At 37.6% G+C, this 72,089-nt stretch overlaps 3 protein-coding genes across 7 annotated transcripts in view; 1 reads left to right on the forward strand and 2 right to left on the reverse strand.

Moving 5' to 3' along the window:
• Positions 1-1,120: 1,120 nt before the first annotated feature.
• On the reverse strand, positions 1,121-32,032 carry Cd200r1 (CD200 receptor 1). 2 transcript variants are annotated; one of them, XM_013028605.1, is made up of 7 exons: positions 31,729-32,032; positions 10,570-10,635; positions 8,617-8,934; positions 8,259-8,507; positions 3,721-3,820; positions 2,988-3,033; positions 1,121-1,989 (listed from the first exon to the last, which is right to left on the reverse strand). In XM_013028605.1, exons 1-7 carry the CDS (start codon positions 31,790-31,792, stop codon positions 1,825-1,827), a joined length of 1,008 nt encoding a protein of 335 aa, XP_012884059.1. In that variant the 5' UTR covers positions 31,793-32,032; the 3' UTR covers positions 1,121-1,824. The 2 variants fall into 2 exon arrangements, with proteins under 2 accessions (XP_012884059.1, XP_012884060.1); XM_013028606.1 differs by lacking the exon at positions 8,259-8,507.
• An 18,331-nt stretch (positions 32,033-50,363) lies between these two features.
• Positions 50,364-60,880, forward strand: Gtpbp8 (GTP-binding protein 8 (putative)). Its single transcript, XM_013028580.1, has 6 exons — positions 50,364-50,712; positions 52,522-52,620; positions 54,025-54,155; positions 55,548-55,647; positions 57,521-57,639; positions 58,614-60,880. The coding sequence occupies exons 1-6, from the start codon at positions 50,377-50,379 to the stop codon at positions 58,675-58,677; spliced, it is 849 nt and encodes a 282-aa protein (XP_012884034.1). The 5' UTR covers positions 50,364-50,376; the 3' UTR covers positions 58,678-60,880.
• Positions 60,881-60,999: 119 nt separating this feature from the next.
• LOC105994921 (chromosome unknown open reading frame, human C3orf17) overlaps positions 61,000-72,089 on the reverse strand; it is a 14,366-nt gene continuing 3,276 nt past the window's right edge. For 3 of the 4 annotated variants that reach the window (XM_013028576.1, XM_013028579.1, XM_013028578.1), the window contains exons 3-9: positions 69,045-69,124; positions 68,349-68,477; positions 67,562-67,639; positions 65,712-66,076; positions 65,329-65,390; positions 63,298-63,557; positions 61,000-61,651 (exon numbers count right to left, since the gene is read on the reverse strand). In XM_013028576.1, the coding sequence (XP_012884030.1) occupies positions 61,186-61,651; positions 63,298-63,557; positions 65,329-65,390; positions 65,712-66,076; positions 67,562-67,639; positions 68,349-68,477; positions 69,045-69,124 (1,440 nt within the window). In that variant the 3' untranslated portion in view covers positions 61,000-61,185. The remainder of the gene's footprint in view (positions 61,652-63,297; positions 63,558-65,328; positions 65,391-65,711; positions 66,077-67,561; positions 67,640-68,348; positions 68,478-69,044; positions 69,125-72,089) is intronic. The other variant, XM_013028577.1, reaches the window with a different exon arrangement.

Raw genomic sequence — 72,089 nt, forward strand, 5'->3', positions numbered from 1 at the left:
CTCATACTCTACCTCCTGGAAGACCTAACTGGAAAAATTTGATCTCACCTTCAGCTTTTCTGACTCAGCAGACAGAGTGGATCTGAGGAATCTATATCACTTGTTTTATTCTTCCATGTGATTCTAATGTTCAGCTGTGTTTCCTCTACAGAGTGAACAGTTCTCATGCAATTATTTCTGATACAATAATAGTTAAGGTTATAAGCTTTCTTGAATTCTTTGGCATTTTCTATGCTTACTTTGGAATTATCAAGTTAAAACAAAATGCAGTTTTGTTATCTTTTATTTTTCAATCAAATATGGGCAGATCACCTTGGAGCTAACTTATGAGCCTCAGACCAATCAGAGAGGAATAAGGAATCAATAAAATTCCAAGAACAGGGTTATGATTTTTACTCCTTTTACTGCTTGGCAATATTTACATGCAGAAACTTAATGGATTGAGCTTTTTCTTGGCCAAGTCAAAATTGTTTGGTCAAAATACCATATTCCAAGTATCATATTAGTTGTATACCTGAAATAGAATAATAAGCCTATAATATCTATAATATTTGGAGGAGAAAATATATTAAAATGAACTGTCTTATGTGTCTCAAAAGACACATCTGAAAATGAAAAGATTTTGTGTTAATTTTTATCATAAGGTAAGAACTTATGTCAGGCCTAGTAGTACTGGGAAACTGAAGCAGGAAGATTGTGATGTTGAGGCCAATTTAGGGCACATAGTTAATTTGAGGTCAGTCTGAGCTACTTAGTAAGACTCTGTTTCAAAAGCCAAAACAAATTAAACCCTTTTATTTTTCTTCCTATGGAACAGAAAGTTTTATTTTTCATATGTTCTGATATCAAAAAACTATCAATATTGATATTTATATTTTAGAGTAGAAGTTTATATCCTTCCATGTGCACTTTCTAGCATGTAGATACTTCACGACAGCTACATGCTAAGTGATACAGAATCTGGCATCTCCACAGTGCATGCTAAGCTATCTATGTAGACCACAGATAGTTACCCTATGATAAATACATTAGAACAGTATGTGCACCATAAAAATACACAATTCCAATTTATAACATCTTCACACATGCATTCTCTCTTGTAAACATGAAAAATGTGACAAAAATCATAAATCCAGTTTTATTAAATAATATAGTTATTATAATCATCATATATCTTATTAAGCCAACTTGTTAATGAGAAAAGGAAAAATGGAAACTAAGAAAAAGAGATCTTGTAGATACAAAAATAAGAATACATGAAAAGGCACATTCCAACACTGTTGGAGGAATGGAAATTGATACAATTTGACATATCTATCAATAATGCATACCAACTGACCTCACAATTCCACTCAAGGAAATTATCCTAAAGATGTACACCATCACAGTAAGCTGTGCCCACAAGAAACATTCTACACGGCATTATTTAGACCACAAACAACACTTAAAATGATCTAAATGTCTATTACAAAGACTGTGATTAACTATACTGTAATTGTACAATGAAATTTATGGAGCCATTAAGAGAGAATGAGATAGTTTTGCTTGTGCTGAAAAAGTTTCCAAGATACAAAAGCATTTCCAAGACTCACATTATTAGTTTTTCAAGAGTACAAAACAGCATTACAATATGTTCCTATTTGTGACGACAGATTTTTGTGTGTGTACATATATATCCATATATATGTAAACACAAACACAAAAACACATATGTAAACAGATACAAATGTATACATATATTATAGGCATATAGATGTGTCATATATATAGAAGAAATTTCTGGAAGAACACATAGGAAACTGTTAATGGTTGTTTTGTCTGAAGTCACTCCGGAGGAAACTCAGTTTCCATTCTATGCTCTGTTGCACAATTTGAGTATTTTAAACACTCCAATTCACTTTCAGAGAGCTGAGGAATTCTTGCAATGTTTGCGGTGTCATAGAGTGTGTTGCTCTTCTCTGTGTAACTCGCATAGGGTTGCATTTCATCCTAAGAGAGAACTCCAAGTCAGTTCACAAAAGCTAGAAAGCATTACTGGAAAGGCGCGTGATTTCCTAACAGGTGCCCTACTGTATCTACCAATACCACATATATTTCTGTCTCTGGCCCTAAGTAAACATAGGAGCAAAGCCTTATTCTAATGTAATTAGACAAAATATTTTCATTCTGTGTATGAAAGTACAGAGATGAATGATGTGAGAATCAAAGGCTTAGCAAACTACTAGTTATAAGAGATTAAAGAGCAGGCTAGATTTTCAGTTTAGAAAGAGGGAAATGGCAATGGTACTGAAAAAGAGAAGTCATGAATTTGTTGAGCATGTGGCTCATTCCTATAATCCCAGCTACTCAGGGAGAGTAAAAGTGACTTTATTTGAAAAGAAAAACTAAACAGAAAGTCCTGGAGGTGTGGTAGAGTGTTTGTCTTGCAAATGCAAGGCTCTGAGTTCAAATTCCAATACCTCACAAAAAGAAAATAACTGGGTATGGTTTTAACAGAGAAAGAGTTACTTGATTTCTTAAAGGATAACAGTCCAAATGAGACAAATATGTGATTAGGATGCACTTAATGAGTTAAAAATCTGAGGTTCAGTAGGAAATATTAGCACTAAATAAGCAAATATACATGCACAAATGATGACTAGCATAGTAAAAATCAGAAGTTTTTGGATTTTTTAAAACCAAAATACTAATATTGAGGGAATTTACAGTGTGTGGCTAGATTTCAGATCATATGGATTTAAAAATTGAAAATGGGCTGGGAATGTGGCTTAGTGGTAGAGTGCTTGTCTAGCATACATAAAGCCCTGGTTCAATTCTTCAGTACCACATAAACAGAAAAGGCCAGAACTTGTGCTGTAGCTTAAGTGGTACAGTGCTAGCCTTGAGCAAAAAGAGTTCAGGACAGTGCTCAGGCTCTGAGTTCAAGCCCCAGGACTAGCAAAAACAAAACAAAACAAAGAATTGAAAATGTTGTTTTTTCATCTTACCTCCTCTACAACAGGAATAGAGTCTGGCTTTTTTGATTTACATTTTCTAAAGGAAAAGAAAAGAAATTATTTTGAATAATGCAGGAAAAATCGTTACTTAGATTTGAAAAAGAAAAATAAACACACTTTTGAATATTGTGGGTCATTTTGATAGAAATAATAAATCAGAAATGAGTTGAAGAATATTACTTGTTATTAATGTACCCAAATAAGAATATTTTGGAAAAAGAAGTACAATTATGAAATGGGAAGTTGGTACAATAGAATATATACAACCTCTCTCGGGTATATAAATGGAATTATTGTAATTATTTTCTCCTAAAAAAAACATTAGGTGTCAGTGGTTCACATCAATAATTGTAGCTATTTAGGAGGTTGAGATCTGAGGATCACATTTCAAAGCCAGCATGGGCAGGAAAGTCCATGTGATTCTTATTTCCAATTAACCACCAAAAAAGCTGGAAGTAGAGCTATGGTAGAGCACTAGCTTTGACAAAGTCTCGGGACATACCCTGAATTCAAGACACACACACACACACACACACACACACACACACACTTAGCCTGCACTATCTTCCCCCCATGCTCAAAAATCTACCACCTTCAAAATGCTCCGTGGAATTATGAAAGAATTACTCTTACACGCTAATTTACCCAGTCCACCAGCTGCATATTTTTGACTCTTTTCTGGTCCAATGAAACTGAAGAAGAAAACACATTCATCAGTCAATACCTGAAGCTGCTGCTTTTCAAGAAACAAATGAATCCCAGGATGATCAAAAGAATAATAGAGGAAATGATGTATTTAGCATATGATTTTCCTGTTTGGGCACCTGTAATGATAGATTCAAAACACAGATGGTTGAAATGTGCTAAGTCCAAACAATAGGGTATTATTCAGTGCTAAAAAGAAATGAGCCCCTGAGTTCAAGCTCCACGACCAACCGAGAGAGAGAGAGAGAGAGAGAGAGAGAGAGAGAGAGAGTGCTATCAAGCCATGAAAAGACATGGAAGAACCTGAATTACATATTACTAAGTGAAAGAAGTCAATATGAAAAGACTCTGCACTGCATGATTCTAACTATAAGTTATTTCAGAAAGGCAAAACCAGGGAAACAGCAAAAAAAAATTAGTGATTTTTCAGGCAAAAGAAGGAGGGATAAAACTTGGAACACAGAAATATTTTAACAGCAGTGAGAGTATCCTGTAGGATACCATTTTGGTTCATACATGGCCCTGTAGATGTTTTTTGTTTTTGTATCTGATTTTGATGTGAGCCTGAAATATAAAATTATTTAAAAATTAGAAATATTTGGCTCAAGAATGTCTCTCAGCAGATAAATTGATTTCTGTGATTTTTGTTTTAAACACTTTTCAACTCATTCATTGCTCAAAGAGTTATTATAACAAAATTGCTCTATCAATTCAGTCTCTAGAGTCTCCAGCAAAATACTGTGATGGCTGAACATTCATGAATGGTGCATTTCTAGAGGAGAGAAGGGAAATTTCAATTTTACTGTTACAGTGAGAGTACACTCGTTTTTGTTGCCAATTGTAGAAATGAATGGGTTATCATAAGAAGGTAGTTGGGAAAAAAATAATCCTAATGCTGAAGTCATCTTTCTGTCAAGTCACTGACATTAAAACAAATACTGGCCCCAGTCCAGAGCTCAGCAAGGACATACCTTCAAGAAACAGGCAGTTTTGCTGTTAAAATAAAACAACAGAAACAATATTGTAAAACTCTTTCAAGCCAATGAACTACCTCTTATTTGATATGTGGGAGAGATCTCTGTACCACATGAGTCTGGACTATATGATCCCTTCAACTCTGACATTTGATAAATATAGCATTTTATTGTAATACTAGATGGTAACATTTCATACATAACAAAACTACAAGTATCCGAAGTACTGTTGGACTCTTAAAAAAAAAACAGCAGGAGTGAATATTGGGAAATGATGGTTGAACTGCATCATTTTTCTCTTCTTATTTCGCAAAACTTGCCAAAATATTTATAAGAAATTTTTGAATTGTAAATGTGCACAGACAAAGAGAACAGAGATGCAGACAAGAAGAGATAAAAATTTTCAATCTGCTTCTTCAATATGAATAGAAGAATGACAAATAATTTACAGAGGAATAAGTAGAAACCTTGGTTGCCCTCACTACTTCAGAAAGAGTAGGAAGCTATGAAATATTTCAAGAAAGCTGAAAGAAAGAATTTTAAACATTCCTACCATGAAAGAAAAGTTAAATAATTGAGGTGATGAATGTGCTATTTGTCTTGAATAATCACTTCACAATGGATAAATATATTAAAAATATCACTATATACCCATTTATATAATTGTTATTTGACTATTAAAAGTAAAACTAAACTTAAGATGAGATAAACTGAAAAAAGCAATAGAAAAACAGGCTGTATGGGGAGGGGCCTGTAGAGCTAAACACTGGGAGCTTCCTTGAAAATTTGTATTAGAACAGATGGGCTGCCAACTCCTCTGTGCTGTACTCTTCCCCAATCAGAAGCAAAAGAATCTCAAAAAGATGACTCAGGGAGACTTCAGAGTCCAGGATCCAGGCATCACTGGGAATAGAGATGAAGTGCTAGACTGATAAGCTATATCTAAAGAAGTCAGCGCTCCAAACAGTGTAATGGATCCACACACACTTCAATTTCTGTTCCTACAATACTAACAGTCATACTTAAGCCTGCAAGGCAAGAGATTGAATGGTCCCAGGAAAAATATATTCATATATATATATATATATATATATATATATATATATATATATATATATATATATGGAAGCTCTAAAAATTATCTTCATCTATTTCCCTGTATTGAAGCTGACTAGTTGGTAAGGCTCACCAGGGGAGTAAAGAGTTTCTAATCTAATTGGTAGTGTGATTTGTGTGTGTGTGTGTGTGTGTGTGTGTGTGTGTGTGTGTGTGTGTGTGTGTGGTGGGGTTTGACCTCAGGGGCTGCAGTCCCCAAGCTCTTTTGCTCAAGGCAAGTACTCTAGGCAAGTACTCTACCACTTTGAGCCACAGTTCCCCTTCCAGTTTTTGAGTGGTTAATTGGAGATAAGAGTCCCACATGGACTTTTATGCCCCAGCTGGCTTATAATGGTGGTCCTCAGATCTCAGCCTCCTGAGTAGCTAGGATAACAGGCATGAGCCACCAGTGTCCAGTTGGCACTGTGCATTTTGAAATAAATCAATAGCCAAGGATTGCCAGAGTTAAGAGAAGACTCACATATAAAAGAAGGAGAGTAAAACAGGCAAGTGTCTAGAAGACTGAACTCAGATTAAGTAGACATGGATCAAGTAGAGGATGGAGAGAAAGTGGACAAACTAATATCTATGCAGCAGTTCACATGACCAACCAAGACTGATAAGTCCAAAAGCATAGAAAGGCTTAAAAAAATAATTGAACTGAAGAAAAATCTAACAAGGTAGCAGACTACCTAATAAGTCTGACAACAAGAATAGTATTACTATAAGTTCTCTAAATTTGGTGTGTGAAGTTTGAGATAATTCATTACAACTACATTCAACATTAAGTAACCAAAAAAAGCAAAGCAATTATGAAGTTCAAAAAAAATCCAAAAATTAAAAATAAACACATGGGAGAGGGGAAGGTGGCTCAGTGGTAGAGTGCTTGCCTTGTGAGCATGAGGCCCTGGGTTCGATTCCTCAGCACCACATAAGCAGTAAAAGAGGGAAGTGGCACTGTGGCTCAAGTGATAGAGCACTAGCCTTGAGCTGAAGAGCTGAGGGACAGCGCCCAGGCCCAGAGTTCAGGCCCCATGACTAAATAAATAAATAAAAGCATGGTTGGTTTTTTCAGTATTTAATGTTTTCATATTCAAATTAATGTAAACGGTGATTATTTAATGAAATATGCTATAACTGATAGGAAGGAAGTGTGACAGGAATAAAGTAATGTTAAATATTCATTGAGCACAAGAGAAAGTAGATATGTAATATATTTTTTGATACAGTAAGATAGAACACAACAAACATGTGTTTCAGAAAAGTGCAATTCAGGACTCCTCTTCAGTCTTCTCTCCAGATGGAGAATTTTTACTACTTTCTTTTATGGCTTTTCTTTCATTTTCAAATAAATGTTCTTTACTTGAGATGTAGGAAAGAAAGAAAGAAAGAAAGAAAGAAAGAAAGAAAGAAAGAAAGAAAGAAAGAAAGAAAGAAAGAAAGAAAGAAAGAAAGAAAGGAAGGAAGGAAGGAAGGAAGGAAGGAAGGAAGGGAGAAAACTATAAAAACTACAAAAACTACTAAAAGATTTGAAAGTATGTATCTCAAGGGTAAAATGAAGACAACAGGTATGTTTTAGAAAGGCAAGAATAGAGATGAAATTTGACTTTATGTTGGTTAGGTTGATTGAAATTAATACTTGGAATTTTATTTTATTTTTTTGGGTCCGGTCGTGGGGCCTGAACTCTGGGCCTGGGTGCTGTCCCTCAGCTCTTGGGGTCAGATTAAAGCAGATAATGCAGAATTTAAATCACAGATATTATTATTATGAGACATTTAAGAAACTTCACCAGGAAAAATCTAGAGGAGAAAACTTTACTAGACTAAAACTCCATGAAGGTAAATTATAGGTGGCTTTGTTTTTCTAACAAAATCATATGTACCTATTTTAACTAAATTTCATTCTACAACTACAATCAGTAATAGCCAAACACAGGGAACTCACTCCTATAATCCTATGTAAGAAGTGAAGATCTAAGGATTAAGTATTGAAGCTAGCCTATGCAGACAAATCAAGCACAGTCTTATTTTTAATTAACCAGCAAAAAGCTGAAACCAGAGGTGTGGTTCAATTAATAGAGTCAACCCTAATCGAAAAAGCAAACTAAGAGCATGAACTCCTCAGTTCAAGTCCCAGTACTAGCAGAGAGGGTAGGGAAGAGAGGGAATGAGAGAAGAAAGAGATGGAGAGGGAAGAAAGAGGGAAAGGAAGGAAGGAGGGAAGAAGGGAAAGAGGGAAGGAAGAAGGAAGAAAGGGAGTTCTTTCAAAAATAGAATACTGCTAATATAGGAAGGAAATTGCTATTATTAACAAATTTCTGTAATATTTTCCTAGACATGTCTTTGTATTTTGAGAAGGAAAAAGGTAAAATAGGAACTGAAGAGTCCCTGTGTGAAAATTGTCTGCCACTATACTCTTTTTGTCCTTTTAAACATAGTTTCTCCAATACAATGAAAAAAAATCAAACCAAAAACTAGAATTACCAACCAGAAGGCAGCTCTATGGACAGACTCCTGTTGCCAGTCGAATGGGAGACCAAGCAGGTCACAACAGTTACATTACTATTTGAACAGTGACATGTACTCTTGACTGTTCCTGTGTCATTGCTGGGCGATTCTGTCTCAGTGACACAACCCCACTCTGGGAACCAGGAGATCTGGGCAGCTGGCTTGCCTGCGACTGCCTTACACACCGCAGTTCTATTCTTGTCTAGAGACAGGCTCACTTCAGGGGGCACTGCAGAGATGGAAGAAGGAGAATGCTTTAGTCTTCTCACTCTGAGGAGGAATTTGCTTTCATCCCAAATCTGATGATCTGGAATATCATGGCATATGACATTCTTTACCTAGCACTTGGAGGTTATAACCATGATAGTAATTCCCATTAGGTTCTGCTATTTCACACTTGTAATACCCCTCATGAATGAGAGCCACCACATCAATCTGAAGATCCGGTCTCTGGTCAGGCTTGAAGTTCCAGGTTATTTGCTCATCCGTACAGTTATTTTTCACAGTCTCATTTGTGGATCTCAGGTAGGCAATTTTGCAGGGAACCTTGTTTGTGTGGATTATTTCCCATGTTGTTACAATCACTTCTTCCCAGTGTTGAAGAGGGCAACAGAGGACAGCCTGCTCACCCACCAATACCATCTTTGTTGTGTTAGCTGGACATACACAAAAGCAAAACCAGGAAGAGAAAAGCTTAATAAGGAACCTTGTGTGCCCAGTTTACACAAAGCAGATTACATAAAACTGTGCTAGAAATCTGCTTTGCATTCTAGAAATATGAGATTCACATAAGAAATTAACACTCATCAAATATATATAATGGATCAAATTAAATACAAGTACAAATCAAATTTAATCTGTATTATATATTACTAATGAATCAACACATAGTCTCAAGTATATGGAAATTAAGAAAAGACTTGATAGCTAGAAGCAGATGAAACTATACAATCTATACATAGGCTTTTGATTATGGATAATACTAGATTTATTAAATTTATCATGTACTTGTGATCCTCAGAAAATAGAGAAATCATTCATGTGGAATTCACCTCCTAAGTTTTGATGAGTGCAAAAAAAAAAATCAGGGAAGTGGCACTGTGGCTCAAGCAGTAGAGCGCTCGCCTTGAGCTGAAGAGTGCAAGGACAGCACCCAAGCCCAGCAGAGTTCAAGCCCCATGACCAACAAAAAAAAAATCAGGCACAGAATAATTAAATGCCTTTCACTAAGGGTAATATTTCAAAAAATTATAAATCTAAATTATAAATGTAAAAAGTATATGGCATATGAAACATTCATTAAAAGTAACTAATATTTAGGCTTAAGGAGACAAGAGTCCTTAATTGTACTTTTTAATAGAATAACAAAAGTCAGTGAAATTCACAGAGCTAAAAATATAACCTATAATTTCACCAGCTAATGATTTCAGGAAGATGAATTTGAGATGTCTTAGAAATATTTGTTTCTGGTGAAAAATAGATAGAAATATTTATTTCTGTTTCACATCTATATTTATATATGAAGGAGGAAACTTCTTCCTTTTGGAAGTTTTATATATAAAGGATTTTATTTCAAAAGAGTGTTATCAAATATGCAACTGATCTGTAATGTGATCCTATATTTTATTTCTGTATGTTCAATCAAATTATTAGAATTAAGTATGAAAGTTACCCTTGTGTCCATGCTCTAAGGTAAAAATTACACTGTTGACATACAAGCAGCATCCACCATAAAATTTCACATTTCTGCTACACTGACTGAAGGTATCCATTACTGATAAGGATTTCTGAGAGATGATTACTCAACTGCAGCATCTGTTTCAATTTACCTGTGATGCATGTCCATGACTTTTACATGAGCAGAACTATGGTAAAGAAAATGTTTTATATGATTGAGCTTTGTTCTTGCTAACTTCTACATTTAATATCTTTCCTTTTCAGTTTTAGTGTCAATTGTCTCTTATAGTTATTTATCATATCTCATGGTGAAATAAAGATCACTTACCTAGATGAAAAAAGGTAAGATTTAATCACAGACTTGAGAACATCTATGCTCTTTTCTTTCCACCATTCCAAGTTATCAAAGGTTTAGAGAAAAGCAAGAACAGCCTTGTTTGAGAATCAGCCAGAGAGTAAGTCATTCGAAGTCCCCATACTACAATATTCAGGTCACCTGACTCTTCAACTAAGTTACAAGGATGGCCTAAATCAAATCATGAGCTACTGCTTTTTACCAAGGTCAACTCCATCACATCACACAGTGCTGCATGCTAGATAAGAAAACATATTACCTGCTGCAAGAGGCAATGAATTGTTCTGTGTCATCTTCCTTTCATGTGGACATGGGCTAGTTGAATCTAGAAAATATTTAGAAAAGAGAAAATAAAATCACTGTTGTCTATTCAAATAGAATAGAAGTCACTGTACCCCAACAGTTTCATTCAATATATCAGGAAACCAGTAGCCTTTAAATGAAGTATGCTAATAATTTGAAGCTTACATTCATACTGCATTAATGGTTGAAGATTCATGAAGCACTTTCTTTTTTCAACTATTTTGCACAAAGTTTCACTAACCCCCTTCCCAGCCAGAGAGATTGGTTTGAAAGCCACCATCCCAGAAGACCCCATGGAGACAGTGATGTACAGCAAAGGAATTTACTGTCAGCAGCGGCTGACAAGGCCACCTTTCTCACAGGAGAGAGTGGAAAGGTGTCTGTCCTTTGTTTAGGGTCAAATATATAGTCAGGGGGCTAGGGGTGGGAAGTATGGGAAGCTAAACACTAAAGATGGCTCATAGCAAGGGTAGGGTTTTCTGATTGTAACAGTTACAGTTAGGCAACATTCTACTGATGCAGCTGAAGGCCAGATATGCTAACAGTTTCAGTATGAGCATTGCACATGAGCTGGCCTATGCAAACTCTTTTCTTGGTCCTCTGATGAACCCATCACTCCTATGTCAAGACGAAGCGTTTTCATGTGAATTCTAAAATCAGAACAAAGAAGGGTTCATCCATGCCCCTTCCTTCCTCATTGCTTACCTTGTAAACAGGGAGAAACGATGGGACATAAAGCAGAAACAGAGGGAAAAAAATCTTCATCTACTTTAACTTTCTAGGTCAAAAGTTCCTGAACCCTACATATGAGCTTAACTTCAAACTTGGCTTTGAAGAAATTCTAAAATAAAGGATTTTTTAGATCAATAGAGGAGAGAAAAAGAAAAGAATCAAGATTATTTTTGTGGGAACAGAAGGGAAACACCACAGCTCTCTCCAACCAAATAGAGCGTTCCCGTTTCAACACTCCGTTGCTCCAAGAGACCAACAACAACAAAAAGGCGATTACTCAGAGAGATGCAAGAAGTGAACAAAAGAAAAAGGGAAAACTTCAGAACCTACACCAAGAGGGTAAAGCGGGAAGAGCCTTCCCCACCCCTTGCTGGTGGCAGGGCTCCATGCCAAGCAGTTGAAGCAGCGGGGCCTGGAGCAGAGCCGCTCAAGCGGCCCGGCTCTGGACCTATCAAGGACCACAGAACCACAAGCATCCTAAGGCTCCCAGAAGATGACCAAGAGCCAGTGCCGACCCAGAGAATACAAACAGAAAAACTCAGAACACAGAACCCACACGAAGACCTCCCCCCCCACACACACACCCTCCCCAGCAGGACGCCTCTGCCTGGCCAGCATAATAAGCAGCCCAACCCAGCCAGGAGCAGCAGTGGGGAACGACCCTAGACTCGGAACCACCAGCCCAGCCCTGGGCCGTGGCAGCCACGGTAGTGGCAGTAAACAACCCCAAACTCATTGGATGGTGTGGCCATCTTCCCATCAGCCTGTGTAAGCAACCCAGCCCAGCCTGGGACAGCAGTGGTGGCTGCACCAGCAGCAGCAGTAGCAGTAGCGAAACACCCCAGACTCACGGCACGACCCTGCACCAGCCCATGGAATCAGTCCAGCCTGGAGCTGGCGGGAGCTGTGAGGAATCCCAGACCCACGGTGCGGACCCCAACAGCATACACAGTGGCAAAGGCTGTGAAACACAGACCCAGCCTGCATCACCACCCAGCATAGCCCACATCATCTCAGCAAACGTGGAACACGGTGGTGATCAGCAACCTACAGTGCACAAAACCAGCCACCTGCCACAGCACCGCTGGACAGCTCCCAACCACTACCAGGATAACTAAGTACACCAAAGGAGATGTTCCCCTACATTACCCCGACTGCCACAGGAGAACAGCACTAGTGGTAACCCACCCCCAGAAATTGGCCCACCATTACCACCTGGGCTACAGGTCCTAAGGAACCTTGGAGCTATGCAAGTGCACCAGCAACCAGCAGGCACACCTGGCACAGCCAGCCTGCCAGGCTTGGCCAAGAGCACTCTTAGGAGGGAATGGAAGAAGTCTAGGCTGCTGGTCCTTGACTAAAGGTGGGAACTGCCACCAGTTAAAGGAACCCTTCCTGTGTCCCAGGCAAGAACCCTAGCTATCTTAACTGCCTGCTCCTAACTGGTCAGGACCTGAGTGCACACCCCAGCAGAGGGTGGAGTGTGTCTGCCCACCACAATCTGACAAGAGTAAGCCCTTCGTGGGCCAGGCCAGCAGCTAGAAAGCAGCCCCATCCAATACAGAACCTCACACCAGGTAAAGTACCCTCAACCATCCCAGCACTGAGAGCAAGCTACATCAATTGCTCAGGAAAAAAATCCAGAACCAAGCAAAGGTAGCCACCTAGTGGCTGGAATTGGTCTCCAACAATCCCTGAATCCACATGCGAAAATCACAGCGAAAAATTACAAGATTCATCAATGGCCAAGATAGTAAACCAGACTCAAAGGCCAGCAACCACACAGGGGAGAATGCCAGTGAAAGCAAGAAAGAAATGGAAGACAAATGCTATATCCAAGAAATGATAGAGGCAATGACTCAAGGATTAAAATGAGAAATAGACCAGAAATTTAAAGAACAAACCAATGAGTTATCAAAAGAGATCGAGGCCTTCAAACAAGAAATGCACTCAAAAATAGCTGCAGTACACATCTCACTAAAAGATGAGATTATTACTCTTAAGAAATGACATAGAAACTATAAATGGTTCAATTGCTTCCATGCAACCCACAATGGAAGCCACAGTTAATAGAGTGAATGAAAGGGAAAATAGAAAATCATATACTGAAGACACTACGCAGGTACTGGAAAAAAACGTTACAGATCTGGGAAAAATACCCCAAAAATGCCAAAGGGAAGTCCAAGCACAAGCACACTGTGCCAAGAAATTTAACCTTCGTATAATTGGGATGGACGAAGGGGAGGAATACCAGAATAAAGGAATACAACGCTTATTCATTAAGATCATCTCTGAAAACTTCCCCAGTCTTAAAAGAGAAAATCTTACCTACATAACAGAGGCCTACAGAACACCTAACAAGCAAGATCCCAGGAGGAACACTGCAAGGCACATTATAGTAAAAATGCTAGACTTTAGCAATAAAGAAGCAATCTTGCATGCAGCAAAAGCAAAGAAGGAGCTATACTACAATGGGAAAAAAATTAGAATCACTGCAGATCTCTCCACACAGACACTGAATAAAAGAAGCCAATAACTGCACAGACTGGTATATCCAGCGAAGCTAGAATTTCCATTTGGTGGAGAAACTAAAATTTTAAATAGTAAAGAAAAGCTAAATGAATTCATAAACAATAAGCCAGCATTACAAAGAATGTTAATAGAGAGATTACAATCTGAAGAAAGCAATCGAGAACAGGGATACATACCGGATAGACATTGTAAGGAATCCAACTTAGTAAACACAGGATGAAAAGGAAAGAAGAAAACCATAGGAAAGTAGGAAAATGGCAGGAAACACAATATAACTCTCTATAATAACCATAAATATGAATGGACTCAATTCACCAATCAAAAGAAAAAGAACTGCAGATTGGATCAGCAAACAAGATCTATCAATTTGCTGTCTTCAGGAGACCACCTCACGGCCAAAGATAAAAGCAAACTCCAAGTGAAAGGTGGATGAAGATCTACCATGCAAATGCCCCCAGAAAGAAGGCAAGAGTTGTAATTCTGATATCTGATAAAATAAACTTTACACTAAAATCATTACGAAAAGACAAAAAAGGTCACTACATATTAATACAGGGAACAACCAAGAAGAGGACATCACAATTGTCAATCTATATGCCCCAAACATCGGTGAACTCAAATATGTTAAGCAAATAAATACTCTTAGAGTTACAGGAAATGATGGATCCAAATACAATAATACTAGGAGACTTTAATACTCCACTCTCACCAAAAGAAAGGTCTACCAACCAAAGAACTGGCAAACACGTCTCCAAATTAAATGATGTCATATCTCAAGCAGACTTAACCAACATATACTGAGTTTTCCACCCAACAAAAACCCAGTACACATTCTTCTCAGAGGTCCATGGAACTTTTTCTAAAATAAATCATTTAAGCATTTAAGCATCATTGCATTTAAGCAAATGCAAGAGGATCAACATAATACACTGTGTTCTATCTGACCATGAAATCAAACTAGTTCTCAATAACAAGGCATACAGTAGAAAAAACTCAAAACACATGGAAATTAAACAGCACTCTGCTGAACAACACATGGGTCACAGAAGAAATTAAGAAGAAATTTAAAAGTTCCTACAATTCAATGAAAATGAAGATACATCACAAAGAAACCTGTGGGGCATAGCGAAAGCAGTCCTGAGGGGCAAATTTATTGCGCTCAGTGCTCACATCAAAAAAACAGAGACAGACCAAATAAACAATCTCATGATGCAACTAAAACTGCTAGAGACACAAGAAAAAGTTGAACCTAAAGTCGTTAGACAGAGCAAGATAACAAAAATAAGCTGAAATTAACAAAATAGAGACTAAGAAAACTGTAAATAAATAATACAATAAATAATAAAACAAAAAGCTAATTTTTTGAAAAACAATAAAATCGATGGACCATTACCAAGATTAACTAAAAAAAAGAAGAGAGGAGAACCATCAATAAGATCAATGATGCCACAGGAAAAATTACAACAAACATCCAAGACGTCCAACAATCATTAAGAAATATTTCCAGACTCTATACTCACATAGGAAGGAAAACCTAGCAGAAATGGATGAATTTCTAGAGAAATACAAACTGCTCAAACTGAAAGAAGAATAAATAAATCAATTAAATATGCCAATAACCTACAATGAGATAGAGGAAGCAATCAGAAACCTTCCATCAAGGAAAAGCCCAGGACCAGATGGATTCACTACAGAATTCTATAAGATCTTTAAAGAGGAACTGATATCCATACTCTTCAAGCTCTTCAGAGAAGTAGAAACAGAGGGAGTAATACCAAACTCATTCTATGAAGCCTATCACACTCATCCCCAAACTGGGCAAAGCCCAACAAAAAAAGAGAACTACAGACTAATCTCTTTGATGAACACAGATGCAAAACTCCTCAATAAAATTCTAGGCAACAGAATCCAGAAACATGTCCAAAAAATCATACATTATGACCAAGTAGGCTTCATCCCAGAGATACAGGGATGGTTTAACATACATAAGTCAATAAATGTAATCCCTCACATCAACAGATCCAAGATCAAGAACCACATGATTATCTCCATTGACACAAAAAAAGGCTTTTGATAAAATACAACACTCATTCATGTTAAAAGCTCTGGAAAAAATAGGAATAGAAGGAACATTCCAAAAACACTAAAAGCCTTATATGACAGACCAACAGCAATATCATACTTACAAGGGAAAAACTACAACCAATTCTTAAAAACAGGAACAAGGCAACTCTCCCCACTCCTCTGCAATGTAGTTCTTAGCCAGAGCAATAAGGCAGGAAAAAGACATTAAAGGGGTCCGCATAGGGAAGGAAGAAGTTAAACTATCTCTTTTTGCAGATGACATGATTTTATACCTCAAAGATCCCAAAGGCTCCATCCCCAAACTCTTAGAGCTTATAAACCACTTTGGCAAAGTAGCAGGAAACAAAATTAACCCACAAAAATCAATTGCCTTTCTGTATACCACCAATGTACAAGCAGAAAGGGAAATCAAGGAAACCACCCCAAGCACAATAACCTCAAAAAAAAAAGTATCTAGGAATTAACCTAACCAAAGATATAAAGAGTCTATTTCATGAAAACTATGAAAGCCTAAAAACAAAAGGAATCATAGAGGATATCAGGAAATGGAAAGACCTTCCATGTTCCTGGATAGGCAGAATTAATATAGTGAAAATGGCCATACTGCTAAAATTTATACACACATTCAATGCAATTCTCATTAAAATTCCAATGACCTACTTTACTGAAATAGAGAAAACAGTCCAAAAATTCATATGGGACAACAGAAGACCTAGAATAGCCAAAACAATTCTAAGCAAAAGAAAGAATGTAGGAAGGATCACGATACCAAACTTCAAGCTCTACTATAGAGCCATAATAACAAAGACAGCATGGTACTAGCACAACAAGAGACCTAAAGACCAATGGAACAGACTAGAGGACCCAGAAATAAAGCCGCATACAATCAGTTGATATTTGACAAAGGAGACAAAGACATACAGTGGAAGAATCATAACTTCTTCTACTACTGGTGTTGGGAAAACTGGGTGGCCACATGCAGAAAACTAAAAGTGGACCCTAGCCTGTCACCATGCACTAATATCAACTCAAAATAGATTAAAGACCTTAACATCAAACCTAATACTCTGAAACTACTGCAGGACAGAGTAGGAGAGACAATTGAACTTATAGGCACAGGCAGGAACTTCCTGAACAGACTCCCAGGGTCACAACAAATTGGAGAAAGACTAGACAAATGGGACTACCTTAAAATAAAAAGTTTCTGCACAGACAAAGAAATAACAACTAAACTAGAAAGAAAGCCAAATAATTGAGAAAGATATTTACCAGCAAAATATCAGACAAGGGTCTAATATCCATTATATACAGGGAACTCAAGAAACTAACTCCTCACAAACCTAATTAAACCAATCTTGAAATGGGCCAGGGAGCTAAAGAGAGAATTCTCAGAAGAAGAGATAAAAATGACAACGAAACACATGAGGAAGTATTGATCATCCCTGGCTGTAAAGGAAATGCAAATAAAAACAACCCTGAGATACCACCTTACCCCAGTCAGAATGGTCCACACCCTAAAGTCAGCCAATGACAAATGCTGGAAGGGATATGGAGAAAGAGGAACTCTCCTGCATTGCTGGTGGGAATGTATACTAATACAACCACTTTGGAAAGCAGTCTGGAGGTACCTCAGAAAGCTAAATATAGACCTCCCCTATGATCCAGCCATACCACTCCTAGGCATCTACCCTGAACAACAAAGACACATGCACCTCTATGTTTATTGAAGCACTGTTCACAATAGCCAAGATTTGGAAACAACCCAGATGCCCCATTACAGATGAGTGGATCCAAAAATTGTGGTACCTATTTACAATGAAATATTATGCAGCCATTAGAAAGGACAAAATAATGGCATTTGAAGGGAAATGGATGGAACTAGAGCCAATTATTTTGAGTGAGGTAAGCTAAGAACAAAGAGACAAATGGCACATGGTCTCCCTGATATGTGGACGCTAAAGCCAAAATGCAAAGAGATATGACAAAGTAAACAGGACTCAAGGAACAAAGGACAGCCACTCATTTTGTCATATCATCACTAAATGACTCCATGTTCTAGACCATATAGATGGAAGATATATGCACGCAAAGGAGGGAAGCCAGGAGGAGGAACAGAACAACATACAACAAAGGGGCCCATCAGCTGCACTGGAAAGAGAAGAAAAAGAACTAAGCAACTCAAAGACAGCCATGGGAAGGGAGGAATGAGAGGGAAAGAGGGAATTGCCTATACTAAGCAAAAGGAAACAAATGTAAACATCACCTGAGGTGGGAAAAATAATTTGTATTGTCAAAGCTCAAAGAATTCATGAAACTTATAGACCATGATAATGATAATTTGCCTTGTGAAGGTTAAAATGTGTTTGTGACTTTAAGTATCAATATTCCACAATAGTGTGAAATATCTCAATTTAAAAAATAAGTGGGAGAAGGGAAGGGTTAAGAGGGATGGGTGAAAATGTTGTCAGATACCTTGTATTCATATACTCTTTTGTTGAATGGGAACGTCTTTGTACAACTACTTAAAGATAATAATAATAATAATAAGTTTAAAAAAACAAATGGAATAGAACAGAAAATATCTAAGTTGAAAAAAAAACGGTTATTTTTGTTACTACACAATACAAACAGAACCCATGAAGCCATTATATTATTTGAAAGCTGACTTGGCCTAATTGCAAACATATGTTGAAACTGTTGGTCAACACTAAAAAATAATGTATATCTGATTTTCTAGGTTTCTGCATTGCAAAGAGCATCAAGCTAAACAGAAAGCCTACAGAAAGAGAGAATATTTTTACCAGCTATATCTGATGATAAAAGCCTAAAATCCAGAATATACTTAGAGCTCAAAAAATTAAATTCTCAAAAACTAAACCCTCAAAGAAACAATAATCAAGTTAATAAATAGTCTAATGACTTAAAGAAAGACTTTTCAGAAGAAGTAAAAATGGCCAATAAACACGTGAAGAAATGCTCAACATCTCTGGCCATAAAGGAAATATAAATCAAAATAATACTGATATTCCACCTCACCAGTTACAATGGTCATTATTAAGAAAACAAGCAATAACAAATGGAGATAATATGGCCAAAAGGAAAATCTATTACACTGTTGGTGGGAATGTAACCTTGTTCAAACACTGTAAAGCACTATGGAGATTCCTCAAAAAAATTAAACATAGAACTACCCTATGATACAGCAATCCCACTCATGGGCATTGGATACAATAGAACTCAAACAAGATAATAATAAAGCCATCAGCACAGCATGTTCATTGCAGCACTATTTATCATAGGGAAGATATGGAATCAACCCAGATGCCTCTCAATGGACAAATGGATCAAGAAAACGTGGTATTGAATATACACACAGTAGAATTTTACTCATTTATTAGAAAGAATGTTATTGTACCATTCCTAAGGATGTAGAAAGACTTGAAAAAGATATATTAAGTGTAGTAAGCTAGACCCAGGGAAACAAAGGTTATATGGTTTCCTTAATTGTGATAGCTAGAATATACCTATATGTCTACAAGTAAACATACTGGGTGGTTTGCAAGTGGAGAGCTGAAATAGTATAATCTTTTAGAAAGACTAGGTTGAACTCTAACAAAATCACCAGGAAATGGGTACAACCAAGGGGGCAGCCAAGAGAGAGGAGAAGATGAATGAAGGGGGAAAGGGAGGGAGAATGCAGTCAAGAATTCATTGTATAGATCACAAAGAAAAGTAAGGAAGGGGTGGGCCAAAAGCAGGTGAGAATGTTAAAGGAGCGACACAGATCAAGAAGCATTGTATGGAAGTGGTGCTGTAGCTCAAGTGGTAGAGCGCTAGCCTTGAGCTGAAGAGCTGAGGGACAGCGCCCAGGCCCAGAGTTCAAGCCCCACGACCGACAAAAAAAAAACAAGATGCATTGTATTCATAGACTGCTTTGCTATATAGCCCCGCCTTTGTACAACTATTTAAAGATTAAAAAAAAAAAAGAAAATTGGAAACATAAAAATGTCTTCAACTAACGCTGTAAAAGACAGAAAATAGTGTATGACAGATATAGGAATAGATAACAAGGACAGTAAGTAGAAAATAGTAACCATTATGATATATATTAGTCCAATTATACAGTAATCAATTTCAATATCAATGATCTAAACGCAGCAACCAGAGAGATTCGTCACAGAGAATCAAAGAGTAAGATCCAATTAAATGTTTTCTTCAAAAAAATTACTTTAAATGCACATACACACACATTATAAATATAAAGGGATGGAGAAAGTTATACTGTGTTAACACACATCAAAAGAAATTAAATAGTAAGTGAATTTTGTGACAGAGAAGAGTTCAGAGGCAGGAACATTATAATAGCAAAAGAGAGCAATCACATAAGGATAAATAGATCAATTCTCAAAGAATATTTAACAATCCTTAACACATTTGTGTCTAACAATAGAGCATCAAAATACATGAGGCAAAAATGGATTCAAGAAGAAATAGATGATCCAATATTACAGTTAATTCACACCTCCATATTCAAAATGGACAGATCCAGCAGGTATGTAATCAATAGGGACAGAGTTAAACAAAAACAACATCAACACAAGGAGTATAATTTGACATTATTTATGTTAACTAGAATGTGCCTATAAATCTATAAGTAAACACACTGGATAATATACAAGTAGTTACACATGAATTTGTTTTCTTGATGATGGTCATTCTAACTGAGGTAAGGTAAAATCTTCTTCCTAAAACAACAAATATGCATTTTTTAACAAGCTCTATATTTGTACCAAAAAAACCACATCTGAGCTATGGAACACATTTTACAAATTTAAAAAAATAAAATTCGATATCTACTCTCAGACCACAAATTCTTTGAGATAATACCAAACACTGGAAAATAATACATGGGTAAAAGAGGAAATCTCAGTGGAAAATATTTAAATATTCTGAGATAAATAAAAATAAAATCATTAGCTACCAAAATTTTTAGAAAGTAATTACGGTGGTGCTTAGAATTTAATAGCATTGAATGTAAATATTAGAAATTAAGAAAAATCTAACTAAAGTCATCTAACATCAACTTTAGGATACTGTTGTTAATTGGACAGCAAATCAAATTCAAAGAAACAGCAGAAATGCTGGGCACCAGTGGCTCATGCCTGTAATCCTAGCTACTCAGTAGGCTGAGATCTGAGGGTCGAACTTCAAAGCCAGCCCAGGCAGGAAGGCTCCTGAGACTCTTATCTTCAATAAACCACTGGAAGTGGTGCTGTGGCGGTAGTGGTAGAAAGCTCACCTTAAGCTAAAGTGCTCAGCAATAGCACCTAGGCCCACAAAAAGAAAAGAAAAGAAAAGAACAACAGAAGATAGTAATTATAGAAAATAATCAATAAAATTGAAAACAGAAAATGAAAAATATAAACAAAATTGAAGTACAGAATTAAAGTACAACAAAACTAAAAAGAATAAGAAATGTTTACATAAACTACTATGGAATGACCAAGATATATTGGTGGTGATTTTTTTGTATATACATATGTTGTTATTATTATTGTGAAAATACAGGTGATATACAGAGGGATAACAATTACATATGTCCGGTAATGAGTTCTTTTTTTTTTTGTTTTTGTTTCTGTTTTGTTGTTGATGTTTTAAACTCAGGGCCTGGGCACTGTCCCTGAGTTCTTTTGCTCAAGGCTAGCACTCTGCCACTTTGAGGCACAGTTCAAATGTACTCATGGATATGGTTCCATGAATACATGCCTTTTTATACAATGCCACCCATCCCCTTGATCTCTCACAGTTTTTCCTTCTTGTCCTCACCCATAAGTTGTATTGTTCATTTCCCACATTGTGTCTGGTATCAATGCTACATTTCACCCTTTGTCCCTAACAAACAAGACAAAAGGAAAAGAAAACAAAAACAGCAACAAAGAAAAAAAAGATAGAAAACCCTCTTGCTTCCATTTCTTGGAATTCATTTCAGTAACTGATATTTTTATGATCATATACATGCACATAGCTATTGAGCCTTTGTGATCCTAAGAATATCCTGGTCTTACTGTGTAAACATCTAGAGACCTGTATAAATTATCATGTGCCATTGTATTATTTTTATTCTTTTCAAGATATAAAATGAAACAGATAGAAGTGTGTATAGTATGCAAAACCAGGCCCAGAGTAAAAGTATCTGTTCTTGGCACTTTTTTTGAATTTGTTGGAGAAGTGTTTAGTCATTGCAGTGAGAAAAGAAAAGATATAGATCAGAAACAAAGACACAAAACTGTCCCTCCCTAGAGAACATGATAGGGGTCCACAGAGCAACTAGAACCAACTGAGTTCATCAAAATCATAATATAAAAATATTCTTGATACTTTAAAATAATTATATTTCCACACTTGCACAATTATGTAATATAATTTAAAAAACAATTCCATTTGCAATAGTATAGACAAAATAGTAAGAACTGTAACCAAAAAACAGGCAAGACTTGTATACTAGAAGCTCTAAACAAAGTATTTTGCAGAGATACATTTTAGAAAAAAAACCCTACGTACATAAAGTAAGCTGTTGTGAGACAGACTCAGTATTGTTTGTTTTCCTCAAATTGTTGTTTAAATTCAACATAATATCAATCAAAATGAGGTAATTGTTGCTATAAAAATTGGGAAGATGTCCCTGAATTTCTATGGGAATGCAAGCCTAGACTTACCAATGCAATTTAACCCCCGTCCTCCTCTCCCCCCCCCCGCAAATAAAAAACCATAAAGAAACAACCCAAATTCAAGCTTCGCTTTGAAGCTATAAACCAAGACACTTTTGTATTGCATAAAGGATAGATTTTGATCAATGGAACTGAACACACAGTCTATACATAGATTTATACTTCCATTATTTATGTATTTAAAAATAAATGAAAATAAAGGATGACAATTTAAAGTAGGTAAAACTCTTTACAACAACTGATGATAGAACGCTTGTTTGCCACATGCAGAAAAAAAATGAATTTCAACCCTTCCCATTTACACACATAAAAATTACTCTCCAATGAATTGTTACTTTTTAATGTAAAAGCTAAAAACTGTGAAACCCCTGGAAGAAAACATTGAGAGAGTCTATAGGGCTTTGGCACTTTCTTAGGCTAAGAAAAAAAATTAAAAATGAAAGAAAATTTGATAAACCGGGCATTATCAAAATTACAAGATTTCATACTTTGAAAGAAATGACAAGACAAATGACAGAATAAGAAAATACTTGTTATATATGACTGCTACATACAGTATATAAAGAATTATTAGGCATTCAATAATTTTATGTCAGTAAGATACTTAAGTGTTTCTAAAAATGACTGGCAGGAAAATGGAAACATTGGAATACATACATCAGGAAACTTCCAGTAACTTTTTTCAAAATTAAACATGTACCCACTGTATAATTTGATCACCCCAGAAGTGAAGTATTTACCTAACAAAAATGAAAACATATTATGTGCATGAATTTTCAGTGGCCTTATCACAAATATATATTCTCACTAGCCAAAAACTAGTGACAGCTGGTGTCATTAATGGGTAAATAAATAAATGATCCATATTATAGTTCTATTCAACAACAAACAGAAAAACATATAACCTTGAACCTCAAGATCATTCTGCTAAATGAAAAAGAGATAAATACATACTACATCCTACATACTGTAAATACAAAAATGGTAAGTCTGCTAAGGTGACCACTGATTGCTCCAAATGACAGAGACAGTCTATAGAGATCCCTATGAGACACTGAAAATGAGGGAAACATTTTATATCTTATTTAGGGTGCTAACTCACTAAGTACACAACTCTCAAAACTGGTCAAATCATACATTTTACTTAAATGATGTGTAAATATTACTCAACGGAATTGAAAAGGTGGCAATTAGAAGTAATAACACAGAGCAGAGGTATGGCTCAGGTAGTAGAGGCCAACCAATGAGTTAAAAACATCAGATACCAAATTCAAGTCCTGGTCTTGGACAAAAATAATAATAATAAAGTTAAATTAAATAAAATAGAAGTCATAACAGAAATTCCAACTTTTAACACATATAACGTTAGAACATACATCCACAAAAATAAACACAAATTCCCAACAAACATCCTTGGCCCTTAGATGTTTGACAACAAACACCGATCAGGGTCATCAGTAGCAATGTGTTTTATTGTTTCATGATTTCACTACTAGTGAAACCTCTTAACTTCCAGCACCAGTTGTGAGTTTCCTTTTCCAGATCCTCACTGTCATCTGCCAGAGCAAGCCCAGCCACCCCCACAGAGCACAATGGGTGCAGCCATGACAATGCAAAACCCGAGCTCCAGAGAGCTTTCACCCTCCCAAACAGCACATGACTTTCTTCTTGTGGTGTTGAGCAGTTTGCAATCTATTGTAAATTATTGCAGTGTGAGTTCTGATTTCAAAAACAAAAAAGCTCCCAAACCATTCATTTCTGAAATCATAGCATTGGGAATGATGCTTGGTTAACTGTTATTAACCAGAATAGAGCATGTTTCCTGCTTCACTTATTTAGATAATTTTGCTTTTAGTATTCATTTGTTATTTCTAAGGTAGGGATAAGAACCCTTCCCAAACAATGTGATTTATGGTCTGATGAATGAACTTCACCTAAGACCCTTGAATTAGTAGAAAACTCTAGACTTAAAAAAAATAATAAAGCTATGATTTTGTAAGATGCCCCTATGGCTGAAAAACAGAATACAGCATAATGGTTTTTTTTAAATTATTTTTATGAACATTTCTTTACACCTCAGCACTGTATCACTCATCCTTATGGCTTATTATGATCTTTATAACGACTCATCTTTATTGTTATTTAAAATTTAATGAATTTACTACCACTTAAAAATGACCACAAAATAAATATATATTGAAATCTGTGAAAATAGTCTCTCATTTTGTATTGGCAAAGCCAAGTGAAATAATTTCTCTCTTCATTTGGTTGTTCTAGCTTTCGAACTTCAACACTGCCTCAAACATCAATAACTTTTCAAAATTACTTTAACAAATTTTGAAGTGAACCTTATAGTTTAAGCATTAACTCATTTCTAGTAGCTAGAAAATGATGGGGGTTGTGAGTTTTACTTCCTCTTTAGCTTCCTATTTTGCCCCTGAATTTTTGTCAAAAATTAAATGAATTCATTTTGATTTGTTTGGTTTTTTGGTGCTACTGGGGTTTGCATCAGGGCCTCATGGTTTTTTAGGCCAGTACTTTACCACTTAAACTATGTCTCTATCCTAATTAAATTAATTTAAATGTCATTTTTCCCTTTGTATAACATGGATTATTGGGTTGGTTTTTTTCTTACTTAACAAGTAAGGAATGAACAAAACATGAAAGAACACTACAAGCTGAGGTGTTAATTACATTATAATCAACCAGTACATTTATCCTAAAAATTCAAGTTTCATTTAAAATAAATGCAGCTTTGTGACTGACATCTTTTTTCATTCTTGACATGGGGCTTGAACTTGAGGCCTGGGCATCATCCCTGAGCTTTTTTGCTCAAGAGTAGCAATCTGTCCCTTTGAGCCACAACTCCACTGCCAGTTTTCTGGTGGTTAATCGGAAATAAGCGCATCAAGGAGACTTTGTTGCCAGGACTGGCACTGAACAGTGATCCTCAGCCTTCTGAGTAGCTAGTGTGCCTGCTGTGACTGAGAAATCTTAATCACACAATTTCTCAGAAATTTAAACAGTAATGACAGGAACTTTTATTTACTTCTTCTAATCCATCTATTTAACTTTACTAAGTCCATGACAGTTTCTAGTCACTAGTAAAATCAATGCAGTTCAGCAACTTTTTTTTTCTTTTTTTTTCTTTCTTTTCTTTTTTTGCAGTCCTGGGGTTTGAACTCAGGGGCTGGGCTCTGTCACTAAGCTCTTTGTGTTCAAGGCTAGTGCTCTACCACTTGAGCCATAGCACCAGTTCCAGCTTTTTTGAGTAGTTTATTGGAGATAAGAGTCTTTCAGGATCTTTTCTGCTTGTACTGGCTTTGAACGAGGATCTTCAGATCTCAGTTTCCTGAGTAGCTAGGATTACAGGTGTGAGCCACCAGCACACGGCAGTACAGAAACTTTTAAAGATGAATCCTCTGGATCAAGAGGAAAATAAAACTTAAAGCAACAACTTCAACATTTCACTCATTGAATATTTTCTACATATGTAAACTACATATTGTAGAGTAGAGACAAAAGTGCTATTTTAGAACATTTTCGAGTTATGAATGGATTTAAGTAAAACTTAAATTGCCTCTTTTTTGTGAGTGTCTAAAAATAAGATTGTCACCCACATGTATATTTCTGCTCCTAATGCAGTCATTTTTATTGAACTCTATATAGGCATTGGCTAAAATCCATGATAGGCGACCAGAAAGTACATGAAATTTGTAACTGTTGGGGGAGGGAGTCCTAAACTTGGAATTTTATTTCTGACCCATCACTAAAAAGCAGTATCATCCTGAAGATAATTAATTGAAAGCAAAAACAATTGTCCCCTAAATGCTATTATTTCTAAGCACTACACAGGAATGCTTGGAATTACAAACCTATGGAATCTTTTCCCCAACTAAAGCTCTGTGCAGAGTAACTACTGATTTTGTGAAAAATTTATAAGAAGATTACTAAGGAAATGAGACTGTGAAGATAAATTACTAAAATAATCTATAATGGTGAGTTTCTTGAATAAATTTTGCCATTAGATGGCACTTGAGTTACCACCCATCAGTATGCTAAAGCTTTTAGCATGATAAAGCATAGAAACTTTGAGAATATTCATCTAATGAGTTATAATATCTAGGTACTCAAAGACTATTTATCCAGGGGCTTTTAATAGAATAGGGGCAGTAAACATTGACCAAAAACCTTGCACAAGTATGTGACATGTAATGCGATAGCCAGCTTGGGATGACTCTGAACCTCAATTCTCAGATCTCAGCCTCTCCAGTAGCTAGAATTATAGGCATGAGCTTCTGTTGCTTTTTTTTTTTAATGCTCATTTACTTTGTATGTATTATCTGGTCTAATCTTCACAGCAACTGCAGAGAGTAACTCAGAAATTTCAAGTAAAATCTCTCAAATTTATTATCAGTTGGCAGCTAATTAACCAATTAAAATTCTTTTTAAAATATTTATTATATGAGCTAACTAAAAGATCTACAAGCCAGATCTAGTCCAGAAGCCAGCCAAATTGCTGTCGCTAGGGTAGAAATTAGAGAAGAGGTCAAACCAGGAGTCTTGAAAACACATAAGTAGGGCTGGGAAGGTGGCTAAGTGGTAGAGCGCTTGCCTTGCATGCTTGAGGCCCTGGGTTCGATTCCTCAGAACCACATAAGCAGAAAAAGCTAGAAGTGGTGCTGTGGCTCAAGTGGTAGAGCGCTAGCCTTGAGCTGAAGAACTGAGGGACAGCGCCCAGGCCCAGAGTTCAGGGTCCCCGCCCCCAAACAAAGAAAAGAAAACACATAAATAGAAATCTGTTGGAGGAAGTTTTCATTAGCAAAAACAATGACAAAAATTAGAAAGAAAATGCATTGCCATAAAACTAGGGAAAGATAAAGTTTCACAATAGAAAACAATCAAGATCAAATCACCTGGAGAAAACAATCTGAAAGTAATCATGAAGAAGCTTTATGATCAATAGCAAGAATGTCACCATGACCTTTAAGATTTGTAAGAAAAATGTTTTGGTAAAGTGCTAGAGTGGAAACCAGACTAGAAAAGGCTGAGAGCTAAATTTAAAAAAAAAAAAGAAAGAAAGAAAAGGCTGAGAGCCGAGGCAACTGCATCCACAGATGTAGACTTAGTCTTTCAACCATTCTGCCTCCCAAAGAGTGAAAGAAATGAGATCGTGTCTTCTTTACCTGTTCAGATCAAACTTCAGAAAATGTATCTAAAGTAACCACCTTTGTTCTTTCTCATCTCCCTACTATCAACCTACTAGCCTCCCTGTACTTAATTTCCCAACTCATGCCTCAGTTTCAGAAATTGTAGTGGTTCTGAGTTTACTTACTATCGAATTGCATCAATTTTACTTCCTTCCTCCTGTTTAAGGTTAAGTACTCAATTGATGGATTATATTGTCTCCTCTCAAATCTTGGATTTTCCTCTCTTATAGAGATGAAAGAGGTAATTATGGTTCTTAGAACCCAATTTTAATGCTTATTCTATTATTATTTCTATCACTGCTCTCATTGTGGGCTCATTCACTCCATAAATGGTTCACAAACCCTGGAATTTGCCACATTTCCCCTTCTCTGTAACCGTCCTCTAAAATGGGTTTAAGTTCTGTCTCCACAAACTTCCTTCCCAGAAATCAATGTGACATTATTAAACTTTCAAAGTAGGACTTGCAGCATAGAAATTCTTGATTCCTCCTTCACAATAAACTGTGTACTAAATGCTGCTACTATTACATAGGATATTGCTGACACTTTAGTCTCCAAAAATATTGCCTTATTTTCCTTTTCAGAACCAACAGATGGCCTATCGTCATCTACTTCAGAGTATACAGATTCCTGTTTAGCGATCAAGAATTTGAAATCTAGCCTTACTTCCTACTATATGATACACAATCTCTGTGCTATCAACATAAAAGTCATTCTCTCCAAGAACCATCATGCCTTTGCACTTGTTGCTCATTTCCTCCCAATTTCTTTTTCTGAATTCCCATATCTATCCAAATCTATTATTTAGGCCCAACTCAAAACACATCTCTCCCAGAGAGAAAAACACACCATACTTTTGACATTCTTCAAATCTAAACTCGGTTGCTAAGCCATTATTAGATTTACCAATTTTAAATGTTTCCCAAGGGCTTTATCTTAGGAAAGCCCTGGCTTCCTAATTTAGCTTGTAATAACTTTTAGGCACTATTCTCTACACAAACACCTCTATATATAATGCTTTTAATAAGGACTTATGATTTGTATTAATTGTTTAAGAATAAATAGAGTAAAACATAGCTATAAATTATAGTAACAACTTCACAACTATCACACACCAGGAAACAAAGAAAGGACTGAAATGAGTGCGAATTAATCTTTTCTGTTCCACAATTGCTTTTCATCTCGTCCATCTTCAATCTGCTGAACGTACCAAAAGACTAGTCTAGATTTTATCTCCTCTAGATACTGCCTGCCCTCTAGTGAAAGATAGTGAGAAATGAATAAAAATTAGCCCCAAAAGAGAATATATATATATATGTGTATACATACATACACACACACACACACACATATATATATATATAGACATATATATATATTCAAGGTTTTCTTTTAACCACTCCTATTATCAAGATCAATAACTTGGCATTATTATTTTAATTGGAACAGAAAAATAAAATTTAACACAATAAAACAAATCTAGAAGATGTTAGGGCTGAAAGAAGAAAGAAATGGTAAGCATAGAGCATAAAGAATGGAAGTAAAAAGAACCCAGGTACAAGGTTGTAAACCTGGCTCAGAAGTAGATTATTTACATTATTTACATTATTTTGCCCCCCCCAGGTATTTTCTTAGTATATCTTGTTTAGCAGCTACTACATTGCTTGAAGTTATGAACAAATAGAAAGTAAAGAAAGCAAACCAAAAAACAGCTTATGTTTTTCATTGATAATAGGTCAATTCACAGCTATCATAAGCCAAGAAACAAAGACAAGCCTGAAATTAATGAGATTGACTCCTTTCTTTTTATCTCTTCCTCCAGGTCAGCTCTCCTGTTCCTTTGTAAATGTATCTTGCATATAGTAAGTTATTTCCTTTGGTAGTACAGTTAACAATGCAGTAATAATAAAGTGGAGAGGTCATTGCTCCATGTAGTTTCTCATGACTTATTCAAAACCATTTGGTAACTTCACCAAATCACTTTACATAAAGCAAATGGCTTTTTCATGTCTTGATTCAAAACACTTTGATAACTTTAAAATGACACAAGCATAGGCATCAACAATGTGATGAACATAGGCTCTCCTCCTCCTTACATCAAGAAATAGATGTGGGGTTTTTTTGTGTTTTTTTTGTTTTTTTTTTTTTTTGGTCAGTCATGAGGCTTAAACCAGGGCCTGGGTGTGCTGTTCCTGAGCTCTTCAGTCCAAGACTAAGCGCTCTACCACTTGGGCCACAGCACCACTTTCTGTTTTCTGGTGGTTAATTGGAAAAAAGAGTCTTTCAGACTTTCCTGCTAGGGCTGGCTTTGAAACTCAATCCTCAGATCTCAGCATCCTGAGTAACTAGGATTATAGGCGTGAACCACCAGTGGCTAGACCTATCTTTTCTTTAAGATTGAAATGATCTACTTCTTTCATCTTATTTTTTTCCCTTTTGTAAAAGTAATAGTTCAAGTTGTCATTGACAGCTCCTTGCCTATCTAGATTCTTTTGCCTAACTGGGTTCTTCACAGATTTCTAGAAGACTTTACTACAACAAAATCACAATTATGGAAAGATTCAGATCACGTGTTCTGTTTAATAGTCCATTAAGTTTAACTAAATTTTACATCTAACTTTTCATAACTAAATATTAGCTCAGCTTTTTTCAGTAGTGTTATTGGAAGCATGCTCCTTAGTGAAAAACATAAGGGTTAAAAATTGAGGAATATCAATTGGCCAACATGCATTGTACTCAGAAATTGACATGCTGAGTTTAAAATTCTTTCTACAACCACTTTAAGATAATTTAATTTTTTAAAATATTGAGTAAAACTGCCCCCTCAAATGTTTCATGATGATTGCTGATATATACTATCACTAAGCATATTCTCCTATCCACTAACTTGTATCTAATCTTGGTCAAATCATTTCACCTCTCTAAGCCTTAGTTTCTATATTTGTAATATGGAGAAATATCTTCCATGCCTACTGTACTTGGTTGGTGCAAAGATCAAAGAAGAAATGTTTTTGATAATTCTTGACGGAAAGGTACATTAGTAGAGAATGGTTATTTAATGCATGCTCACTAGTAAGAATAGCATGTGACTTTTTTTTTGCTGGAAAACAGACAACAAAGTTTTTAAAGTTATTCAGATGAAGAGAAAGCACCCTTTTTTCCTTTCAATCATCATTTGTAAAATTTAAAACCACCTATACTGTCCCCTTACAGCTGCTCCATCTACTAAAAGTGAAACCTGAAAACTCCCTCCCACACCAGCTCCTACCAACCCTTGGTAGTGAAACAAGGACACCCCCACAGTAGCCCCAAATTCTCTCCTACTCCTAAGGAGCCCAGTAATTAATTAATCCTGTAATTCAGAAAGTGTCTCCTATAGCCCGTATATCTTTAAGATAAATACAGACATTCCAGTACAACTGTATGCATATTGTATTTTTTAATCCTTGTCATAGAAAGTCATTGAAATAAACATTAACAATGTATACTATTAACAATGTAGATCCAGGTAATATAGGATAATTTTTTTAAGCAAGAAGGAAGACACAATGAAAACCTAAGTGGCTTTGATTGCTACTAGTATATGCCTTATTTTTCTTCCCTCCTCCAAAAAAGGGGGGATGGGAAGAGAGAGGATAAGAACTGTAGAAATGCATATAATCACCATAAAATAAATAAGAAAAGACAGAAAGCAAGGGTGATTCAGTAATACAAATCTGGAGGTAGTCCCTCTATCTCTAGGATTGCAATTGGCTTGCATTGTCCCAAGCTCAAGATCTCCCATCAGGTCTCTGACCTAGCTTTCTCTCAAAGGGAATTCAGACTCACCAGCCACTGAAAGGGTTAACATCAGGAGTAGCACTAGGTCCAAAATTCGCTGACGACTGAGCATTGCTGTTTTCTTGGTTTCTGCCCTTCACTCTGTACTTTTCCTCCTCATAGACAGAAAAGCAGCATGTAGCATGGCGAAGCTCCCTCTGGTTGGTTGCCTTTGTGGCTCTGGATCCTCTTAGCCCAGCCACAGCAGACCACTCCTTTCCCTCAGCACTTTCTTATCCTCATGAGCTATTTGCACCTGATGAGTAACTTGGGAGAGAAGAGGCTCTTCTCTGGAACTTGACACAGCACTAGATTTCCTGTATGAAGCACTGAAGCAAAGACGGAGGAAGCAGATTGTCTGAGAGAGCTTTCAGCTCATTGGCTCTCCTCTCACTTCTGCAGCTCACAGATAAGCTCCAGTAAGGCACTGAAGCGGGCCCAAGATAAACGGATTTGTCTAAACCTTCATGAAAAAGTACTCGCTAGTCCCTGCCTGTAAATTTCCCAGTAACTCTTAGAGGCTTCCTCCAGGTTGAAGTGAAGTCTGCAAGAGAGTATCTCCCCTTGATAATCCTTTGATGAGATTGCTGTCTAGAATGGAGTCTGAACGCAACTCAATAAGCATCATTCATGTATGAATTTTCCATTGCCACTTCTAAAAAAAGCAAACAGTGGCTTATCACAACACAGTGTCTTTCTGTTGTAGAAGATGAAAGTTTGAAATTGGTATCACAGAATTACAATAAAGGTGTAGACAGGGCTGGAAATTCATGGAAAGAATCTTTCCTCTTCTTTTTGAACTACTACATGATGTCTGCATTTCTTGGCTTACTGCTCCATCATGCCGGTCTTTACTCCATTGCTGAATCACTGCTGTGATTGGGACATTCCTAAATGCCTAAATCCAAGAAACCTTTGTGATCATTTTGGTCTTGGATAATCCAGGATAAGGTCTCTACTAAAGACCTTTAATTACATCTGCAAAATCCATTTGTGTGTGTTTGTGTGTGTGTGTGTGTGTGTGTGTGCATGTCAGTAACTGCCAGTTATTACTACTTAAAGTGCACTTAGAAGACATTTGAGAGGAAAAAGAGAAAAAAAATGTGTTAAGAATTTTCTACCCCAAGACAAAACTCTCCAAGAAAGGGAAGAAAACATTTCAAACAGGAAAAAAAAATATTAAACAACATGCACTTTTTTCCCCTAAGTTAGCAGTTCCATCTTCCCTCTTGCCAAAAATTAAACTATACATATTTCCTCTTCCTCTTCTCAGTCTTTCCTTCAGTATAATCAGCTTGATTCAGACAGTAAAATTAGACCCTTACAGACCCTAAAAAGGCATGGAAGGCTTGAGGATATGAGCTACATAAATTAGGGTGCTAGAGTAATCTCTTCTGTCCAAAGTAAGCCAGCCTCAGAAAAATCAGTGAAGAAATGTCACTTAAATCATAGCACTCAGGTTTTCTACCACACAAAATCATTAATATTATGGATTTGATAACAGGAAGATCTAATATACTACTCAAGTAGTCCAATGATACTGATTACTTTTCTTCAGTTAATAACTACTTTCCTCTTGTTTGTTTGTTTTTTCATTATCTTTAAGTAGTTATGCAGAGGTGTTTTAGTTCAATGTATCAGTTTATGAGTACATTTCATCTTGATCAGTGTCAAGATAACTTTTCTCCACTTCTTATATTGACATGAGGTTTATCTCTTGATGATCACTTATTTTAAAACCTCGATGACATATCAAAATCTAAAGCTGAGAAAGGCAATGCCAGAATCTCAAAGCAAGAACAATTGTTCTATGTTTGGTAACCTTGTGCTCTTACAACTCAACTCCTCTGTTGGAAATTTCAGGCAACAACATTCGTAGCCACACACTTCAACACTTACATGAGATCAGACCACTCTCTGTAGCCAGCAGTGTAAGAATCAAGTGAGTGGTGTCAAAAAAAACATAGAATTAACGACAGATCCCCCCAAGATTTTTCTCTTTATCTCTTAGCTCTACCACCCTCAAATCTTACTCCCCCAGTCTCCCAACTCCTTTTACTTCAGACAGAGAACAAATATTTAAAATAATAAAGGGATCAAGAATTTGTTAGAATAGTCATAGCAGTATAGTAGGAGACAAATTAACATGGCTGGGTAGATGGCATGTCTGTACATCTAAAGATCCCAAATTCTGCTTGTGGGTTTTCTTTAAGCACAGTAACCTAAGCAATAACACAGAAGAGTGGGAAAGAATCAAGAAAAAAAATATTGCTGAAGCAGAAACTCAAATCTTTTATTCCACCATTCTTCCAAGTCTTTTTTATTTTTTAATAAACAACAGCTACAGCAAACCAAACCAGGAAAAAAAAAATATGATGCAGGTTAATGTTGTGATTGACCAAAACAAAAAGTAAGCTTATTAATTAGAGACCCTTTATGGCATAATGCCCCCAAATTGGCACTATTGGTTTGCTCAAAATGGACTATCTTCCTACAAATGTTATTAAAATAGATTTTTTGTCCAGATTTCCTATGTCAGATTTACACTTATCCATAAACTGAAACCATTTAAGATGAAGACATTGCACTCTCCCTTTGAGATCCTTCCTCATTTCATGCTAACATGGATTCTTAAAACAATGACACTATGACCTTGTATTGCTCACCCCATGTTCCCTGGGTCCCTTGTTCCTAGCACCAGTGCTAGATTTCCGCCTTCACTGCCTAGGGATCCAGTACCTACCTGTTCCTCCTGCCACAGATGAATTCTCTAAGTATGTATTCTTAAAAAAAAGGGGGGGGGTGGGGAGGCTAAATACCTGCTTGCCTTGGTATCTTTACTTTTGTTTAGTTCTCTAGATTAGATATCTAGCCTGACTTAACCTTTCATTTATACAAGTGCATACACATGCATGCATGTGCAGGTATGTATGCACCAAGCACACATATCCTCCTCACACACACAAACACACACAAACAAATAATCATGGAAATAAAGTAGCAGCTCAATAGCCCCGATCCCTTCACTTTATCCTATCACTCAAGAACAATATACTAGTTTCCTAAAAGTGAGAGACAGGGCTGGGAAGGTGGCTCAGTGGTAGAGCGCTTGCCTTGCATGCACGAGGCCCTGGGTACCATTCCTCAGCACCACATAAGCAGAAAAAGCTGGAAGTGGTGCTGTGGCTCAAATGGTAGAGTGCTAGCCTTGAGCTGAAGAGCAGAGGGACAGCGCCCAGGCCCAGAGTTCAGGCCCCACGACCAACCAACCCCCCCGCCAAAAAAGTGAGAGAACAATGTGTAATAGATGGTCTGTATGTGTTTGTTTCTATGTGTATGTGTGTTGTATACCGCTGATAACAGAATTGAGGGCCTTGCACATGCTAAGCAAGCTTTGCGCAACTGAGCTACATCCCCCACGCTTGGTGGTTTGGCACAGGGTCTCTCCACAGCTCATGCTAGCCTGAAAATTGCAATCCTAACATGGCCACGGAACAGTAGGGAAACACAGCACCTCTCCAACCAAATAGAGTTCTGGTTTGAACACTCTGTTTCTTCAAAAGACCGACAACGATAAAAGGGCGATTACTCAGAGAGAAACAGGAAGTGAAAAGAAAGAAAAAGGAAAAACTCCAGAACCTACACCACGCTTCCCCCACCCTTGCTGCGGGCCGGGCTGCAGCCGCCGCTCCAGCGGTGGGGCTCCGTGCTGAGCCTACAGCCGCCTGGCCCAGGACCCACCAGGGACCACAGAGCCGCAAGCGTCCCGAGCCTCCCGGAAGACTCCCAAGAGCCAGTGCCCACCAGGAGAATACAAACAGAAAACTTGGAACGCAGAACCCGCAGGAAGACCCTCCACCGCCCAGCACCTCGGCCGGGACAGGCCAGCCCAGCTCTGGGCGGCAGCAGCAGTGGCAACGGTGGTGATGGTGATGAACCACCCCAGATGCGCAGCCCATGGGCCTCTCCACATCGGCCTGGGGGAACAGCCCAGCCCAGGCTCTCAGCACGACACAGCACCTGTCTGGGGCCGTGGTAATTGCGGTGGTACCAGACTTGCAGCGCGGTGCAGCAACTTTCTGCACCAGTCCTAGTAAGCGTCGGGTCCAGCCCGGGGTGACCCCAGTCTCCCTGCAGGGCACAGCGCCTTCCTGCACCGGCCTGCATAAGCACCCCAGCCCAGCCTGGGATGGCAGTGGCAGCCATGGTGGGGAAGTGGCAGCAGCAGCAGCAGCAAGCAACCCTAGACTCCCAGCCCTGCATCTCTCTCCCCGGCCCTCAGAAGCAACCCAACCCAATTCGGGGCTGCAGTGGTAGTAGCAAATGACCCCAGACTTGCAGTGCAGCGCATAGCCTTTCTGCACCGGCCCTCGTAAGTGCCGGGGCCCAGACCAGGGCGACCCCAGACTCGCTGCGGGGCACAGTGCCTCCCAGCACTGGCCTGCATAAGCAGCCCAACCCAGCCTGGGGTGGCCCATGGAAGCAGTTCAGCCCAGAGCAGGGTGGCAGATGTGAGGAACCCCAGAGTAACAACACCACACAGGACAGCATAAACAGTGGTAAAGACTGTGAAACACAGACCCAGCCTGCACCACCACCCAGCATAGCCTACAATCATCTCAATGATCGTGGAATATGATGTTGAACAGCAACCTACAGTGCACAAAACCAGCCATCTGCCACAGCACCGCTGGACAGCTCCCAACCAGTACCAGGATAAACCATCTCAAATGCCTGTCCCTGACTGGTCAGGATCTGAGTACACACCCCAGCAGAGGGTGGAGTGTGTCTGCCCACCATAAACTTAACAGGAGTAAGCTCTACATGAGTCAGACCAGCAGCTGGAAAGCGGCCCCTCCCACAACAGCACCTTGGACCAGGTAAAATACTCTCAACCAGCCCAGAAACTGAGAGCAAGCTACATCAATTAATCCAGGAACAAATCCAGAACCAGTCAAAGGTAGACACCTAGTGACCAAAACAATCAGGGCCTGGAATTGGTCTCCAACAATCCTTGAATCCACATGCGAAAATCACAGCGAAAAATTACAAAATTCCTCAACAACCAAGAGAGTAAACCAGACTCAAAGGCCAGCAACTACACAGGGGAGAACGCCAGTGGAAGTGAAAAAGAAATGGAAGACAAATGCTACATCCAAGAGATGATAGAGGCAATGACTTTAAAACGAGAAATAGATTCGAAATTTAAAGAACAAACGAATGAGCTATCAAAAGAGATCCAGGGCCGGGCTCTGGTGGCTCACGCCTGTAATCCTAGCTACTCAGGAGGCTGAGATCTGAGGATCGCGGTTCAAAGCCAGCCCGGGCAGGAAAGACCGTGAGACTCCTATCTCCAATAAACCACCAGAAAACCGGAAGTGCCGCTGTAGCTCAAGTGGTAGATCGCTAGCCTTGAGCTGAAGAGCTGAGGGCCAGCACCCAGGCCCAGAGTTCAAGCCCCACGACCGACAAAAAAAAAGAGATCCAGGCCTTCAAACAAGAAATATACACAAAAATATATACACACCTCGCTAAAAGATGAGATTAGTACTCTATGGAATGACATAGAAAATATAAGTGGCTCAATCTCCTCCATGCAAAATTTTTTTCTCCAAGCCACAGTTAATAGAATAAATGAAATGGAAAATCGAATATCAGATACTGAAAACAAAATGCAGGCACTGGGAAAAAAAAGTTACAGATATTGAAAAAAGCACTCAAAACATGCCAAAGGGAAGCCCAAGAACAAGCAGACAGTGCCAAGAAATTTAACCTTTGTCTAATTGGGGTGGATGAAGGTGAGGAATACCAGAATAAAGGAATGCAATGCAACACATATTCAGTTAAATCATCACTGAAAACTTCCCCAGTCTTAAAAGAGAAAATCTTACCTACATAACAGAAGCCTACAGAACACCTAACAAGCAAGATCCCAGGAGGAACACTGCAAGGCTAGACTTCAGCAATAAAGAAGCAATCTTGCATGCAACAAAAGCATATACTACAATGGGGAAAAAAAATTAGGATCACTGCAGATCTCTCCACACAGACACTGAATGCAAGGAAAGCCTGGGAAAGTACAATCCGAGCTGAGCCGTGCGAACCAACAACTGCCAGCCCAGACTGGTATATCCAGCAAGGCTAGCATTCACATTCAAGGGAGAAACTAAAATTTTAAATAGAAAAGAAAAAATAAATGAATTCATAAACAATGAACCAGCATTACAAAGAATATATTGAGTGGGAATACAATCCGAAGAAAGCATTCAAGAATGGGATCCAGACCAGATAGCTATCGTTAGGAGACTAACTTAGTAAACACAGGAGGAAAGGAAAGAAGAAAAACTTAGGAAAGTAGAAAATGACAGAAAACACAATATACTTCTCTATAGTAATCATAAATATTAATGGACTCAATTCACCAATCGAAAGAAAAAGAACTGCAGATTGGATCAGCAAACAAGATCCACCAATTTTCTGTCTTCGAGAGACTCACCTCACAGTCAAAGATTAAAGCAAACTCCAACTGAAAGGATGAAGGAAGATCTACTATGCAGCAAGAAGGCAGGAGTTGCCATTATGATATCTGATAAAATAAACTTTACACTAAAATCCACTATGAAAAGACAAAGGTCACTATATAATAATATAGGAAACAATCTAAGAAGAGGACATCACCATTGTCAATCTATACGCCCCAAACATCAGTGCACTCAAATATGTTAAACAAATACTCTTAGCATTACAGGAAATGATGGATCCAAATACAATAATACTAGGAGACATTAATACTCCACTCTCACCAAAGGACAGGTCCACCAACCAAAGAACTGGCAAAGAAGTCTCTGAATTAAATAAAAAATTGAACCTAAAATCACTAGGTGGAGTGAGATAACCAAAATAAGAACTGAAATTAATGAAACAGAGACTAAGAAAACTATAAATAAAATTAATAAAATAAAAGGCTGTTTTTTAAAAAAAAATCATCAAAATCATTGGACCACTGGCAAAATTAACTAAAAAAAAGAAGAGAAGAGACCCATCAATAAGATCAAAGATGCCACAGGAAAAATTACAACAAACATCCAAGAAAACCAAACAATCATAAAGAAATATTTCCAGACTCTATACTCACACAGGAAGGAAAACCTAGCAGAAATGGATGAATTTCTAGAGAAATACAAATTGCCAAAACTGAACCAAGAAAAAAATAAAACAATTAAATAACCTACAATGAGATAGAGGAAGCAATCAGAAACCTTCCAACAGGGAAAAGCCCAGGACCAGATGGATTCACTATGGAATTCTATAAGACCTTTAAAGAGGAACTAGTGCCCATATCCTCAAGCTCTTTAGAGAAATAGAAAAAGAGGGAGTAATACCAAACTCATTCTATGAAGCCAATATCATACTCATCCCCAAACCAGGCAAAGCCCAACAAAAAAAGAGAACTAACCAATCTCTTTGATGAACACAGATGCAAAGCTCCTCAATAAAATTCTAGCCAACAGAATCCAGAAACATGTCCAAAACAATCATACCTTATTGGCCAAGTAGGCTTCATCGCAGAGATGCAGGGATGGTTTAACATACATAAGTCAATAAATGTAATCCCTCACATCAACAGATCCAAGATCAAGAACCATATGATTATCTCCACTGATGCAGAAAAGGCTTTTGATAAAATACAACACTCATTCATGTTAAAAAAGCTCTGGAAAAAATAGGAATAGAAGGAACATTCTAAAAATCACTAAAAGCCTTATATGACAGACCAACAGCCAATACCATACTTTAGGGGAAAAACTAAAAACAGGAACAAGGCAAGGATGCCCACTCTCCCCACTCCTCTTCAATATAGTTCTGGAATCCTTAGCCAGAGCAAAAAGGCAGGGAAAAGACATTAAAGGGATCCCCACAGGGAAGAAGTTAAACTATCTCTTTTTGCAGATGACATGATTTTATACCTTAAAGATCCCAAAGGCTCCATCTCCAAACTCTTAGAGCTTATAAACCAGTTCAACAAAGTAGCAGAATACAAAATTAACCCACAAAAATCTCTCGCCTTTCTGTATACCAACAATGTACAAGCAGAAAGGGAAATCAAAGAAACAGCCCCATTCATAATAACCTAAACAAAAATAAAGTATCTTGGTTAGGAATTAACCTAACCAAAGATGTAAAGGATCTATTTAATGAAAACTATAAAAGCCTAAAAAAAGGAATCATAGAGGATATCAGGAAACAGAAAGGCCTTCCATGTAACTGGATAGGCAGAATTAATATAGTAAAAATGACCATACTGCTAAAATTGATACACACATTCAAGGCAATTCCCATTAAAATCCCAATGACCTACTTTACCGAAATAGAGAAAACAGTCCAAAAATTCATATGGAACAACAAAACAATTCTAGGCAAAAGAAACAAGCAGAAGGGATCACAATACCAAATTTCAAGCTCTTCTATAAGGCCATAATAACAAAGACAACTTGGTACTGGTACAAAAGAGACCCGAAGATCAATGGAACAGACTAGAGGACCCAGAAATAAAGCTGCATATGTACAGTCAGTTGATATTTGACAAAGGAGACAAAGACATACAGTGGAAGAATCATAACCTCTTCTACTATGGTGTTGCAAAAACTGGGTGGCCACATACAGAAAATGAAAGTGTACCCTAGCCTATCACCATGCACTAACATTAACTCAAAATGGATTAAAGACCTTAACATCAAACCTGATACTCTGAAACTACTGCAGGACAGAGTAAGAGAGACAATTGAACTTATAGGCACAGGAAGGAACTTCTTGAACAGACTCCCAGGGTCACAACAAATTGGAAAAAGACTAGACAAATGGGACTACCTTAAAATAAAAAGTTTCTGCACAGACAAAGAAATAGCTACCAAACTAGAAAGAAAGCCAACTAATTGAGAAAGATATTTACCAGCAAAATATCAGACAGGGGTCTAATATCCATTATATACAGGGAACTCAAGAAACTAACTCCTCACAAATCTAACAAACCAATCTTGAAATGGGCAAGGGAGCTAGAGAGAATTCTCAGAAGAAGAGATAAAAATGGCAAAGAAACACATGAGGAAATGTTCATCATCCCTGACTGTAAAGGAAATGCAAATAAAAACAACCCTGAGATACCACCTTACCCCAGTCAGAATCGCCCACATCCTAAAGTCAGCCAACGACAAATGCTGGAGGGGATGTGGAGAAAGGAACCCTACTGCATTGCTGATGGGGATGTATACTAATACAACCACTTTGGAAAGCAGTCTGGAGGAACCTCAGAAAGCTAACTATAGACCTCCCCTATGACCCAGCCATACCACTCCTAGGCATCTACCCTGAACAACAGGAACTAGTATTCAAAGACACATGCACCTTCATGTTTATTGCAGCACTGTTCACAATAGCTAAGATTTGGAAACAACCCAGATGCCCCACTACAGATGAGTGGATCCAAAAATTGTGATACCTATTTACAATGGAATATTATGCAGCCATTCGAAAAGGAAATGGATGAAACTAGAGCCAATTATTTTGAGTGAGGTAAGCCAAGAACAGGGAGACAAATGGCACATGGTCTCCTTCATATGTGGATGCTAAAGCCAAAATATAAGAAGATATTGCAAAGTAACAGGACTCAAGAAATAAAGGACAGCCACCCATTTTGTCATATCATTGCTAAATGACTCCATGTTCTTAACCATATATATGGTAGATATATGCACACAACAGAGGGAAGCCAGGAAGAGGAACAGAATAAGTGGGAACAGCCTACACTAAGCAAAAGGAAAGAAATGTAAACATCACCTGATGTGGAAAAAATAACTTGCAATGTCAAAGCTCATAGAATTCACACACTGTATAGACCACAATAATGACAATTTGCCTTGTGAAAGGTAAAATGTGTTTGTGACTCTAAGTATCACTATTCCACAATACTGTGAAATATGTGAAATTTATGTAATCACCTAATCTCAATTAAAGAAAAAAAGTGAGGGAAGGGATGGGTTAAGAGAGATGGATGACAATGTTGTCAGACACTTTGTACTCATATACTGTTTTATAGAACGGGAACTTCTTTGTACAACACCTTAAAGATAATAAATAAATAAATAAATAAAAATTGCAATCTTATCTTCACCTTCCATGTACTGGGAATACAGGCAAAACTAGTACTCTGCTCTGGTTTTCTTTTTTTACCTGCCCCCTGTACAATGCTTAGAGATTCAAGTCTAACAAATAACAAATAACTACAGAAGTACTATAAAAAATAAGTAAAATGACTACTTTCCTGGCAATTTCTAATTTTCCAATTTGCCTCCCTATGATCATCATTGATCTAAGTTCACAAGATTCACTTGAAATCCTGGACCTTTTTCCATATCCAATCATTTAAAATACTGCATGTACTGAAAACATACTTAAAAGAGCCAAACAAAATGCATGTTTTTTTTATTTTTCATCTTATTGTTACATTGATACTTGCCTTAAATTTCTCTTTTCCAACACACATTTGATCTAGTCATTTACATAAAAATCATCCTAGAGAGCTAGAGAAAATGCTTACTACATGAGAGTTAATGATTATTTTTCATTAAAATGTAGCAGGTGGTACAAGAAAAATATTTAGGATTACAACGTATTTGAAAACAAAATGTGTACAATATCAAATAAGCAAGCACAATCAGAGGCATTATCAATATTTGATTGGTTGCTAAATATCATTTATAGCTCTCAATAGTAACAATCAAAGTAATATATGAAGTCCTGAATCCTGCTCTAAGCACTGTATAAATATTGCTTCATTTAATCCTCAACAATCTTACACAGTAAATATCAGTGTGTGTGTGTGTGTGTGCTTGCCCATGCACATATCAAGTGTGTGCATGCCCATGCATGCATGCACAGACACCAGTCCTGGGCTTGGAATTCAGGGCCTACAAACCGTCCCTGAAACTTTTGCTTAAGGCTAGTTAGCACTCTACCACTTAAGCCACGGCTCCACTTTAGGCATTTTGGTGCAATTGGAGATAAGAGTCTCAGGGACTTTCCTGCCCAGGTCAGCTTCAATCAATGTCCTCAATTCTTGGCCTCCTGAGTAGCTAGGATTACAGGCATGAGCTACAAGCCCCCTGCAATATGTATCATTTTTATCTTCATTTTATATTTTACCTTTGTCACCCACAAAGTAAAAGTAAATTTTCCAAACAACCTTACAATAAGTGATAAAAACAAGATTCAAGCCCAAGAAATCTCACTCCAAAATCTCTTACCTATTAATATTTTCCATTCCTGCTGCTTCGTCATTCTCTTGTGTTCAATAGCTAATCTATGAGTAATCATTTCATGTTCACTTACTTTTCCTTCCATTGCACTCCCTTACAATTTCACAATTGTTCTGTTACTTGAACACTGTGCTGTCTCTGATCATGTTTACAATAAGATTGCTCTTTGCTGCCCCCTGCAGATAATTTGATAACAACAAATGCTAATGTTTTCATAATTAAGTTAATTAACAGCTGCTCTTTAGGCTATTGATCACATAGTAGTCTAACATGCCTAATTATTGTACATTACAATGAATATCCTACAAAATTAAGGAGAGTGAGAGAAAGAGTGGGTTGGGGTCACATAAATCAAGATTCTATTCATAAATTGCTTTGCTAAACGGCAACTCCTTTGTATAAACACTTAAAGATAATTTTTAAGTAAAAAAATAGAAAAAATTAACTCAATATAACCCAAAAAAGGAAGTTATTCAAACATAAAAAGTGAGTGCCTAAGGGTAGTGTAGATGTTACAACATTTTAAAAAATTATTGAAAAGAACAATAACGAATATTCTGAATTGCCAGGATGTATATTTTGTTTTAGTTTTTGCTTTTGGTCAGTCATGGGGCTTGAACTCTGGGCCTGGGCGCTGTCCCTCAGCTCTTCAGCTCAAGGCTAGCACTCTACTTGAGCCACAGTGCCACTTCCAGCCAGATGGTTTAATAAAAAATAATAATATAAAGATATGGATGGATGGACAGATGGACATAATGTTTCCATTCCCTATTCCAGGAAAAAAATGAAGATTGTTATTATTAGTGTGGAAGATGATTATGAAAAGCAACTTTTGATCATTACTTGTAGAAATGAATGATGAAAACTGCTGAGGGTAGGGGCAGAATTCAAATAATAAGTAAACCCAACACACAAGATTCATCTTAGCACATGTAGAGCTCCAGAGCTTAGCCTGTCCCTTAAAGTTGTCTTCCATTGGCCCCAAATGGTCAGGCCTTTATCTCACACATCTATCTCTCACACAGGTAGCTACAAAGAAAGACAATGACTTGGTTGAAGCAATTCATGAAATGGCTGACCCATGGACAATATCATCAAAATCAGAGCAATGCAATCCTGCAGCACAAAGGACTGCATAAGTGTCTGCCATGTAAATAACTTGGGGAAAATAATCCACTCTAAGTCTGGTCTCAAGTACAGTGGTATTCCACTTAGCCAATTGTGTATATTCCCATCAAACCATACTCATGTAAAATCTTAAAATATGACCTTTAAATAGTTCTGCATTAAAATGTTTCCTATTTGAGGAATTTACATTGTTTTCGTTTATGAGTGACAACTGGGAAGTCCAGAAAAATATGCAAACTGAAAAAAAATGAGAACCCTAGTCACGTATTTTGGCTAAATGTTAACATTAAAGCAAAGAAAAAGCAAAACATCATAATTATTAAAGTCAAGAAGGACTGATGATCTTTATAAGGAGTAGTCAAAAGAGATTACCTTAATTGTGCCAGACAATATTAAATCAATAAATTAATTCTAAACAATCATGTAGTAAAAATAATTAGAAATATGAAAATCATGTGTCATTGAAGCTAATATTCTCCTGCAATTTCATTCAAATTTTATTAGGCCAACATTTCTCAGGGGGTTGACAAATTTCCATTGAACTATCATGATACTGTTATTTCAATGGCTTAAAATTCTGTACGTAAGTTATGTATTTGGCCACGCTGTCTTTCATAAAGTGATGTAATGTTTTCAGTGAATAACTAATAGGTAGTTTAAAATGGCTGAACTCTAATAAGCTAAATTTGGAGCTTAAGAAAGTCACAAGTTTTCCACAGTTTTGAAAGCTGCCGGACTTTGAAAGCAGTTTTGAAGGCTTTCAGGATTTTGTTCTGAAAGTTGAACTTGTTTCCAACTTTGCTTCTACCACTTAGCTTCAGGTTTCTTTTTTCTTGTTCTAGAATATCTATTTGACCCTCTTCTTTAAAATAATCTTACAATGGGCCAGGTTCCAGTGGCTCATGCCTGTAGTCCTATCTACTCAAAAGTCTGAGATCTGACAATCACGAAAGCCAGCCCAGGCAGGAAAGTCTGTGAGACTCTGACCTACAATAAACTACTCAGCAAAAGCTGGACGTAGTGCAGTGGCCCAAGTGGTAGAGTGCCAGTCTTGAGCACAGAGCAGCTTGGGGACAGGGCTCAGGCCCTGAGTTCAAGTCCCAGGAACAGCCCCCCTCCCCAAAAAAATTTACCTTTTTCTAATTATTTCCAATTTTATACTAGCTCTTTCGTCTTTTATATTTTGGAACATAAAAAGAATATTTCAGTGTGTCTGTGGGTAAATGTCTATTGAATCCTTCTGTGATGTCAGCTCCTTTTATATGCCAGACAAGGTAAATTAGACTTTGCCAGAAAAACCACACAGACATCCAGGTACAAAGAATAAAGAAAAGGATAATTGCCTGTAAAGGGACTGGCAAGAACCCTTCTCACAAGAGAGAAGTGCTGGCTATTGTGTCTGGTGATTTTTTGTAACCTACAAGGTTTAGAAGGCAAAGATCCTGGTGTGGATGTGTGGTTCAGGGGCTTCATCATGGCAGACTAGGATCTGCTGCCCAAGTAGTAGATAGGGATCTTGCAGCTGCCCAGACCAGAAGGTCACTCTAAGGGGATCTTGCTGCCTTATATGTTGCCTTATATGCCCCAGAGGAGTGCCATCCCAAGGTAAAAGAGCATTATTGGGGGGGGGGAGGAGAGGGAGGGGAAATGATGGAGGCTATTTATTTACAGCCTTTACTAACTGAGCCTAGTGTTGCCTAGGAAAGGAACATGCTAAGCTATGGGAAGGGAGCTTATTGGGCTAACAAGGTAGATTTTCTTAATTGTAGAAAATTTAGAAATAATTTGAGTCCCTGTATCATAACACTAGCAATCTGTGGTTGCCTTAATCCAACTTTAATGACTAGGATTTGAGGAGCTATTTAAGCCAGAGGGCAGTCTGTGTGAGAAAAGATCTTATTGTTTCCTCCATCTCACCATATCTCACTCTTCCCCATTCCAAAGGGTTGTTGAAAGCACTAGTAATTTTTCAACCAGGTCTTATCCATTAATCTGCAAATTCCTCAGGGTACAAGTAGTTTCAATACCAAGCTCTTCCACTCTTCATTTCTTTCTTTTTCTGCATCTTAGTTGGGTAATTCATCAATATATCCCTAGCCTTTAGATAACTCCCGGCATAGTTTACTGTTGGGTCTAGCTTTCCTACTTGTCTTCAGTGGGAGAAATAATTTAAATATCTTGGTCTGCCATCACCACATGCCCCTTCCTTGTCCCTTCCGAATGTCCCCTTTCCTCATTTTTACAGTGCATCAACAAGTCTTCTCTGTTTCTTCGTTAGCATACTTCCTGAACTTCATCATTTCACCCAATCTCCTTCAAAGAGGATAAAATTACAAATTTAAAAGCATGGATTTTTTTGGTTTAGTTGGTTGGTTCCCAGTCCTGGAGCTTGCATTCAGTGCCTGGGCACTGTCCCTGAGCTTCTTTTGCTCAAGGCTAGTGCTCTACCACTTGAGCCACAGCACCACTTCCGGCTTTTTCTGCTTATGTGGTACTGGGGAATTGAATCCAGAGCTTCATGCATGCTAGAGCAAGTACTCTACCACTAAGCCACATTCCCAGTCTGCATTTTTAAAATAAATCACTGTATCATTTAACTTTGGGATGACAGCAATAAAGATACCCGGAGCAGAAGAATTCTTGTGTTTGAGGCTGTACCATTTGATCACAACTTTCTTCATTCTGTTTTATTAAAATCTTCATGTATTCTAGTCACTTGAAGCAGTGATTATGTTAATGAAATACAAAGGCTCAGATATTCCATCCATGAATTGAAAGAACTTGAAGATAGGACTTTTTTGTAATATAGTTTATGCTATATTCACATCAAAGTTATATTTTTGTAACTACTTTCCATTTATGATTTTTCTTCATTATATGCTTTGATTTGTTTTCTTTTCTCATATATATTTTTATTGTAAAAATACTGTACAGAGGGGTTACAGTTACATGAGTAATGAGTAAATTTCCTATGAGCATTGTTAACTCCTCCTTTGTTTTTCCCCTACCATCCCTTCCCTCCCCACCTCCTCCACACACACATACCCCAGAAACTGTAAAGTTCATTTTCAACATAATGAGTTGTCAACATTTGAGTTGTTTTCTTAATACATGATGGTGCTGATCATTTTGGAGTGGGTTAATATGATGTGAAAGTATATCTAGGGGAATTTTACTTAAAATTCTGTTATGGTTATCTCAGCTTGGGAAAAGAAGAAGTAATAGTTATAAGACTATTGAAAATGTTTAGATGTTGAAAGTGTTGCACCAATAAAAGGAAGTAGATAAGATCTTTTTTCTACTTTGTGTTTTTACATTTTACTTGGCTGAACATAATAAAGCAACTAAAGGTATAAGAAGTGTGTTCTGCTTCTAATGAACTTGTCCTAAGTGTAAACAAAATAATATGACTGAGCTCCTGCTGGTGATGTAGCAATCCTGATAAGAATGAACCCAGGAAGAGCTAGCACCATGAGTGGACCTGCAAATTCTTCAAAATGAGAACCCAGAAGCAATGGTAGAGGGACCACTAGTAGCCATTCTTCCATCTTCAGCAATAAATGTTTTCCATCTTCAAAAACAAAGCACTTACATAATACTATCTATCTGCAGACACATCCATCCTCAAGCATAACAATGTCTTGAGAGGGACTGGGAATGTGGCTCAGTGGTAGAGTGCTTGCCTCGCATGCATGAGGCCCTGGGTTCAATTCCTCAGCACCACAAAAACAAAAACAAAACAGAAAAATTCAGAAGTGGTGTTGTGGTTCAAGTGGTAGAGCCGTTAGCCTTGTACACATAGAGGATCAGGGAGAGTGCCCAGGCCCTGAGTTCAAGCCTCAGGACTGGAAGAAAAAAATGTCTGAGGAGACACTTATGGAAATAAGGAAATGGATTTAGCTCACAGTTCTAAAAGCATGGCACCAACATTGGCTTCTGGTTAAGGCCTTGTGTCCAATAGAAGCCTATGGTAGGAGCATGACCAAGATAGAGCAGGCACATGGCAAGAGAAGAAAAAAAGAGAATGAGATGAGAAAGCTGAGACCAACACACTGCTGTGGTAACATATCCAGTCCTGCAAAACCTAATTTATCTTTGTAAGATGGGTGGCAATGTCTTCCAAGGGTCATCTTGATTGCTTCTCACCAGACTCCATCTCTCAAACACTGTAACACTTTTCAACATTGTCACAGTTGGAGATCAAAGCTTTTAGCCCATAAAATTGTGTGGACAAACTATTTCCAAACCAAAGCAACATGTATTAAGTAAATATCTTTTTATTACGATGTTTTACAACTGCTTAAATTTTGTTTTCCCACATGTCAAATCAGAGAAAGGAAAAAACAAACAAACAGCTATTGTTACTGCTGAAACACATAAGCTTTCCAGAACATGCCATAAAGAATTTAACTTAATATATATCTTGGACCTATTTGGAGCAAATAACTTCTTGGCATTAGGACAACAGTATTAATGAGTAAGATAAAATATAAATCAGAACTGATTTTGTTTTTTGTTTTTTTATTGGGGGGGGGTCCAGTCATGGGGCCTGAATTCTGGACCTGGGCGCTGTCCCTCAGCTCTTCAGCTCAAGGCTAGTGCTCTACCACTTGAGCCATAGCGCCACTTCCGGCTTTTTTTCTCTTTGCTTATATGGTGCTGAGGAATTGAACCCAGGGCCTCATGCATGCAAGGCAAGCACTCTACCACTGAGCCACTTTCCCAGCCCATCAGAACTGATTTTGAAGAAGTAACATACTGAAATACTTTCTGAGCCTCTTTTTCATTTGTTTTGTTTTTGCTTTCCTTATAGTCTTTTATCCCATTCAATTCTTCTGAAAGCTGCTCCCTCTAAGTACAAATATCAGGTAACTCAAGGTTCACTGCCAGTCCATACCTCTGTTAAATGAGATGATTTAAACACAATGACTCTAAAAAGCCATGTTAAAATTAACTACAGGTATCCTTTTAAAGGAAAAAAGGAAGCAGAAGAGTCTGAGGCAGAAGGAAATGTAAGATACTATGTTGCTGGTTTTGAAGATAAAGGAAAAGGCCACAAGCCAAGGAATATAGGCTACCTCTAGAAGCTGGGAAGACAAAAAGTATATTTGCATTTAGATCTCTCACAGGAAACACATTGATTTTAACCTAGTAAAAACCTTGGTATTTATGACCTCCTTTATCCCTATTTTTTACCCACATCTCTCCCTAACCCTTATAATTTCTGGTCTTCCAAATTCTTCTCTGCGGTTCGAAGCCCATTAACATATAGTTGTTTGACCTTGAATAGATGTATCTGTTGAACTAGATTGTATATGTAGACTATTAACTGTACAAAAGCAAACTTTGATTGATGGTTGCCTTAAGATAGTGTTCTAGCACAAAACTGGTGCTATTTTCATCTCAAATGGGCAGAGTAAGCCGGAAAAACACAAGAAAAATGGCAAATCCGGATATCTCAATTCCCAATCTTGACAATCAGGGGTCAGAACAGATAATGAATGATCCAGAGGAGAGTTCCCAAATAGCTCTACAAACACTGGTGGCAACCATGATAAATGAGAAGTTGCGAGTGAATGGCAACTCAGATATTACAGTTACAGATGGCTGAACAGATCCCCCCCCCTCCGAAACACACACACACACACACACACACACACACACACACACACCAAGGTGCTTTTCCAACCACATTTCTCACCAGCTCTTCCTTTTTTTTACCCCCACAAATGCTTTTCTTAGTGAGGCAAATTTACCACATCAGGCAACCAGACACTGTGAAATTAAAACATTTTTGCATCCTGAACTTCACACCACCTTCCACAGTCACGTAGCTCTTTCACCCCTGGCGGGGAAAATCAACAGTAAAGTACAGGTCCAAAGGGCTGAATCAACAGTAAAGTACAGATCCAAAGGGCTGTTAAAAGAAGCTACTGGGCTTATCCCTGCTGGTTCCAGAAGGGGAGCGCGCGCGCGCGCGCACGCACGCACACACACACACACACACACACACACACACACACACACACACACACACACACACTACAACACACACATAGAGACTACAATTCCCAGCAGGCACGGCGGCCGCGGAGTTGGGGGGGGCGAGGAAGAGAGAGACACACTCAGAGACTACAATTCCCAGCAGGCACGGCGGCCGCGGAGTTTACGCACGCGCAATTCCCAACTTAGGGCGGCATGATTTCTAGGAGACACGATGGCGGCTCTTGGTCTGCGGCGCGGAATGCAAAAGCTCTTAGACGTGTCGCCGACTGTGGCACGTCTGAGCCTACGGTGCGGCACGGGCCCGACCTTGGCCGAGGTGCTCCAGATGCCGAAGAAGCAAATGACGAAACTACTGTACCCGCTGCAGGAGCTCGAGCAGCGCCTGGTTCCGGACTCGAGGCTCGACCTGCACCTCAAGCTCTTCGACCCCAGCCCGGAGGACATGGAAAGCGCCGAGGGCGTCTTCGCCGCCACCGCCCGGAACCGCATCGAGTACCTCAGCTCCGCGGTCCGTCTCGACCACGCCCCGACCCTCGCCCGGCCGGAGGTGAGGGCTGCTGGGCTGAAGTTTGCAGAGGGGTGGGGGTCGGGGTGGGGGCTGCACTTCCTGTCAGCCTGGGAAAGGTGGGCGAGGGAGGGCTGTCACTCTGGGAAAGGGGGAGGAGCTGTCATTGGTCACTCTGGGAAAGTGGGAGGAGCTGTCATTGGTCACTCTGGGAAAGGGGGAGGAGCTGTCATTGGTCACTGGGAAAGGGGGAGGAGCTGTCATTGGTCACTCTGGGAAAGGGGGAGGAGCTGTCATTGGTCACTCTGGGAAAGGGGGAGGAGCTGTCATTGGTCACTGGGAAAGGGGGGGAGCTGTCATTGGTCACCCTGGGAAAGGGGGAGCTGTCACTTCTGTTCATCCTGGGAAAGGTGGGGGCGGGGTGCTGTCACTTCTTGTCACTCTGGGAAAGGTGGGAAGGTGCTGTCACTGTCACCCTTTTCCAAGTTTGTGTGGACGTACATATTGTGTATATGTATGTATATATAACATGTATGATATATTAACTATTCCGTATAAACAAACTATAGTCTATTCCGTATAAACTACTATAATTTACATTATTATGATGATGAATATGGAAGAATACAATGCCCTTTTTCTTTTTCCTATTCAGTCGAAATAGGGGGAAAATGCTGAAGAATCGAGAATGTTTTGTAAAGGAGATGATCCTTACCAACGTGTAATTTTCATTCAATCTAACTTTCTTATCAAGTGCAGAAATAAAAATTAACTATGGGGGCAATAATCTGGAAAACTTTTACAACTACTTTTACAAATGAAATCCCATGAGTGTGCACCTTTTTTATGCTCTACAACTCCATAATACAATTAAGTCTGTCGAAAGATGGCTCAGCTCTCTCTCTACCTGTGTTCTTCAACTGGACCATTTCCCCACATTTTTTTCTTACAAGTTATATTCAACTTCTATAATTAAAGGACTCTTTGTATACTATAAAGCATGTTATAAACTTCCGTTTTCTGGCCAGAGCGTTTGAAATGTATGCAGTTCTCTTTGAAGGACTGACCTGAGTTTCACAGAACACACAGAATCACTGGTCCTACACACCTCAGGATGCTCCCCAATTGGATTGATAACCAAAAAATGCTCGTACAGTTCTATAATGGCCCCAGAGAGGTGCTTTTAACCTCATTTACAACTGGTTGGAGTTGTCTCTATAAAAAGTAGAGCCATGTGTAAGAATGGGATTATCCAGTGTTTTGCTTTCAATACTACAGAGAAAAGCATGACTAAGACAGGAGAGATTGAGGGAAAAAATAAACAAGAAAATCTTAAATTGCAACAATGTAATATGAAAGTTCTTGGGAAAAATGTCGATTTTCTCAAGTTGTACTTTTCAGCTTTTTTTTTATAAAAAATATGCTATTGTCTACTTCAGAAAGTTTTGTAATGTGTAATGCTTTATAGAGCTTGCATATATTCTTGAGTGGCATTGTTTAATGAAAGGCACAGTGTTCTAGATATGTGTTCTGAGTTCAAATCCCAATTCCTTCAATCTGTCTGTATAATTTGGGGCCACTGTGTGTTCCTAAGTGTAAGATAGAAAAGTATTACACATCTCATAGAGGTATGAAAGAAAATAAATAGTAGTAAGTGCTTAGGCAGTACTTGGCACTTTACGCTTACTAAACAAATATTAGCTGTTAATTAGAATTTGATTTTTGACTAGCATAAGCCATCTTTATGGCTTGGCAAGACTGACTAGTAGACAGTTTTGTGGAAATAACAGCATTCAGTGAGTAAATAAACATAAACTAATCCTCTGTTCTCTTTTTTTTTTCTTGTGTAAGGTGTGTTTTATAGGCAGGAGCAATGTTGGAAAATCCTCCCTAATTAAGGCTTTATTTTCACTGGCCCCTGATGTTGAAGTCAGAGTCTCAAAAAAACCAGTAGGTAAAAATGTTTAAATATGTCTGGACTGTCTTTTAAATTGAATAAGACAAATAATAAATATCAGAAAGTACAAGAAAGTTCCTAAAGATTTCTTTCAAAGAAGTAATAAAAGATTAAATAATAATAAGTAATAAAGATATTTCAGTATTACCTGTGCAGTTCTCTGAAAAAGTATAGCTTGATATATTTTAATAGTCTGCCAGTGAGGAATGCTTTTTTTCCATGCAGTTGGCAATAAAGTGTTTTATTGTTTGATATTTCCTTCTATAAGAGAGATCAAGTTTACATTGGTTTTTAGAGTGAACAGCTTTAAATTTCACTTTTTCCTTTTATACCTTTCCAGTGCACATGCTTTTCTTCTATACTCTCCTCTATATAATATAACACAAAACTCTCCCTTCCTCCCCCCCTTACATATACTATCAGACATATTATTTTACTAAGGGCCAAGTAATGTGCTTACATTTCCACTTATTCTGCCTTAGTAGACTTCTGTCATTTTCCAGTTCATTCTACTTGCCTCTCAATGATGCTGACTCTGCCAGTATCTAAGATAACCTTTCTTCAAAACTCACCTCCACTTTCCCTCCTATCTATGGCAAACCTTTCCACCAGCTATAATGCTCACTGCCTCTCGTGTTGGAGTTCTCCACTTCTTGTTTGTTGTTTGCTTTCTATTGCTTATATAGTAGACATTTTTTACTTCCTTAGCCCTTCCATCTTCACTGCTGCTCTGTTTCACCAAATAAACCAGCTAAACTATCACTTCTAGGTAGACTGAATCCCCTTCCTGTCCCATGGATTCAAAAGCAGGAATAAACTACATTTTATCAACTTTCCATCAGTTTTAGTTGCACAGATAGTCTAGAATTACACTGTTGCAACTACTTTAAAAAAATCTTTAATGGGAGTAGAGCACTGAAAACCACATAATAAAACATGCAAAATGTCTTGATTTTAAGGAAGTAATAGTCTAGGTATGCAAAACTGTGAGGCCTTAGGTGTAGGTGTTAGGAAAACCAGTATGCCTGACATGCCTGACAGGCAATACATTAGTCATCAGAGAATACCTACTAATATTACAGTGTAGAGCAGGGTAACTTTTTCATAAAGAGTGAAACAGGTAAAACACCAGAATACTTTGCCTACTTACTTCTAATATGAACTCTAAAGTTCTTAGATAATACAGATTGTGTTTGATGATAAATGAATTGGAAAGAATTAGTATGATCTAAGATTCTCTCTAGGCACTTCCCCTTTTACCTGTTTTTCTGTCATCAGAATAATTAGGATAATGTACTTAGGCTTTAACAAGTATTTTGTTAATTGAGTAGAAAACATTTCAAGTGATGAAACATACAGGGCTAATTTTAAGTCAGCTTTTATTTTTCATTTATCAGGGGCACACAAAGAAAATGAATTTTTTCAAAGTTGGAAAATACTTTACTTTGGTGGACATGCCAGGTTATGGCTATAGAGCACCTGAAGACTTTGTTGACATGGTAGAAACCTATCTAAAAGAACGAAGGAAGTAAGGAAAACTTTTCTTACAATAGTTACTATTTTATCCCTTAGCACATTTTCATCAAGAGCATTCTCTACATGAAGAACACTTCAGTTTTACCAGGTCTATTTAATTTTCATAGTATTCTACAATATGTAGGACTAAGGTATTTACTGCTTGTTTGGTTTCTGCTTGTAGGTTAATATCAAATGTTTTTCTAAATTAAAGCTGTAAAAAGTATTCAGTAGAGTGAGTTCATTATTATTATTATTATTATTTGTCCATTATGGGGCATGAACTCTGGGCCTGGGCACTGTCCCTCAGCTCTCCAGCTCAAGGCAAGTGCTCTACCACTTGAGCCACAGCGCCACTTCCAGTTTTCTGATAATTTATTGGAGATAAGAGTTTCACAGCTTTTCCTGCCTGGGCTGGCTTTGAACTACAATCCTCAGATCTCAGCTTCCTGAGTAGCTAGGATTACAGGTGTGAACCACCGGCACCTGGCTCATTAATTTTTTTTTAAACTGTTAGCTGGCAGATTTTGAAATAAAAATTACTGGTTAATGTGATATTTATCAGATTTAAATAAACCAGTAAATTCTGTTCACATTTAAAATTCCACAGCCATCACATCCTCTGAAAATGTTATCTTTTTTTCCTCCATATGTAGTTAATAGTTCTGTGCTTAATTATACAACATAGAAAAATGTTAAACTTAAAGTATCAAATAGTGTTTATGGCTGAGGAAGTAGCTCATGGAAGAAGCTCTGCCTTCAGTCCTCAGTACTACCAAAAAAAAACCTTATTAGCATTTTAAGTATTTTGCTTTTATTTATTTTTTTGCCAGTCCTGGAGCTTGAACTCAGCTTCTTATGCTCAAGGCTAGCGCACTCTACCACTTGAGCCACAGAGCCACTTCTGGCTTTTTCTTTGTATATAGTACTGAGGAATTGAACCCAGGGCTTCCTGCATGCACTCTACTACTAAGCCACATTCCCAGCCCATATTGGATTTTTTTTTTGTATTTTGCTTTTATAAAAAACAAAAATGAAATATTTAAGAAAATGCAGTACTTTTTTCTGTTAGCCTTAAACTGGTATTTCAAAAATTAGATGCTTCTATAATTAACTCACAGAAAGTTGGATTTGTATATCTTTTCCCACTAGAGCTTAAGGTCTTAGAAAAAGGAGTCACTCATCTTTGCACCATACTTCAGGCAACTTATGTTCAAAACGTTTACTGAAATAAATATTTAGGAAATGTACTGATAATAAACTACATTGATGCCTATTGGACTATAGGAGGAACCTTCTGGTGAACTGAGAATTATTCAAAGAAAAAGAAAAATGTCTTGGGTAGATAGGAGACATATGAATGAGTATATCTTATTTGCCACTTATCTTTCCTGCATTCTTACAGCTTGAAAAGAACATTTTTACTAGTGGATAGTGTTGTCGGAATCACAAAAACAGATCATATTGCCATAGAAATGTGTGAGGAATTTGCATTACCTTATGTGGTAAGTGTTCCTTCTGACTCATGGTTACAGTTACAGATATCAGTTCTGTGTGTGTGTGTGTGTGTGTGTGTGTGTGAGAGAGAGAGAGAGAGAGAGAGAGAAAGAGAGAATGTGTGCCACCCACTTGATAATGAATGAGGTGTTGCTTCCTCAAAAGGAAAAAAAAAGTGCTTTTAAGCTTGTGACACACTTTTTCTTCTCTCAGCTTTAAGATTTTTTTTGTTTGGGTTTGGTTTCTTTGTTGGTGTGGGGCTTGAACTCCGGGCCTAGGCACTGTCCTTCAGCTCTCCAACTCTAGGCGAGAGCTCTACCACTTGAGCCACAGCGCCACTTCCGGTTTTCTGGTGGTTAATTGGAGATAAGAGTCTCACGGACTTTTTCTGCCCCAGCTGGCTTTGAACTGTGATCCTCATATCTCAGCCTCCTAAGTAGCCAAGATTATAGGTGAGCCACTGGCGTCCAGCTAAATATTTAAATTATGGTCAAAGTTTCCAAAGCTTTCAGTATTTAGTATTCCTAAGTGCTTTTTTCCATTTTTTAAAATGGAAACACATTTTTACAAAACATGTTAATAGCTTGACATGGTAGCTTGGCAGATGGCACTTACCAAAATGTAAATAAACTGCAGCTGGAACACTAGCCCAATTGGGAATTTAAAACTGATTCAAGAACATAGCAGGCTCTAGCACATACAAATAAGACTTTTCTATTCCTAACAAAAGTGTACAGAATTCTGGAAATACTTTGCTAGAGTTTTTCCTGTCAGTTGACCTAGAATAAAATACAAATTAATAGGTTTGTCCACACTAATTTTGCTTAGTAATAACTTCTAGATAAAATAGCATCCTTAAAGTTGAGTCTACAGAGAATTGAAGACCTTAGTGACTTTAATTTAGTTTCCATAGACTCAGAACATCACTAAATTATAACAATGGGGATTAACATAAGCCAAACCATGTTACTAGCCAGCCACTTTTAGTATGAGTTACAAATTTTGGGAGGGTTGCAAAAGGCCTGTGTAACATTAGGAATAACAATTGCAAGAAATTAAGGGACTGGTAATAAATGCCTAAATACTGTCAAACTGGTTTTGTTAAGTAATAGTATTCATGATTTCCTATCATAGGTACCAGATCATGAAATCAAACTTTCCCAGTTTTAAATGAAGGGAAAAACTAAAAGGATTTTGTTTTTGGAAAGGAATTGAGGTATCATAAATAATCAATACATACTAGGTTCAATCTCGAGTTCTTCAAATTAAAAAAGGGGAAAACAAACTTAAAAAAAATCAAACATTTGTTTAAATTTGGGACTAAAGGTGTAGCTTAATTGTAGAGTACTTGCCTAGCATATCGGAGACTCCAACCTGAGTTCCAATTTCTACACCACAAATATATGTGTGTGTATCTCTGTGTGTGTGCATACATGTAAATTTACAAGCACTCCCAGTTGAGGTAATTCATAGGTTAATATTTTTCAGTTTGTTATTCCTGCTGTTAGCTTTTTGTTGTTGTCGTTCAAGCACCAGGACTGGCAAAAAAATAAGTTACATTTAGCCAGGCACCAGTGGCTCACACCTGTAATCCTAGCTACTCAGGAGGCTGAGAGCTGAGGATCATGGGTTCAAAACCAGCCTGGGCAAGAAAGTCTGTGAGACCCTTGTCTCCAATAAACCACCAGAAAGCTGGAACTGGTGCTGTGGCTTAAGTGGCAAAGCAGTAGCCTTGAGCTGAAGAGCTCAGGGAAAGCACCCAGGATCAGAGTTCAAGCTCACTCTTCAACCAGATTCTTCATGGTTTTGTTTTTGTAATTTTCATAATTTTGTAATTTATTTTATAATTGCTAACAGTTAAAAATTTTTGTTTTCTTATAGATGGTATTAACAAAAATTGACAAATCTTCCAAGGGACATCTTTTAAAACAAGTACTTGAGATCCAGAAATTTGTTAATACACAAACACAAGGATGTTTTCCTCAATTGTTTCCTGTAAGGTAAGAATTGTAATTTTTTATTTTTTTCTGCTAGTCTTGGGGCTTGAACTCAGGGCCTGGGCACTGTTCCTGGCTTCTTTTGCTCAAGGCTAGCACTCTACCACTTGAGCCACAGCACCAATTCTGGCCTTTTCTGTTTATTTGGTACTGAGGAATGGAACCCAGGGCTTCATGCATGCTAGGCAAACATTGTACCACTAAGCCACATTCCCAGCCATTGTACATATCTTCATGTACTAGAAACCTTTAGTATTAAATCAGTGTTTGAGACGTCACTTAGCTATGATTTGCTGGTAGAACCCATTAGCACTTCTATTCTTCTTCTTCCATCTTCTCATTTCTTTCTAGATCTTATACCCTGTAGGCTTCTGCTTTCTAGTTTAACCCTAGACCACCACAGAAATTAAAATGTTTCTTTTTTGTTTGTCCTAGGGCTATAACTGTACACCTGGGTGCTATCCTTAAGCTTCTTTTGCTCAAAGCTAGTGCTCTACCACTTGAACCACAGCTCTACTTCTGTTTTTTTCTGTGACTAATTGGAGACAAGAGGGTTGGGAATGTTTTAGTGGTATCCTAAATATGGTGACTCATAACTAACTACATCTTTTTGAACTCAAGTTGTTTCAACTCTTGAAATTCTCTGCCTTCACATTCAATTCTCATCTACTTGGAATTTTATTACTTAGGTACTACAGAAGCAATTATACCATGTCTATCCATATATTCTGTACTATTTATTAAACAGACTGATCTAACATTAATACTTAGGGGCCTTTTACCACGTATACATGGTTCAAAAAGATATTGTTAGTTATGAGTCATCATATTTAGGATACCACAAGAAACTGGGAGAAAGTAGGACAGATGAAAAGTTCTACCTAACATGGAATCAGCATTTGTAAATAACTAAAAGTTAGACGAATAGAAATGTTACTACCTGACATTAGAAAATTATTTTTGCTTTCTCTTTTCAGTGTTGTGACTTATTCCGGAATCCATCTGTTGAAATGCTTTATAGCAAATATAACAAAAAACTAACAACTAGTTTAAAGTTTCAAAATTCCTTGTCTCAATTGGAGCTAAACACCTAGAATAATTTCAATATTGTTTTAAATGTTGTATACTTGTAACTAGAGAAGAATTACTTCAGCTTTAAAACCTGTTATCTTCCCCAAAAGAATGAATTTGTGCCCATGGAAAAAAGTTTATAGATATATGCTGTTCATTAGGACAGATACTAGCTGGGTTTTTTTACTTTAATTAATAAGAACTTATACAAATCTGTGATATGGAACCTGTAACTACTATGTAGAGAAGGGTCGGTCATGTTGAGTTTTTAACATTTCCAAGAAAATGTCATCATGTATATGCTATTTTGTTAAGTCTAAAATGGACTAAGGCATTGATGTTACAGGGTAAAAGCTCAGATATTAGCCTGTAATCTTTTCTTGAGTCCTTATTTATTTGAATATTAAAAAGACTTATTCTTGATAAAATTTGTCAGACCATATTCCAAAGACCAGCCATTTCAGGCTGGAGTCATGAATCTCAGGTGAACACAAGAATGAGAATGAGAAACACAGAATTCAAGTTCTAGTTTTAGTGTCAGTTATCAATTGGTCATTGCACAATGCATTTATTTCTCTTAAACTCTTCTAACTGTAACCACACCAACTTATTAAGATTAAAGTGGCCTAAAGTAAGATGTTATCTCAGGACAGCTGCACATTTGCAAGCCCAAACTAACAATAAAGCAAAATTCAAAGATGTTTACCACAAAAAACATCCTGTCATGGAGGAAGTAGCATTTTTTAAACTCACAATTCAGAATGCAGAAGCAGAAGACTAGACCTTAAATCTCCTAACTCCCAGGGACTTTTGCTTTCTTACTTTGTCCTCCACACCAGAAGTCAGGATGGAAAGTCTTCAAGAGATCATCTGAAGGAGTGGGTGACTGAATTGACAACTCAGGAAACAAAGCAGTCCCTCTATATGACAGCTATACAGACCAGTTGTCTCCTACTGGTTCACCTTCAGTTCCCAGTATAAATGCATTGAACACAAAGCTACTTAGAAGTTGGTGGCTGTTTGTAGACTTGTCACAAATAAAATTGTCAATGGAAAGTTGTATTTATAAAGAAAAAAATGTTTATTTGAGCTTGTAGTCCCTAGGCATTGTATGGCAAGAAACAGAATGCTACTATATTATCACTGACCATGATTTAAGGCACAAAAATACCTACTGCCACTTGAAAACCATAGGGAAAGTGACTAGCGATTGAGGGCTCTGCATTACAACAGGCTTCAGAAAGCAGGGCACACCTATAATCCCAGAATTTGGGAGGCTGAGGCAAGACACTTGAGTTCAAGGCCAGATGGGGTAAAAGTGAAAAATGTCCTTAAAAACAAGGCGACAGGGGACAAGCTAACAAAGGAAAACCAGCATTTATATATTAACTCTGGATTTTAGTCTACCCGCATCAAAATCACCTGGATTCCTTGTTAAATATGCATGAAAACTTCTGGCCCCATTCCCTTATCCATGGTTATTGACCTTTGCAAAAGGCTAGGAATCTGCCAACCCACTAAGAGACTCAAAGTCTCCTATGAGAAAATGCAGAACACAGAAGAGCAAAGCAGAATATCAAATGTGGGAAAATATAGAGAAAATCACAGAGTAGCCTTTGAAAAAGATACTGCATCTACCAGAGTACCTTTTCTTTTACAATGTCTATTACGTGACAATATACAACTTAAGGCTATCATAGAAGCTTATGATCTTAATTCCAGTGGTTTGTAGATTTGAAAGGTACCTCTCACATTATTATTTAGAAATACATTAAGATCCTGTCATGACAATTGTACAAGCATCAACCTTTAGCACCAAATTTAAATATATGATTATTAGTCTTCTATCCCTGGGTACATTTTGTCACCTCTTATTATTTCAATTTGTTTTCTATTTAAGTTATCCTGTTGTATTTCACATTATCATAAAATAAAAAAAAACTCTTTTGGAAAACCCTAAAAACACCTTTATATACCATATGAAGTAAGTAAGGTGAAGAAAAGAAGAGAAATAATGGTTGTGATCTGATTCCTTTTGGTGGTCCATTCCAACACATAAAGACAGCAGAAGTGAAATTGGCAGACCAATCTACAGTGGAGCAAATGAGACCAAAATGATAGTTTAGGGTGCTTCCTTGCCACTCCACCTTGCTCCCTTAAAACATGGAGGATTTTGAAAACTTGAATTGTTTTTGATTTCCTAGAGAGTATCTCTAGGAAATCAAAAACAATTCAAGTTTTCAAGGACCTATCAGCCTCAATCAAGAAATTCATGTTTCTCACAGGTAAGGCTTTGATGGACTTTTCATTGTTTAACACCTGGCACTCATAGTTTATTAAGTGGCACAAAGCTACTGCAAATGTTTATTGAGCTGAAGTGCCCTCCTACTTGATGCGCACAGACCTCAGTAGTTCCTATTAAAACAGCAGAACACTGAATGAACCTGCCCACTAATTCTTAGTGTTCCATATGAACATTTAAACTCCCATTAAAGCAAAAATGTCATCAATGTCATCTGTTTCTTCAACAGTTCCTGACATACTGTGTTGGCTTATTTGAGTGTTTGTCCATGAATCAGTTTTGTTTTTGTTGTTTCCCATGAGATTTCTATGAACCTGTTTCTCCTTAGTCTGCATGATGGGATCTGGAAATGTGCTACTCAAGAGCTGCTTACTGCTGGAACAGAGATCAGTTCTCTGAACTGCAAGGTGTGAGCATCTCCACTTAGCATTGCTGTCCTTAGCAGTCTGTGGAGTCCCTTGAGAAAACTGCTGAATTTCCTTTAATAGAGTTGGCTGCAACTTTCTCTGTGGTTTCCTTTGTCTCAGTGAACATTTAGTCTGTGATCTTCTTTGTCTAAGATGCTTTGAAATGTTGACACCTGAGCCACGAAGAAGGCAGTTGCAGATGGATGTTTTTATGCACTCCAGTTTCTTTGGCAAACTAAAAGACAGAACAAATATTTGAGTTCATTATGATGAAAAGGGGAAGAAGAAAAAAAAAAGCACCTTCTCAAGCATGGTTAATGTGTGTGCCTTCTACCAACTTCCAACACAGACAAGTGTATAATTTATTTACAGGTCCTATGTCTATACAATCAGAATCAACAAAATCAGAATCATGTAAAAAAAAGTTTCAACACAAATTTGTGTTTTCAGACTTCCCTCTGGTTTAGACTGCATGCAAATGTGTCTCCATTTTTCCCGCAAAGGAGAGTTAACTTCTCTACTGACCTACCCTATGGTAGCTGACTGGTGAGGCAACTCTAGACTTTAGTATTTTGTAACACCTACAATGTGTCACAGTGTAACAGGAATGGCAATGGAGAAAGCACAAATGAAAAGTTTTGTAGTGTATAATAATTCAGGTCTGGTAAGCAGCTTCATGATGTGGCAGGAAATGAACAAGAGAAAAGTAATAAAAATGAAGAGGAGAGAGTTATAAAAGAATGAAAAGATGGCTTCTGGCTCAGATGAACTGATGGCCTTGAGCTACCAAAGTAGGATTCATACTAAGTCATCTTCAGGCCTACAAAGTTCTGACCATTCTAGGTGTGTTGTACTATCATACATTCATCACTATGATGGTCAAACTACCCACCCTACCTTCCTCCCTTCTAACTTTTAAAATAAAAATTTTAAAGAAGTTCATTATACTGAAATAATTACATGTTTCATTAAATGTCAAGTACTATACCTGACAGTATAAGCACACTAAATATAAACATACAAAAAATATAATAGTGCAAGAGCAAAACAGGATAACAGGAGCACTGTATTTTGGGAGGTACAAACAAATGGCTAACTAGTAAACATGAGTTTATTATCCTTCTCAACTTTTAATCATTATCATCTCTGCCTCATCTACTCTGACTTCAAAGCCAATCTTGAACAGAATGCTTCTCTCCAATGGCCCCAAGCACTTAGGAGATAATGTCCTCCATGGCTCTTGGAGAATATTTTTTGAAGGACACATGGACACAAACAGACTGTCTCTGTGAAGAGGAAAAGGATCGTTACACCATCTGTGTCTGGAATTGTCCTTGGCATCTGTTTTTTTTTTTTTGTTAACAGTACTACCTACAACACTGAACACTTAGTTCTAAGTGTAAGACTCACAGGAAAAGAAGTAAATATGTGAGCGTAGCTCCTGTAAGACCTCAAACTTGACCCTGGTCCCAAGAGCCTAGGATGGCCCTTGCAGGCCACAGGCAGTAATGCCTGCTCTGCTCTCACACCCTCACCAGCTGCACGACACTGTCTATAGAAAAGCTGAACCTCCCTCTAGAGTGGGAGCCTTGAGGACTGCCTGTTCCTCACTATTGTTCCCTGTGTTTTGTATACCACACATTCTCAGTGCTCTCTGCATAAATGAATAGGAAGAAGAAGAGAATAAATGAGTGAGGCCAATTAGCTGTTTACTTTTTCCTCCCAATGATATAGCTTTGACCACGTAACAAAAGAAACAAGTGAAATTATAGTCTAAGTAAATCTCACCTGATTTAACATCTGGAGGATTGCCAGACATCCCATTATAAGGAAACAAATCTATACTTTGTGCTAAACACGGAATTTTTGTAAAGTACTTACCTACAACCTTGAGCTTCCACATGTTTCAGCCGGTTACTTTTAAGAAGTTTGTTACCCAAATACATAGCCTGAACTTTTTGCTTTTTGCTTCGGCACCATGCAATTGCCATTTGGATTTCTTTAGAAAGTTGGGTGAAAGTTCTGGCCTCCCGAAACCTTTGCACAAAACGTCTGACTTGAGGAGTTGCTGTCACCTTCGGAGAAGGATGTTTGGTTGTCTTCAATTGGGATTGAGAATATTTAAACTCAGAGCTAGCCTCCTGAAAACGTAAGGAAAACATACAGCTTATGTACGTTACTGACTGGTAAACACAGGACAAGACAGAAAGCTGACTCAAATCAAAATTTTAAGTCTTTTAAAAAGAAGGGAACTTTTTTGCTCATTCAGGTTTCCTTTTGTCTTAAAAAAACAGTGTTTTATCCATTGCTCGTAACATCCCTCTCCCCCTACCACCCCTCACCTGTCCTAAGACAGGCTCCATCTGCCTTTTAACTAAATGTACACAGAAAATATAAATAGATATTCTAACACACATACTGAACATGTACATGAGAATGAAACTCTCCACAATTAAAAACTGATCAGAGCCTAATGGCAGAATAAATAAATCATTGATGGACCCTTTAGCTCTTTATTACTGGATTATCACATTTGTTTTTTACCTGTTTCTATCCCGCAGAAAACTCCCTTGGACCATGTTACTGCAAACATTTGAAGCCAGGGTGCCCCACATGGTAACCAGTACAGCAGTTTTTAATGAACACAGGGTTATAACATGTTAAAAATTCTGATTTATCTTAGCAAAATTTCCAATTCCACTTGAACTGCTCACTTTCTAACAAAGGATCTCTTTTTTTCTCTTCAATCCCTTCTTTTGTATTTTACTTTTATTAGTTCTCTATGAAAATGCACTACCTATCAAGTTCACTTCTATCCTCCATTCAAGGGTTACCTTCTTTTCAAATTCTCACACCAACAAGAACTTTAAGAAGTTGAAAATGTAAAAGCACAAGCCTATTAATATTTTGTTTGGTGATCACTAAAAGAAGTCTATGCTAAAAGGAAACTGAATACATTAGTGCCAACTGAAAATATAGCAGTGTTTACTCTTGATAAGAAGCTGACAGACCAGTATCAGGACTGGCTTGCTAACCAGCAAGTCGACAGGCTGTAGAAGTTTCAAGGACTACAGAGCATCACAGTTTTCCTTGAAGCACAGAATCATAAAAAAGCTATATCTTTGATGGGATATAATCCCAGTTCTGCCACTTATTAGATAAGTTTGGCCCACCTATGTATGCTTCAGTTTCTACAAGGAAATGTGAAGAGTAACACGAACATCTACTTCATAGAGAGCTTTTCTGTGGATTAATGACATAATACACATAAAGCTTTAGACTAATTCCAAGCTCAGAAAATGTCACTCCTCTCTTGGAACTTTTGAGTTATTAGAAAGAATCAAGAATTCTTAAGAAAAATGAAAAAAAAAATAACCCACAAAAGACAAAGCATGATAAAAGTAGTTACTGAGTGAAAACAGGTGGCACTGCATGCTTACCTTTAAGTCCAGAACAAACTGAATTTACAAGTACTAATTAATAAGAGGAATAGAAGCCCCATGTCAAATAAGGAGGATTACAAAAATGATGACAGCTACTAGTAACATTTAACACTAGTTAAATGCTTAAAATACTCTAGACTGCTGAATACTCTATATGCATTAAGATTTGCTTACAGGCCACACCTAGTACAAACTAAAGCCAGACAAGGTTTAAGCCATTTGTCTGACTACAAAGTCTATCTGTATTTTTAAAATGCAGAACAACCATCCTTACACTTGGTCTTATGGTCATTTTGAAATTCTATACAAACCCCTACAAAAACACTTAATTAGCTAGATAACATTAACAGAACCCCTGCTCTGTTCAAAAGCACACAGAAATAAGAAGGTACCAGGCTTAGAGAAGATTCAAGTAGCATCCTCTACAAATTAACAGGATTCAAAAACTATCAAATCCAGCCAGACAAACCTGAATAGCTTTGTTTCTTAGTTGTTTGCAGAAAGCCCTCACATCAAATCCTGATGAATTTTCTGGGGAGATGGAAAACAAAAATCACAAACACGAAACTTACACAAGCTATTTTCAAATCAACAAATTCTTAAGTTCGTGACATTCATGCCAACTACTAAAAGAAATAAGGAGAATAAAACGAGCAAATAACTATAAAGGAACGATAGAAATCAGTAATTTTTTAAGTGCTCAAGCTTAAAAACAGATGTAACCACACCTCTCTAAAGATAACCAAAGTGGATTGACATTAAGATACTAGATTGCTTCTTGTTCCAAACATGATTATATCGTGCTTACAAAATTTTTAATTACAATATATGCTATACATCAAAGCAAATTACCTTTAATAACTTTCTTACTCTTCTTTACTGGCTGTCCAAGGTCCACATTATCCTGAATATTAGCTTTCATTTGTTTAGATGTTTTGCAAGTTTTAAGTGAAGTGTCTTCACCAGACTTTGGTAATTTTTCTTTTGTTAAAAATAGTTTATCTAGCAACTTATTTACTCCTTTACTCAAAAAAGCTTTAGGCATTTTTTTCTTAAAGATTTCAAGATAGGGCTGTCCTAGAAATTCAGCAATATTAGAAGGAAAAATGAAATTTTTGAAGTAAGGCATGGGTTGAATCCTAGAGATCTCCTGTAGCAATCCAAATAATGGCTCATATAAAGACATCAATCTTCTTAAAACAGCTTTGTACAGAACCCTACAAAGAAACAGAAGCTTATGAATTAGCTGGTAATTACAATTTGATTACATAATACACTATAAAATTCAAAACTTAAAATAGTTATCAAAGCTTTGCCAAGGCTGGACCCCAAAAAAACCCAAAATACAAAAAAACAAAAAGTCCTTGCAAACAGCCATTTCAGCCTAAGTATAAAATGTTACTCAAAAAAAAAACTAACTCTGTGGGAGATGTATCAAAGAATATACATAAAAAAAATTGTATGAGTGATTATCTAGAATTTTGGGGCACATTTCAATTTCTACACATTTTTCTGGTTTTGGACTTTTTAACATTTATTATTTTTGTAATAAATAAAAAACCTTTTCATTACAGAAGAGCAATGGCTTAATATTTTAAAATAATATGATGAGTAAGCCAGTATGATGGTACAAGTCTACAATGCTAACACTGAGGAAACTGAAGCAGAAGGATCATAAATTAAAGACCATCCTGGGCTACCAAGCAAGTCTATGTCTCAATTTTTTTTTTAAAATGTCATTAGATAGTATCATTTTATTAACTGTCAATGTTGGTTCAAATGTTACTACCTCTTATTCAGAGTAAAATAGCCAGGTGCCAGTAAGTGGCTCATACCTTTAATCCTAGCTACTCAGGAGGCTAAGACAAGAATTGAGGTTTAGAGCCAGTCCAAGCAGACAAACAGTAAAAAGCTGGAAGTGGAAGCATGGTTCAAGTGATAAAGCACTAGTTGTAAGCAAAGAAGCAAAGTGAGTATATGAGGCCCTGAATTCAAGCCCCAGAACCAGCATAAAAAATAAACAACAACCAAAAAAAAGAATAATCACAACAAAAATAAGATTAGAAACATTTTCCAGCTATTCAGATTAACACATTAAAGCACAGTTTTCAATCTCTGAAGGCAGAAATTTTCAGGTTTTTTACATCCAAATTTAAGAAAATAATCTAATTCCAAGTGGAATTATCTATCAATTATTACTACACATACACACACAAAATGATGTTTCTTTAGTTTACTAGTTTTATTACTGGTCTTTACATTGACTATGCCTCAAAACCCACCAGTTGTTTCTGGTGGACAAAAAGTCAACAGCACAGAAAAAGATCAAATTGTATTTATCATTTTCCATTACAAAGTAGATAGCAATCCAGGAAATCACCATTTTCAACACCTGCTACAATATAGTTACTGTCAATTCTTTATCATTCCAGTTCCTAGATGCTAGAATGCATTTGCTAGGTTATTCAGTTTTCAGGCAATGGCTTCTGATAAGAAGCCTACTTCTCTCACATTACCATCAGCACGTAGGCTCCTAACCTACCACTAGAAAACACGTCAAATGAAGAAAGGGAACCCCCCCGCCCCCACCACACCATCAGTCTGTGGGGAAATATGAAATGAAACTATATGAAAATAAAGAAGAAAACCAGCTTGAAGTAGAGACAAAAAAGAAATGATTGATGACTAAAATATGTACGTACCATAATCTGCTTACCAGCCCAACCATCACAAGGTTTAAAATAATGAATTCTTCCAATCCTAGGTGTTTCACTGTCAAGCTGAAGAACCAATTTAAGGTGGGAAAACAAAACTACAGAGATCTAAGGTTTATAAGTTACAATTATGAAAGATATACACTGGAGTAAAAAGATTCCTCTTGAAAAATTCTTAAAACATGCTCCACTCGAATCATATAAAACTTAAAAAGAGCTGGGAGCCAGTGGCTCATGAGAGTTCAAGCCCCACGACTGACCAAAAAAAAAAAAAAAACTTAAAAAGTAACACACACTCTGCTAAAACTTCTGTTGTTAAATTTAACTTTTTAAGATTCAGAATTTCTAGCTATCAAAGATCTTAGGATAGATAACAGAGGCTGGGCTAGTGACAAAGCCTCTGGCAATGTCTATATCCAACAATTATTGAGACAAGGAGGGCTAGAAGCAAGTTTTAAGAATCCTAACATGTGGGGCTGGGAAGATGGCTCAGTGGTAGAGCGCTTGCCTTGCATGCCTGAGGCCCTGGGTTTGATTCCTCAGCACCACATAAGCAAAATGAAAAAAAGCCGGAAGTGGCGCTGTGGCTCAAGTGGTAGAGCACTAGCCTTGAGCTGTGCCCAGGCCCAGAGTTCAGGCCCCACAACTGGCCCCCCCCCCAAAAAAAGAATCCTCACATGTAATGTCTGTAAGACCCCCAGCTTTCAAAAAAATTCTGTTAGATATCCAAATAATTCCCACTCCCAAGAAGGAACTTCAGTAAACTGGAGGATACAGAAATGCCTCACAGCAGCAATCCAACAAGCGGAGTAACAACTTGCAGGCGCCCAAGACCTTCATCAACACCAACTCCACCACGGGTTGGCTGGGAATGGCACATGCTGTGGTAGTTACAGGCTTTTCTCTTAACAAAAATAGGAAAATACATTACTTTCATTTTTAAACAAAGCATTTTGATAGATAGTAGTCAAATGAAAACCTGCTTTAAGCACAATATGAGGTAGTTCTACCAGTAATAACCCACCAGTTTTAATATAATCCACTGTGACCCAGGTTTCAGTGATATATCAGTCTTTCTCACATACTTCTAGAGGTACCAAAACAGATACCCCTTATTAAAACAAAATTAACTGTTTGGCACTGGCATGCCTGTAATCCTAGCTACTCAGGACTGAGATCCGATGACTGCAGTTCAAAGCGAGCTGTAGCAGAAAAGTCCTTGAGACTCTCACCTCCAATTAACCAGCAAAAACCTACAAATACAGCTGTGGCTCAAGTGGTAGAGCACAGGCCTTAAGTGAAAAGCTAGGGGATAGCAACGAGTACAAGCCCCAGTATTGGCACAAAAAAAAGTATATAAATAATACAAAATCTGTTCAATCCAAACACCAAAAAGAGAAAAACAAAAGGTAGGAAGAACACTACAGGACATCAGGTTCTTTGCCCTTATCAAAAGCAAAAGAATACCTACTTGGAAGAACACAACCCATACAGGTCTTCAATTGAGTCCACCAAATTCATGTTTTTCAAACGTTTTAAACATTGTTCAACCTGAAGAAAGAAGATCAGCTCAAATTAGTATATGGGTATTGTAGAGAGGGTCAGTGATATAATCAGGAAAGCAAAGGAACCAAACTTTCAAACTATGGAAACATGCAAAATACCAGAGATTACTCTTTTCATTTTAAGGATAAAGGAACCAATCAAAGAACAAGAAACAACAGACTTCTCAAATCAGGATATGATTATGAAATTACTAACTAGGCACAGTGGCTCATATCCCAGCTACTCAGGAGGCTGAGACCGGGAGGATCTCAGTTCAAAGTCAGTCCTGGGAAAGTCTGTGAGATCCTTTTCTTAATCAATGGTTGGATGTAATGGTGTACAATTGTCATCGCAGGCTGGCAAGGACACAGAATTGGAAGGGTTGCAGATCCAGGCCAACCTAGGCAAAAAAGTTTCCAACAGTCTATCTCAATGGAAGAAGCAGGACATTGTGGTACAAAATAAGGGGTTCATGCCCAGACACAGGCTCAGGCAAAAAGATCCTATCTCAAAACAACCAATGCAAAATGGGGCTGGAGTATGGCTGGCTTGCAGTAACATGCCTGCCTAGGCACGTGGCCCTGAGTTCAAACCCCATTACCACAAAAAAGGGGGAAGGAAATTACTATGTGCCAAAAAATTGTGTTTAATGGTAATAAAGGGAACCAAACAACTATAAAATATTGTAATCTCACTGAAGCCAAAAGTAATTTTTGTGTGTGTACCCGTCCTGGGGCTTCAACTCAGGGCCTGGGCACGTCCCCTGAGCTTTTATGCTCAAGGCTAGCACCCTACCACTTGAGCCACAGCTCCAGTTCTGGCTCTTTGATGGTTACCTGGAGATGAGAAGCTCACAGACTTTTCTGTGAGCTTTTCCCAGGCTGGCTTAGAACAGTGATCCTCGGATCTCAGCCTATGACTAGCTAGGATTATAGGTGAGAGCCACCACCTCCTGGCTCCAACCATAATTTAAACAGTTAATCTGTTAATACAAAACAGTAAACTATTAACTAATAAATTTCAAGTCTATAAATATCACAGAGTAGAGGAAAATGACTTACTCTCTGGACATATATATACTGAACTCCTACTATATGCAAGGAAGGCTAGCATATGAGTGGCATATGAGTCAATTTCTAGTAATAAAACTAAGGCAATATACTAATTACCTAAACACTAAAACATTTTATTCAAAATTGCAACCTCTCCTATTTTTCTCCTTTATTACAGCCTGACACAAGATTGACTGATTTCCTTTCTCTCCAAAGTATATCGGAAGCTCCTCATGAATGATATATTTTTTGGGGGGTTTGGGTTTTTTTTAACTGTATTTTTTTTGTCTTTTCTTTTTTGGTACTGGGGATCAAGCCCAGGACGTTGCACTTGCTAGGCAAGTGCTTTGCCACTGAGCTACATCCCAGCTCATGAACGATATATTTTATCCATAGTCTTCACAATTCTTTCACACTATACAAAACGCTGCACCTGTCAGAACTCACACACAATGACAGGCATGGGGTAGCACCCACATTTAAAAGGAAATAAAGATCTTAAAAGGGAACCAATTCTGGCAACCATAGCACCTTGCAAGAGTTCCCTATAGGCTACTAAAAATAAGATCTAAGCTATGGATTCTACAATTCTACCTTAACAACAGTTTTTAGAATAATGGATACAATAAATTTTAAATTCTCTGCAGCCAGTTCCTATCTTTTTCAATTTTTAAGTCTAGACACCATCCCTTAAGAGGTAAAGCACTTAGATATACAGTAAGTAAACTATGGTTCTCTTATGGTGCATGGTTCAAAAGAAGGAGGAAAAGAAAACCTGTCTTTAGCAAGGACAAGAGGAGACATGTAAGATTGCAAAGAAATCATTATACAGAACTGTCACATGAAAGAGAGAGAACTCAAGAATGTTTTTTGTATTCCAGTTAGGGCTTAAAGAGGACTTAATGCTAGTGGCCAGCTTTTGAACACACACACACACACACACACACACACACAGACACACACACACACACAGACACACACACACACAGACACACACACACAGACACACACACACACACACACACACCTTTACAGCTCAGTTTAAGCAAGTTCTCTATAAACTGAAATGTTCAGCAGATAGACGGTGGCAGCAACTGCCATAGCAGAACTCATATGACTCATGTTCCCTACAGAGGATTGATAGGGAACACAAATATATAAACATACACAAAGACGTAATGAGAGCACAATAGACTATGTTAAATGCTGTAAGAGAAGTACAACGAGGAGGCCAGAAAGCAAAGTATCAAAGATGAGAAATCTGAATTCACTAATAATCAGAAAAATGAGACTGCCATAACATACATTCATGTTATATCTTGGAGAGGTCATCACTATCAGAAAGGTTGAAAATGAGATTTGGAAGATGTGAAGGCCTTTCACAGACAGATACCATAGATGCCAGGCTGCTTAAAAATCCAGGACCAAATGAGCAAGAAACATACAGTTCAGCTTGGCTGGAATACATAATACCTGAAGATGTGAGAAGCTAAGATGAGATGAGCTAAGGAAGGCTAAAGAAGAGGTCACATCATAGTGGGTATTATAAGCCAAACTAAAAAGTTTAATCTTTATTTAAGACACCGATGGAGAAATCAAAGTTGTGCCAGAAGTCGTGGCTTAAGCTCATAATCCCAGCTACCTGGGAGGCAGAGATGGGGAGATCCAAGTTCAAAGATGATCCAGGCAAAAACTGACCCAGGAAAAAGAAGTTCATGAGATTCTATTTCACTCAATGGCTAGGTGCAATGGTGCATATCTGTCATCTCAGTCATGGGGGAAACAAAATGATTGGGCATGGTGCTGCATACCTGTCATCCTCCTCAACACAGGTGAGTAGAAGGATCAAAGCCCAGTTTGAGGAACAAAGAAACACTCTACCTTGAAAATAACAGAAAAGGGGCTGGATGCATGACTCA

This window comes from Dipodomys ordii, unplaced genomic scaffold (assembly GCF_000151885.1).
Source record: "Dipodomys ordii isolate 6190 unplaced genomic scaffold, Dord_2.0 Scaffold111, whole genome shotgun sequence".
Classification (NCBI taxonomy): Eukaryota; Metazoa; Chordata; class Mammalia; order Rodentia; family Heteromyidae; genus Dipodomys; species Dipodomys ordii.

What these genes read in the sequence shown, in the direction of transcription:
- Cd200r1 (XM_013028605.1), bottom strand. Translation starts at nt 31,792, where the DNA reads ATGCTCAGTCGTCAGCGAATTTTGGACCTAGTGCTACTCCTGATGTTA. An exon ending in TTATAACCTCCAAGTGCTAG is followed by an intron (nt 8,508 to 8,616) that starts GTAAAGAATGTC and finishes CCATCTCTGCAG; the next exon opens with TGCCCCCTGAAGTGAGCCTG. An exon ending in CTATTCCTGTTGTAGAGGAG is followed by an intron (nt 1,990 to 2,987) that starts GTAAGATGAAAA and finishes GTTCTCTCTTAG; the next exon opens with GATGAAATGCAACCCTATGC.
- Gtpbp8 (XM_013028580.1), top strand. Translation starts at nt 50,377, where the DNA reads ATGGCGGCTCTTGGTCTGCGGCGCGGAATGCAAAAGCTCTTAGACGTG. An exon ending in TCAGAGTCTCAAAAAAACCA is followed by an intron (nt 52,621 to 54,024) that starts GTAGGTAAAAAT and finishes TTCATTTATCAG; the next exon opens with GGGCACACAAAGAAAATGAA. An exon ending in TATCTAAAAGAACGAAGGAA is followed by an intron (nt 54,156 to 55,547) that starts GTAAGGAAAACT and finishes GCATTCTTACAG; the next exon opens with CTTGAAAAGAACATTTTTAC.